At 36.6% G+C, this 60,948-nt stretch overlaps 1 protein-coding gene and 3 pseudogenes across 1 annotated transcript; 2 read left to right on the top strand and 2 right to left on the bottom strand.

Moving 5' to 3' along the window:
* Positions 1–12,110: 12,110 nt before the first annotated feature.
* Positions 12,111–18,870, bottom strand: LOC113184666 (prorelaxin H2-like). Its single transcript, XM_026391469.1, has 2 exons — positions 18,675–18,870; positions 12,111–12,457 (listed from the first exon to the last, which is right to left on the bottom strand). Exons 1-2 carry the CDS (start codon positions 18,868–18,870, stop codon positions 12,111–12,113), a joined length of 543 nt encoding a protein of 180 aa, XP_026247254.1.
* On the top strand, positions 13,970–15,751 carry LOC113184691 (polypeptide N-acetylgalactosaminyltransferase 1-like; annotated as a pseudogene).
* A 21,790-nt stretch (positions 18,871–40,660) lies between the features above and the next one.
* LOC113184665 (trafficking kinesin-binding protein 2 pseudogene) lies at positions 40,661–43,022 on the bottom strand (annotated as a pseudogene).
* A 3,888-nt stretch (positions 43,023–46,910) lies between these two features.
* On the top strand, positions 46,911–47,543 carry LOC113184692 (leucine-rich repeat-containing protein 28 pseudogene; annotated as a pseudogene).
* Positions 47,544–60,948: the final 13,405 nt, after the last annotated feature.

Here is a 60,948-nt window from a genome sequence, read left to right as displayed (position 1 = left end):
AAAGAAGGAATTGGGAAGGGATATAAATCCCCCAAAGATAAACTTAACATAACCCTTTTTATGTTAAACTTTTTAAATTTGGATTCATCAGGACTTAGTGCTGCAGAAAGGCACATGTGTCCAAAAAAATGTACATAAGCCAAAGGTACTTTGGAAGGATAGTCTAACTGGACAATGGAAAGGTTCTGACCCAGTGATTGTCTGGAGTCGGGGGTCTGTTTGTGTGTTTCCACAGGGAGTAGAGCAGCTGATTTGGATTCCTGAGAGACTAACTAAAACGATATCTACAGGCCAAAAAGAAGATGATTTGGCTCAAAATCCATAACACCTGATATTCAGAACCCCAGTACAGCTATTCTTACATCTGTGATAATAGTTTGCCTACACCTGGAGGCTAATGAGGACCATTAAGGCTTATTTCAAATGTAAAAAAAACTTGAGGCTTACTTGTGGGAATACCCTCAAACCCATATGCAAGTTACAAAAAGAATTTTTCTATTTTATTTTTTAAGCTCATACAGACCTAGGTTAATGTTTTTCTGATCAGTTTTATTTTTTTAATCAACTGTGCAGTTTTTAAACATTGCAATGGAGATTTCATCTGCGAAAAACTGCAAGGCCATCACTGTTGTGATATGTGTGCACACTTGTGTTATGTGTTGTATGTCTGTATGTGCGTATGTCCATATATTAGAAGCACTCATGAAAAAATGAATCCAAATATTTTTTTATTCATGTGACTTAAACAGTTTACTTTAAATTGGGTATTGTTTTTAAAAATGAACAAATAAGGAGGTTAACAGATCTGTTTATTTACTTTAACCTTTCCTTTTCATTCATTATATTTGATAATTCTGTTCAGGGTAATGTAAATAATTTCCAGTATTACTGAAAAACCAAATGAGACTTCAGAATTACAGCAGCCATCATCACAACTGTTGCTCTTTCTGCTGTTGCTACTACAGCTTCTGTGATGGCTGTCACACAAACTGTACAAACTGTTGCATTAATATTTACTTCAAGAAGAAATAGACATATTAATGGATTCCTCTGCTTTAAGCTGCTTGTGGAACTTACCTGGACTATGTATCATTTATATGCATTATGAACTGATACAACAAATTGTAATTAGTACCAGAGTATCTTTGCTGATGGTGTCATCGGTGGTACAATTTTTCCAAAAGGAGCCGTCAATTGGCTTGGTATCGTGGCGTTTTGAATCCTCCCCCTTCTTCTTGTAGGAGGTTATCCACAAGTATGGCTAAATAATGCTGGGCCGGTAGTCAATATAGTAGGTAAGATCCAATTGCAATGGCACCAACCTAAGAGAGGAGGCTGACGCCTTGAGGTCAGCTCATCTGATGATGGGTAAGAACCATATGTAGTATTGGACAACCTAAGACAGGCACGATCCCTAAGCCATATACTTGTTGTTTAAAAACAAAAAGGGGGAGATGATGAGGGCTACAACCAAGTTAAGATGGCGCCTGGCAGTATGCCAAGAGGAGTGGTTTGTGAAATAACGCCAGCAAGCCATTAAGATGATGAGGATTCCTTAATGACTGACTGCTGTGTCAATATGATGTCAATTAAGTTAAGCTGTGTGTAATTAGTTAGGTATATGTACCTCTACAGTCCAGCAGAGAGGCGGCTCCTGCTACCCTGGGTGCCCGCTACTTTGAGTTCTAAGTTCCTGGTGAGTTCACTGGCAATAAAGTAGTTCCTGCTTCAACCTTCAAGTTGCTTGTCACCTCTCAGTTATTTTGTCTAGCTGGACTTGGGCAGCCTAGCTGGACTACAGCAAATTCTCCCACCAATTCCAAAAAGCTCAAAACCTTCTGAACCACATGGTCAGGTTAGTCACTGCAATGACCCCACTTCTCGATACCAATATCTGATTAGTCACCGTTTTGCCTGCTGTGCCTAAAAGATTTAACCAGGACAATTATAGAGAAGAAAACATTTATTTAAGGGCTCATGGTCTCAGAGGTCTCAGTCCATAGAAGACCAGCTCCTTTCCTCAGGGCTTGAAGTGACACAGTGCATTATGGTGGGAGAGTGGCAGAGGGAAGCAGCTCACATCAGGAAGAAGAAAGAGACTCTACTCTTTAAATACAAATCTATACACCAAGACAATGTCCTAACTCCCACCTCCTCCAGCCACACCCTACCACTTCAGTTACCACTCAGTTAATCCCTATCAGGGGATTAATTCACTGGTTGGTTAAGACAACCCTATTATTTCTCCTCTTAAACTTCTTTCATTGTCTCATACATGAGATTCTAGAGGACAATTCACATACAAACCATAATACCTGGTGTTAGGAGGTGATCCAACTAAGCTTGGTACTCTATTAAAATATTCCCCAAGAGGCTAGTTACGTTCTGTATTTGCCTATGGATTAAGCACTGGGTGCTGCCAAACCCCAGGAGCTGACGGGCAATTTCTTCAAGCCTCAGTAAATATGTTGAAGTTTCTCCTGGGACACAACTCAAGGCTTCTTACTCTGTGTGGGTGAGAAATGACCGTATAGTCTAACCCAACCTTGAAGCCCAGTACACAACCCTGATCAACTACAGAGCTCAACCATTGTCCAGTTAAGGAAAACAATTGCAACCCTACCTTATGAGAGATGACCACAAAGACCAATCAGCAATTCTGCTTGTCAGAGTCCTGTCAGTGACATCTCCAGACTGTAGAGTAGAGGGAGCATTACCATTTGACATATGAACACAGAAGGACACTCAGCCCAACTAGAGAAGCTAACACAAGGTTTATCCTATGCAGCATCAATATCAGCTGATTCATCCAGAACATCAGGCCAGACTGAATAGTTAGTGTCTGTCACTCACAAAAAAATATCTGCAAAGGCTAGGAGAGATGGCCATTATCTCAGTGTAAAGGCACTAACAAAAAGATTATGAAAAATCAGGGACATATAGCATTACTAAGAAAACTAATAAAGCTCCAACAATGGACCTGGAAGAGACAGAGATCTATAAATGATGGACAACAGATTCAGAATAATCCTTTGAGAGAATTTATTGGAAACCAAAGGAATATGGATATAGTTAAATGAAATTGGAGAACAATTCATGAACAAAATGAGAAGGTTGACAGAGAAAAGAACAAACAATACAAAAAAAGTGTTGGTCACAAAAAAAGTATTAATCAAATAAAATTTCAATAGCTTCAACAGCAGACTTGATTAAACAGAGGAAAAAATCAGTGGGTTCATACGTTGGCCATTTGAAATTATCCTGTCAAAGAAACAAACACAAAAAAGAATGAAAAATAATGCAGAATGTCTGTAAGAATCATCAAGCACATGTAAGAACCTTTGCATAATGGGAATTTTAGAAGGATGGAGTAGGGAGAGTAACAACAATCATATTTAAGCAAATAATGGCTGAAAAATTCCCAAATCTGGTGAAAGACAACATACAGTTGAATTTAGCTAAGAGATCTCTAATCAAATTTAGCCTGCAGAGGAGTTTGCCAAAGACTCCATAATCAAATTACCAACAATCAAAGAAAAGAAAGAATGCTGAACGCTCTCATAGAAAAGGAAAAATCACACTCAAGGGAACTCCATGAGGGCATTCAGCAGATTTCTCAGCAGAAACCCTGCAAGTCAGGGGAGAAGAGGATGACATATTCAGTGTGCTAGTGGAAAAAGTAAATAAAAGATTAAAACCCAGACACCCAAGAGCTTTTTACTTGTCAAAACTGTTCTTTACAAATAAGAAATGCATAGACCAAAGATCTTGTGCATACTAGAAGAAAAAGTAGGCCCAAATTTCCACTGCATTGCCTGAGGAACTGACTGCCTCAATAAGACTGTGAAAGCCAAGAATCAATCAATGGAATGGTGTCAAACTAAAAAGCTTCTAACAAAGGAAACAATCAACAACATGGACAGGGAGCCTACAGAATGGGAGAAAATCTTCATCACCTTCACCTCAGAACATTAAAAACCAGGATATGCAAAAAACTCAAAAAATTTAACACCAATAAAGAAAGAACCCAAACTATAAGTGAGCAAAGGAACTGAACACAATTCACAGGAGAAGAAATACAATTGATCAACAAATAAATGAAAGACATGTTCAACATCTCTAGCAATTTGAGAAATGAAAATTAAAACTACACTGAGATTCCATCTCACTCCAGACAGAATGGCAATTATCAAGAATGCAAGTAGCAATAAGGATGAGGGAAAAAGGGTTCACTCATACATTTCTGGTGGAACTGCAAATTGGTGTTACCGCTCTGGAAAACAGTATGGAAATTCCTCAGGAGACTTAGAATGGTACCACCTTTTGACCCAGTTATCTCACTCCTCAGTTCATACCCAAAGGATTTTAAATTAGCATACTACAGTGATGCAGGCACATCAGTGTTTACAGCAGTTCAATTCACAATAGCTAAACTGTCAAACCAAACTTGGTACCCTTCAACAGATGAATGGCTAAAGAAAATGTGGTATATATATACAAAATGAAATATTACTTATCCATAAAGAAGAATGAAATTATGGCACTTGCTGGTAAATGGATGGAACTGGAGACTATCATGCTAAGTAAAATAATCCAGTCCCCAGAAGAGAAAGGGAAAATGTTCTGTCTGATATGTGGATGCTAACCCAGAACAAGAGAGGGTAAGAATAGAAGTTCATTGGATTAGAAAAAGAGTATAAGGAAAGGAAGAGGGAATGGGAATAGGAAGCACCAGAATGAATTGGCCATAACTTTCTGTTGCTGTGAATATATGACCAGTGTAACTCCAGAGAGGTGTGTGATGCAATTTTGTCAAAACATGAAGGTATGAATACAAAAGTGATAAAAACAAGAACAGCTAAAGTAAAATGTTACAGATGCAAAGTATACAAAAACATTTTTACATAAAAATCATAAAAATTTGGGTGTGGTTAGTGAAGATGTAGAATTTTGTGTGTAATTAAAGTGTTTTTCAGTTTAAAATGGCCATTTACATGGATAAAAGGTTTTATGTAAGACTCATGGTAACTGAAAATGTAAAAACAATGGTTAAAAAAAATTCAAGAAGGAGTCAAAGCATGTTCCTACAGAAAAATGCTGAATTACAGAACATAAAAGCAAGATGGGGAAAAAGGAAGTGAAGGACCTAAGAAATATTCAATAAATGAATTATATAATGACAGTATTATTTCCTCACCTACCAATAATGTAAATATGTTAAATTCTTCAAAGATTATAGAGTTTTGCTTGAGCAAATTTAAAAATAAAGAGGATCCAACCATATGCTTTTGACACACAGTTTCAAATAAGTCTTAATTATAGGGTGACTTAAATCATAAAAAATAACTTTGAATTCCAGTGGAATCTATGCACCAAAACCAGTTGACATTTTGAGAAATATACAAATATACAAATATACAAACATCATTTTTCCAAATTATCAAAAAGTCACAGAGGATATTAAAATTTTGAAAATTAATAAAAAAAAGTGAAAACAGAAACATAATATGTAAAAATTTATGTCATGCAGAAAAAGTATTTCAAGAATCTTTAATAGCAGCAATAAACACCTACATTATAAATGAAGGAATTTCTCAAATAAACAAGCCTACTTTATTTTTCAAGTAAATAGAAAGAAAACTAAGCTGAAAGTGAGCAGAAGACGGGAAAAAATAAAGATTATAACTGCAATAAAGGAAATAGAGACTAGAAAAGTATAGAAAAATTCAACAAAACCAGGAATTGAGTTTTTAAAAAGATTAATAAAATTGACAAGGTGTTAGCCAAACTAATGGTTGAGAGAAAAAGAGTTAAGTAAATAAAAGCAGGAATAGACAAAGAGACGTTTCCACAAAATGTGACAGAGATACAAAAATTCTTAAGAGAGTGTGATGAAGAATTATATATCAAGAGATTGAATAGTCTGTAAGAAATGGACAAATTCCTAGATATATACCATCTACCAAGATTGAACGATAAGGAAATAGAAAATATGAAACACAATAGTGAGTAAGGAGTTTGAATCAATAATAAAATATCTCCTGTCAAAGAAAAGCCCAGAAGAGATGGCCTCAATGCTACTAGAAAAATCATTTAAAGAACTAATTCCAGTCCTTCTCCAACTTACAAAGAAAAACAAAATGGAGAGAGTACTTTGAATCTCTTTGGATGAGGCAAGGATTATTCCGATACCAAAACCAGAGAAGGACACTACAAGAAAAGAAAGTTGTGGATCAATATTCCTGGTGAACATACAGGCAAAAATCTTCAACAAAATATTAGCAATGGAAATTTAACAATCCTTAAAAGAATTAATCATCATGATAAGTGGATTCTATCCCAGGGACACAAGGATGTTTGAATATACCTTCATAGTTAAGTATGATACACTGCATGAACAAAATAAGGGATAAAAATCATAAGATTATTCCAATACATGCAGGAAATCACTTAAGAGAACTCATCATGCTTTCAAGATACAAACTGTCATCTAATTAGGTATGGAGGTGCTGTGCCTCAATACAATGAAGGCTGCAGATAACAAACCCATAGCTGAAATTATTCTCAACGTCAAAAATATGAAAGCTTTTTCTGTAAGATCAGGAGCAAGATGGGGAGGTCCACTTCACCACTCTATTCAACACAGTATTGGAAGTCTTTGCTAGAACACTTAAGAAAAAGAAAGAAAGAAAAGCCACCCTAATAAGAATAAAAAGGTGAAATTGTTCCTATATGCAGATGACATGTTGTGCCAACTATAGAAAACCCTAAGAAATCCACCGAAGAACAAAAAGAACGGAAGGCAACTGGTTGAACTGATAAACCAATGCAGTAAAGTTGGAGATTAGAAATATAAAATACAAAAATCAGTAACATTTCTATATACTAATAATGAGCAATCTCAAAAGAAAATCTGAAAATAAATTCTTTAGTAGCAAGAAAAATGAAGTGCTTAGGTGTACATATAATGAAGAAGGAAATACCTGCTTAAACAAAACACTGATGAAATTGAAGAAAATGCAGATAAATGGAAAGACAAGCCATCTTCACAGATTGGAAGAATTAACATAGGACAAATGTCTCTTCTATGCAAATCAAAACTACACTGAGATTTATCTCACCCCAGTCAGAATGGGAGCCATCAAGAACACAAATGATAGTAAATGCTGGAGAGTTTATGGAGAAGAAGGAACAAGTTTACACTGTTGGTGGGACTTTAAATTTATATATCTGCTATGGAAACAGGATGGAGGTTTCTCAAAAGAGTAGGCCTGGAACCACCATGTGACTCATCTGTTCCCCTCCTCAGTATTTATTCTTAAGAACTAAAGGCACCATACTATATTGATACATGCATATTCATGTTTATAGCAGCAAATCATAATAGGCAAACTATGAAAAAATCCTAGGTATTCATCAACAGAATTAATGGACAAAAAATGAGATCTGTAAACACAAATGAGTTTTCCTTTATTCAGCCATAAGGAAAGAGAGAAATTATATCATTTACAGGAAAATTGCTGGAACTTGAGAATATTATGTTAAGTGAAATAAGCCAAACTCACAAACAAGGGACATATGCTTTCTCTTATATGAGGAAACAAAAGAGTAAAAAGGAAATGAAAAGTCAGGTGGGCAAATCTCTTGAAAATTGAAGGAAGTAGAAGGGATCAGAGGAGGCAAGAGGAAGGAAGAGGGGAAAGACTGGGAAATGATGTTGGTCAAATTATATTGTTATATCATTTTCATGTACAAGTATGTAACAAAGTATCCCTCCATTGTGTATAAAGTACCAATTTAAAAATATAAAAATGGGAAATATAAAGCCTTATATAAACACCACAAAAATGTGAAAAAATGGATCTACACATCTGAAAAAATCTTGATGAAAATTTTAATATCATTTTTTCAGAAAAAAAGTCATTGATTTTTAATTGAGCCACTGAAGACCCCAAATAGCCAAGACAATCCCAAGCAAGAACAAATTTGTAGGCATAACAATTTATGACATCAAACCATATTATAAAGCAACTATAATCAATACACTACTGTACAGGCTGAAAACAGACACATTGGCTCCTGGAAGAGAATTGAAAGCCCAGACAGAAGCATATTCATTTATGGTCAATTGATTTTCAACAAAGGTACTAGGAACACCAAATGGGAAGGGAACAGTCTCTTCAACAAATAGTGCTGGGGAAAGTGGCTGTCCACTGAGAAGGAATGAAAGTAGACCCTATTTCCTACCACATGCAGAAGCTAAATGAAAATGGATTGAAGAGCTTAGAATAAGAACTGAGGAAAAGTTCCACAAGAGGTTCAGTAACAATTCATTTCAATATGATCCTGAAACCTTAGGCAAGAAAAGAAAAATAGACAAATGAATGGTATCAAACAAAACAGCTCTACACAAGAAAGGGAACTATTAGTGAGGTGAAGAAGCAACTCACAGAATGGAAGAAGATATTTGCAGACCATCCATCCAATAAGGGGTCAACATCCAAAACACATAAGGAGTTTGAACAACTCCACAGCAAGAAAATAAACAACCTTGTTTTAAAATCATCATAGAATCTAAATAGACATTTCTCAAACAATGCTACATGGTCAATAGTCACAGAAAAAAAATGTTAGGCAAGCATCACTAGACAAAATGAAAAGGTAAATTAAAACCAGAATACCATGTCTTAGATCTTAGATTTGCTTTAATCAAAAAGACAAGAAGAAAAGTGTTGGAAAGGATGGGGAGAAAAGCAGTAATCCAAAGTATATCTGCACTTTTATGTTCATTGCAGCATTGTTCACAGGAGCCAAGATGCGGAAACAACCTATGTTTCCATCAATGGATGAAAAAAGAAAATGTGGCATATGTATACAAAAGGGAATACTACTTAGCCTCACAAAAGAAGGATATCCTGTCATTTGCTACAAAAGGAATGATCCTGGAGGACACCGTATTAAGTGAAATAAAGTGGGCCCTGAAAGACAAATTCCATACAATCTCACTGTACATAGCATCCGAATGAGTTGAGGTCCTAGAAGTACAGAGAAAAATGATACGTACCAAGGTTAGGAGAGGGGCTTGAGAATAAAAACAATGGGGAGTTGTTGATCAGAGCATAAAATATATGATAGGAGAAAAAACGTTTGACAACAGTTCCACAGTAGGTTGACCAGAGTCAATAATAACAATAATGTTTGGGGTATTTCCAAAATAATTAAGAGTCAACTTCAAGTGCTTCACTGCAAAAAAGGACAGGTAATCAAGATGATGGGCACAAGAATTAATTTGTTTTAGGAATTCTATATTGTGTGTGTGTGTATTTACATAACATGTCAAAACCTCTCCTTGTACCCCCTAAATGTCTACAATTGTGCTCTGTTAATTAAAAATAAAGAAGAAGAAAGTATAATGAGATAGAATTACACATTTATTAGGATATCTATCATTTCCAAAGGGAAAAAGCTAATGTTGTCAAGAATATGGAGAAACTGAAAGCTTTGTTCATTCCTGGTGGGAATGTAAGATTCCTCAACCAACTTGAGAATGTAAGAACTATGGCCACGTGATATAGTTATTCTACTTCAAAATCCTCATCCAAATGAATTGCAGGCAGGGAACTAAAACTCCATACAGTCCAACAAAAAGAGTGAAGCTAGCATAAACTAGTAATAAAAATCCATCAATGTTAGTTCACAAGTTGGTGCAAATGTACCACACTAATGCAAGAGTGTAATAACAGAAAAAACTGTTGGTTTTGGTGAGCTCAGGGTGAATTGTGGAATCTCGATTTTCACTATATTTTTCTATGAACTAGAATGTAATAATTTCTGATTAATTAATCATTTAAACATAAAAATCAATGTTTTCCACAAAAGTAAAACAAGGCACTTTGTAAAGGGGAAATAAATTTGTTCCTGCTTATAGTTGGTTAGTGCATATGCTGTGATTCCTACCCATGTCTACTGGATTCCAAAATCCCCCTCCCTGCTGAGTATCACTTGGTCCATTACCACTTGAGTTAATTTACTGACAAAGATAAATAATTGAACATCATTGTCTTTCAATGAGGTGTTATTGGTTCGAGAACAGAGAACATGTGTAACCCTATAGGTTAACTCCCAGTCTGCTTTCCTAGAACCTTCTCCCTTGTCTTCAGCTCTTGAGCTCACAAGCATTGAATATGATTTCTCAGTATCTCTTGCAGGCATCCCTGTCCCTGTGACACAGTTCTGGCTAATACAATATTAACACAACTTCGGAGTCTTTTTATTTCCTTCTGAACCATTACTAAGCATTCCTATTTCCTCTCCTTACCTGCCTGAAACAGACACTGAGAAAGGGAGATGAAACAGCTCTCTTGGCACCAAAGGTGTAGAGTATCAGGAAGGAGCCTTATATGTTAAGCATGGCTGACTTGTAAGCATGGATCTTCCTGCATCATTCAGAGGCTAACCAGGGTTGGATGCTTATTCCATAGGCATTGTTTAAACCACTGCTTTAGTGTGTTCTGTAATTCACTGAGAATACCATTCAAACTGATACATGTACAAGAACAGTAATTTTTATATAAGAATTGCATTGAGCAAATGTGATCAGTTTCTCGTGGTGTTTAGGTAGACTTTAGTAGCATAAGCACTGGATGTACTAAAGATACTAGCTGGTTGAGTATTGGTAGTAGATGGCTAACCACAGATTGTCTTTTGCTGCTATACAAGGAGTTGATGGGTAAAAACTCTCCATCTCACTGCAGCCTCCCCCAGCTTTTTACTCTCACCCTATTGCCATGGTCACATATTAGTTACCATTTGTCATCTTACTTTAACCTTTGTTATTCAAGCAATGGAAAATATGTTTTATACATAAGAGCCTAATCAAAGTGGGACAGAAAAGACAGACTGAAGGCACCACATTGAAAGAAAATTGGCATTGTCATCAGAACCAGTAAATACACACTGTTCCAGAAACCCTGCCTCCATGGATTGTGTGGAGGACCAGATGTAGGACATGGATCAGGGCAGTAGTGAATAGCAGACTCGTGCATCTGGGTGGGAGCCCTTTGTGCTCTGTGGTCTGTAAGATTCCTGGCATTAACCTCATTGAAAGCTCCATTTTAGACTATAATCTTCCTGACTTCATCCAAAGTGGTTCGTGGTCTCCAAGGTTTTTAGACATTTATGCAGCTATGCAAAGTGGCTTTGTGAGGATTTAATCAATTCTAGAGGTTTCATTGTCATTAGTTATGTATGGAATTCACAATGCAAATTTCTGTCTTAATCCATTTAATTTCTGTTTCCAGACATTTGATGTAATATATTACCTTCCCATTTAAATGCTGGCTAACATGTATGTATAGGTAATTTGAAGGAACTGGCAAAAAACGGAGATTTCAGCTATGTTATTTACTTTTCTAACAAGTTTTTATATTACTCTACAATTGTTTTGGTTAAAAGAATGGTTTGTAAGTAATAAAACATTAAACATAAACTGTCTTTCCTTACTGAGTTAGTTCTGTAATATATATGATACTGAGTTGCTTATTCTCTTCTATATATGTCTATCCATTTATCTCCTTTAAAAATTATTTTTGTCTCTCAAAACCTACACCTGAGAATATAAACTTAGTTTATATGTCCTTAATTAAATAAAGGTGAGAGTTCAATCTGACTGCTTCTAATGAATTATTCAATAAGACATAAAAATATTTCAAAATTAAAAGAGTCAAATCTTTGTGGTTTTAGACATATCTAAGAATTAATAATAAAAGCATTTGGTCCACTTTATGTAACTCCTGTTAGGCATTGCATTAAAATGAGTTATGTGTGGGTAAAGTGACAAAGATTGAAAAAAAATTCAACTAATGGCACTAAAAAGCAGTAATGTAATCAGATTGTGGGAAAAAAAGACAAAAAGACTTTCAGCACAAGAAGTTTTATTCACAGAAACTACAATAACAGAAAGAACATTTCCTTTCACATCAAATGAAAAAATCAAATAATACAGTCATTTCTCATATTCTAATAATCATGCAGCCAGAAAGAGATATCAGTAAAAATTTCATCAAGAATACATGTGAGCATCAGGTAAGATGTGCACAATTAGCTTCATCTTAGCAAAATTTAAGCATAAATCTTCTGGAACATTTACGTTGGCAACATTTCTCACTCAGTGAATCTTCATTGATCTGTCGCTTTTTTCGGGAATGAGTATTCAAGCTTAAGTATTCTAATTTTGAAAGGCTATTTTCTGCTTCCCCTTGTCTATTGTGAATAATATCCTTCAACTCTTCAGGACTAGGCTTTGAATCCTCTATTGCAGGTTCTTGTCGTTGTAGCTCTAGTGACAATGGTAGCCTCTCAGATGGTGTTGCCCTCAGCTGCTGTGGCAAATTAGGACTGATTTCCAACATCATATTGAAGGCATCTTTATCTTCATTGAGAGAGGATGGCATGATATCTATTAAGTTTAAAAAAAATAAGTGGGAAGGGAGAGAAAATACTGATGTCAAGAATCATCAGGAAAACTGTAAATGTAAGAAGAGACAAAAACGAAGGCATTTCCTCAAAATACTTGAACAGTGAACAAGAAGCAACAAGTATCCTGCTATCTAAACAACCCGGTTTCCTTATATTTGAGTAGCTTAAAGTACTATAATCTTGTCAAAGTTCTGCTTTACTCCACTTGATCCTCTGTCACCTCTTTCCTCATCATCCCCTCTTTGCTTTTATCATGATACTTTTCACCCTTTGACATTCATCTCTCATCTTTCTGATGTCATGCTGTTCATTGAACCACTAATTTAAACAAAAGAGGGATTTTTTTTTCCTTTGGTACCAGGGATTGCATCCAGAGGCACTTAACCACTAAACCACATCCCAACATCATATTGAAGGCACCTGCAGCTCACTGCAGCCTCCACCAGCTTTTTACTCTCACCCCATTGCCATGGTCACATATTAGTTTCTACTTGTCATCTTAATTTAACCTTTGTTGTTCAAGCAGTGGAAAATATATTTTATACATAAGAGCCTAATCAAAGTGGAAGAGAAAAGATGGATTGGAGGTACCACATTGAAAGAAAATTTGCATTGAGGCAGAGTCTCATTAAATTGCTTAGGGCCTTGCTATGATACTCAGGCTGGCTTTGAACTGGTGATCCTCCTGCCTCAGCCTCCCTAGCTGCTGGGAGTACAACTGTGTGCCACTGCTCCATGCTGGAGTTTGATTTTTTATCATAGTAATTTTTCCATTACTAAAAAATTTCGACTTATGATAGTAACCCTTAAAGAGGACCATAATAACCTTAACCTATCCAATCTCATGGTGGCAAGCTACTGCTTCAGAATAAAGTTTAAAATGAGGAATTTCCAAGAGCTCTGATATAATTAGCTGAGGATATGTCTCTCACAAATCTCTTTAGCAATCACTTTTCCCCAGACTATTTACTCCAAGTCAATAGACTTTGATATTGAAAAGAGAAACAGGTTAAAAGAACACAAACAAAGCAAATACAAAGCAATCTCATCTTCCCTAGTTTGAATTAGTAAATTCCAAGATTCTGTGGTATTCTTTATAACTATTATACAAGAATTATGAAATGAATGGCATTATATAAATCTCTGACAATGTAGAAAATAACTTTAAATCATACTTTAAATCCCATAAAGAAAACTAAATGTGCAGGACTGCAGACTGTGGCCCCAGAGTAGAGCATGCTCTGCGGCACATTGGAACTGCGCTGTGACTGCCAGAGACTGCCCAGAGGATCGCTTGCAGCTACCACTGCTGCTTACGAAAAACAGGAAGATGTGGGACACATGGATTTGGAATTCATGTGAAAAACCGCTTTGGGGGTGTGAATGTGATTCCTGATGAAACTGCATTGGAATAATTTTCATAGTGTGTGTGTGTGTGTGTGTGTATGTGTGTGTGTTTTCTTTTTAAATTTTGCATTTGACTTAAAGTGTCATGAGTATATTTGTATATTGTAGGGTGGACCTAGCCACCTCCTTAATTTGGGTACTGTTGGATACGTTCTTGCTACTTTACTTCAGTGAATGCAACAAATGTGATGAGAAAAAGGAGAGAGGACTTCCTGCTAGGAATGTTCTACAGCCAGCATAAAAAGCTCATGAAGGTCCTGGAGAAATGGGGAAACCAGTTGTCATTCCTAAAGAGGATCAAGAAAAGATGAAAAAGATGTTTAAAATCAATCAGTTCAATTTAATGGCAAGTGAGATGATTGCACTCAACAGATCTTTCCCAGATGTTAGGTTAGAAGGGTGTAAAACAAAGGTGTATCCAGATAATCTTCCTACACAAGTGTGGTGATTGTTTTCCATAATGAGGCTTGGAGCACACTTCTGTGAACTGTCCATAGTGTCCTTAATAGCTCACCAAGCACATGATAGAAGATACTGTTCTAGTGAATGATACCAATGAAAGAGACTTCTTGAAAAGACCTCTAGAGAATTATGTGAAGAAACTAAAAGTGTGGGCTGGGGATATAGCCAGTTGGTAGAGTGCTTGCCTCATATGCACAAGGCCCTGGTTCAGTCCCTAGCACCACAAAAAATACAAAATAAATAAATAAAAGTGCCAGATCATGTAATTTGAATGGAACAGCATTCTGGATTGATCAGAGCTAGATTGAAAGGAGCTACAGTGTCCAAAGGCCAGGTAATCACCTTAGATGTTCATCACCAGTGCACAGTGGGGTGGTTGGAGACTCTCTTAGCAAGGATTAAACATGACAGGAGAACAGTGATATGTCCTATAATTGACGTGATCACTGATGATACTTTTGAATACATGGCAAGCTCTGATATGACCTATGGTGGATTCAACTGGAAGCTCAATTTTTGCTGGTATCCTGTTTCCCAGAGAGAAATGGACAGAAGGAAAGATGATTAGACTCTTCCTGGCAGATCACCTACAATGGCAGGAGGCCTTTTTCCAAAAGACAGAGATTACTGTCAGGAAATTGGAACATATGATGCTAGAATGCATATTTGGAGAGGAGGAAAAACTAGAAATTTCCTTTAAGATTTGGCAATGTGGAGGAACTTTGGAAATTGTCACTTGCTCACATGTTGAACATGTGTTTTGGAAAGCTACCCGACCCATACACATTTCCAGGAGGCACAGAGCAAATTATCAATAAAAATAACAAACAACTTGCAGAAGTATGGATGAATGAACTCAAAAATCTTTTCTATCTAATTTCTCCAGGTGTGACAAAGGTAGATTATGGGGATATATCTTCAAGACTTGGTCTAAGACACAAACTACAATATAAACCTTCTTCTTGGTACGTGGAGAATATTTACCCTGATTCTCAGATTCCACATTACTAATTTTCGTTGGGAGAGATATGAAATGTGGAAACAAATCAGTGTTTAGATAACATGGCTAGAAAAGAAAATGAAAAAGTTGGAATTTTTAATTTTCATGGTATGAGAGGCAATCAGGTTTTATCTTATACTGCCAATAAAGAAATTAGAACAGATGACTTTTGCTTGGATGTTTCCAAACTTAATGGCCCAGTTACCATGCTCAAATGCCACCACCTAAAAAGCAACCAGCTCCAGGAATACGATCCAGTGAAATTAACCCTGCCGCATGTGAATAGTAATCTGTGCCTGGATAAAGCAACAGAAGAGGACAGCCAGGTGCCCAGCATTAGACTTCAATGGAAGCTCGTCCCAGCAGTGCCTTCTTCAAAATGTCACCCTTCCCGAAATATTCTGAGACCAAATTTTTTAGAAAAGAAAAAAATAAGGATTGAATGGACTACCTCAGCATGTGTTTCTGCCACATTCTTAAGTAGCAAAAAAGAAAAAGTGTTTTCCTTCTCTACAGGATGTAAGGTTTATCAGCCATTAAAACTCAGACTCCTCTAGCTTTTCACTTCCTGTCCAAGGATGTGAAACTGCATAGTAGTGAGACTCGCACACTGATGTTTACAAGATTGAAACAGTCTCTCATCAAGAATCATGGAAAAGAATATTCAGACAACGAAATAGTCAACACAATGTGCTTTCTAGAGAGCTGCATCTTTTATGGTTTGCTTGCACATCAGTAATTTCTGCTGGGTACTGTCAATGAAGAGATTATCAAGATTTTTTTTTCCTGATTAGAACTGGTAGCCAGTATATTAATTATTGACATAAAAGCAAATTTAAAAGAACTAGAACCAGATTCAGAATCATTAAAATAACATTGAAAAATTATATTAAACAGGGTTTAAACAAAATTAAAACAGAACTATGAAAAGTACAATTTGGGGCTGGGGATATAGCTCAGTGGGTAGAGTGCTTGCCTAGCATGCACAAGGCCCTCAGTTCAATATCCAACAGAGAGAGAGAGAGAGAGAGAGAGAGAGAGAGAGAGAGAGAGAGAGAATGGTATCTAAATTCTATATAGATTTAATACCTCAGGAAAATAATACCTCAGAGAAAAATAACTGATTCCAATGACATACATTTTGTTTTCATCTGTGATAGTCATGGATGCTTTTATTTTCCTTGGTGCTGAAAACAAGCTGGGAGAAAAAGCTCTTTGACCATAGTTTTAATTTCTTTATATAATATTTTTGTTTGATTTGTGGGCTGTTGAAATTGTGATTTTTAATTGCCTTCTAAAAAATGGAGATTTGACATGATGCTTGGTCTCAACTGAACAAATTAGACATCTCAGTTGTTCTTGGGCCAACAGGCTGACAATCCTAGTCTTCTGTCTCTCCTTCCTCCCTGTTCTCTCTCATATTCTCTAGCTCTCTCTCTCTCTCTCTCTCTCTCTCTCTCTCTCTCTCTCTCTCTCTCACTCCTTACTCAGATGTGCTTCATTGTCAAGTGCATACTTAGATTAGATTATTGAATTGTAATGTTGATCTGCTGCTGTTTTTAAATACAATTTGACTGAAAATGTTCAATTGGCAGTTTTTAATAAGTTAGTCAAAGAAGTGAAGCTCTTGTTCCATATTAATAGTCCTGCATTCTTTCTTAAGTTCCATTTATGTTAAATTGGTTTTTTTCTCTGATTTTTAATATCAACAAATCACCTATTAATTAAAAGTTACATTTTTAATTTCCTAGAAAGAAAATCCCATTGCAACATTGTTTCTGATATATATTTTTTTCCTTCCTGTTTTGAAGATTATATTTAATGGCATTCTTTTCTTTAATTTTCAAAGACTCACTGCAGGTAGTGTTATTTCTAGTGCATAAGAATGTTTCTGAAAGTCACATCACTAACGATACTTGCCAAACTGAGCGTCCATGAAGTTTCTTATATCCTATTCAAGTTCATCAACATCAAGCACTGTAGATGTTTTAGGGTGAGGCTATGATACAGAATGCATACATTGTCCCCAGGAAATATGAAATGATGCAGGTGCTGGATGGAACTTTTTTCCTATTCCATGAGCTGTGTAATTCTATCTTCAGTAGGCCTACTGCTTAATAAAATCAAATGTCTAATCAATAAATCATTGTCATGCTCAAAAAAGAAAGAAAAGTAAATGTACTTATTTTGCACATTGATTCTGCATGAGGAGCACTTATGTATACCATATGCAAATGGTATCACAAATCTACTTGTGGTTTGTGATAAGTTACACACACCATATAAAATGTAAAACACTTAATTGTTGGTAATTGAGCTTGCTTTCTCTGGATTTAATAGAACCCTCTATGGGTTTTCACTGCTTTTTTAACTTGGCTTCCATTTAATCTTCCTAAATGCTTTAGAAATAATAAACATATTTTTTAAAAACCAATCCATATTTGAACTGCTCCTAGTTCTGAGTCTTGCTTTAAAAAAATTGTATTAGTTGCAATTTCTAAAACTAGAAAAAAACAATAAAATCTTCAGCTTTCCTGGTCTAAGAAGCAAGCTTCCCTTTTCCCTGGTGTCCTTTATGTTTTTTTTGTACTCATCGAGTCATTTTTGTTTCTCTTCCATCACCTCTGTCACACTTGAACTACGAGACCCAATTCAAAAGGTGGGGAGGCCAGGCTCCCACCACAAGGTACATTCAAAGGGAGTGGAGGTAATCTTCGTGGCATAGGCCACTGCCAGTTTTTGACAAGGAGGATAGTCACTAATTCTAAGACACGTTCGTTCTGTCTCACTTTTCAGGACCCCAGCAGAGGTCTCACCATGCTGCAATGTATCCTTTGGTACAGAAACTAGAAGATAACCAGCTCACCAGCTCACTTTTTGCCCCCTTTCCTTTGAATAGGAGATGCTTCACCAAGGAGCTAGGTTACCATCATGCCTGCCATCTGACCTACTCAGCTTTTCCTCTGGGGTCCAGGACTGTACCTATCTCCTGCTGGAAATTGTGCAGCATCACCTCTTCTGTGGCTTCCCCCATGTCCCCACGGTGTTGACATGGTACCAGGTGAAAAGAATACTAAGTATCTCTTAGATGAGGCTTTTTGCTATTCTTGAATTTCTCCTCCCTCTGGCAAGATTCCCTTCCAGGTTCTTTCAATAAAAGCAAGTTACAAAGGAAAGGTTCAAGCTGGGCAACAAACACCACTAGCAGGATGACATCTCAGACTTCCTGAGTATCCTTTGGATAGGTTGGCAGGCCCATAGCAACCAATGGGAAGTGATGGATCACTGGTGGCGGATGGGGGAAGCCTAGGCAGACCAAAGCTCTCACCTGCAGATCTCCGATGATGAGGATATCTCACTGGCCTGTTCCAGGTCGCATGGCCACAAATGTTGATGACTTCTCGGACTAATTGGCGACCACACATCTGAACAACCTCTTCCCACCATCCTGGTTGGGGTGCTGTGGAAACTTGGCTCAGCAGCAGCCAGATTCCTAGGAGGTGGATCAAGAACAGGTGAGACATCTGGGCCTTTTTTCTTGGCAGTGGCAGCCTTTCTCTAGAGAATGCAGCAGATCTCACCCACAGACCTGAGCCTGTGTGGCTTCCCTGGCTTCAGCCTGCTTTTCCTACCTGGCTCAACCAGGCTTTTATATTCTCTGGGCTCTTGCTCAGCTCTTGAGCCAATGGTCCCAGCTCCACCCTTTCCCCACCCACCTCCATGGAATTTACTCAGCTCTTGTTCACCCTCCCCATCTTTCCTCCATTACCCCATCCTTTTGCCCTGGGCCTTTTTACATTGAACTTTTCTTCTCTTTTCTTACCTTCAAACCATTTGGTGTACTAAAGTCATTCTCCATTTGCAGCCTTTCCTTTATATAGAGCAAGAAATGACTGTTACATTGAATTCCATCACCAAAAATAAAGTAGTATCTTCTTAGAACCCAAAGTTTTCCAGCAAGCATATTTGCCACACTATCTTCTAGCCTAAACAAGATAAGTTAGATAAAATAGTATAGAGTCTGGTATATCAACCCATAAAAGATATGATGCATTAATGGATAAATTGTTCACAGGAGAAAAAAAACTGGATCTTACTGTGAATCCTAGTTAAAACACACACACACAATAGGTTTGTACAGTCAAGTCTTAACTTTATAACAGACATTCTTCATGGTACTTGCCTTCTCCTCTGGGAGACATCTTGATTGTAAACAATATTGTAATGTGAATATTGTAATGTGAGATTATATTCTGTATTTTTACAGATTGGAGAAGGGAGAGAAAGAGGTGGGAGGTGGGGGTGGAGAATGAACAAACAAAAAAGAAATGAAGAAGAAATGGAATCCCACAATCTAAAAAAAATATTTTGGTAACATGTTTTAACACACACACACACAAAAATGTGCTTTTTTCTTACTGTAATCTATATTTGCTGCATTTGGTAAGAGTTGACTTTTTAGAACTTTATTTTAACTTTAAAAATATTCAACAGAGTTTCTGGTCATATGCTCATTAAACAACTCTGATAGATGTCCAGGGAACTTTTATGTGCAAATAGGTTTGTTTGTTTTTTCCAACAATTCATATGCTTGCATGCATAACCTACTCAGCTGTATTAGCTCAGTTACAATTTCAACAGGGCCCAATTAGCATTGGTCAAATGTGCACTGTACAATTATTAAGATCATACCTGATGAAAGCTGTGGAATGGTTAGAGGCATTGCTGTTTTAAAAGGGGGTTTCATGAAGACAAGCATTAAAGAGAATCTTCTCAAAATTGAAGTTCAAAGATATTTTAGGGGAACAGGGGTTAAGAGTTCTTGCAAGAATAATCCATTTTCAAATCTGTCTTCCAAAGGAATCACTCATTGCATAATATAATTTTGACTAATGTTTTAATTTTTAATGTGCATTTTTTAGAAGAGGTGCTTAACAGTCCATCTTGATTTGATATTTATATGGGTAAGAGAAGTGTCAAGTTTCAAGCTTCTACATGTGCTGTTTCCCCAGTACCATTTATTGAAGAGACTGGCTTTTTTTCAATGTGTGTTTTTGGCACTGTTATCAAGAATCAGATCTCCATAGGTGTAAGTGTTTATTTCCGGGATATCTATTCTATTCAGTTGGTCTATGTGTCTGTTTTCATGCAAGCACTGTGCTGTTTTGGTTACTGTGGTTTTGTAGTATGTCATAAAATCAGATACTGCAATGCCTCCAGCTTTGTTCTTTTTGTTCAAGATTGCTTTAGTTATTTGTGCTTCCATGTGAATTTTAGGATTGTGTTTTCTAGTTCTGTGAAGAATGCCATTGGTCTTCTGATGGAGATTGCATCAAATCTTAAATCATTTAGTGTAGTATGGACATTTTAACAATATTAATTCCTCTAGTCCATGAGCATGGGAGGACTTTCTACTTTTTTTTTTTGTATCTTCACTTTCTTTTGTCAGTATTTTGTAATTTTCATTGTAGAAGACTTTTGCTTCCTTAGATATAGTGATTCCTAGATTCTTTTAGTTTTGTTTTTGTATTTTAGTTGCTGACATAAATGGGGTAAATGTTTTCATGATTTCTCATCAGCAAATTTGTTACTGGTATATAAAAATACTACTGATTTTTGCATATTGATTTTTTATCCTTTACTGAAATTGTTTCACTTCTTTTAGTCTTTCAGTGGAGTCTTCAGGTTTTTCCTATACCTAGAATCATATCATCTACAAACATATAGTTTAACCTCCTGCCCTCCTAATCAAATTCCTTTAATTCTTTCTGTAGTCAAATTGCTCTGGCTAAATCTTCCAGTACTCTGTTGAGTAGTGAGAGTGGATATCCTTATATTTTTCTAGATCTTAAAGGAAAGGCTTGCAGATCTTCCCATTCACTCTATAGCTGTCTATGATTTTGTCACACACAGCCTTCCTTGTGTTGTCATACATTCTTTCTATACTTAATTTGTTCAGGGATGTTAGCATGAAGAGATGTTGAATTTTATCTAATGCATTTTCTGCCTCTGTTGAGATAAAATCTCAGTAACAGGCTGGCCTTGAATTTGTAATCCTCCTGCTCCAGCCTCCCAAGAAACTGGGATTATAGGCATGTGCCATCATACCTGGTTAAACAAATTTTAAGAATGAGTGTCCAGGGGCTGGGAATGTGGCTCAGGAGGTAGCACGCTCGCCTGGCATGCGTGCGGCCCGGGTTCGATCCTCAGCACCACATACCAACAAAGATGTTGTGTCCGCCGAGAACTAAAAAATAAATATTAAAAACTCTCTCTCTCTCTCTCTCTCTCTCTCTCTAAAAAAAAAAAAAAAAAGAATGAGTGTCCGTTCTTCTCAAACTATTCCAAAGAATTAAAACAAAGGGAAATCTTCCAAACTCATTCTACCAGACCAGCATCCTTCTGATATCAATAGGAGACAACACACACACACAAGAAAAGAACTATAGGCCAATATCTATGTTTATCAGAAATATTGGCTTATAGTTTTTGTATGTTCTGTCCTTGTCTCAACAAAATACTAACAAATCAAATCTAAAGGCCTATCAAAAATGTAACTCATCATTTCTAAAAGAGATTTATTGCAAGGATATAAAGATGTTTCAAATACATAAATTAGTATTAACTGAATCAACAGAATAAAGGAAAAAACTCATATGATCAGCTTTCACAAACCTTCCTTATCATATTTCAAATAGCCAATATCTCTAAACCATTGACTTGTATATATTCCACAGGAATTTCTTAACATTTTTTGAAAACTTCACCAAGCTACCTAGATTTCCAGTTCTTCCTAGGACAAGCTTTCATCCTGAATTATGTTCTCTTAACAGTAAAAAAAACACGCCTAGGCCAACTCAAGGTCAGGATCTATTCTGCCTGCACAGAATATCAATTTGCCCACAGAATTTTGCTGACTACAGATGAGAAGTACTCTAAAGAAAAAAAATAATAACATAAAATAAATTAACCAAGGTTAGCACTCCATCATTCAACCCCATGACACTATTAAACTAGCAGTTATGGACTAGAACTATCGTGCAAGCCTCAGAATTAGTGATGCCACTGAGTCCCTATCAGTGGAATATAGGTTTCCAGTTGCTTTTATTCTAGGCATAATGATTTGTGGTGAGCCAAATCAACTGTCATTAAAGTAGCTGCCAGAAGAACAAGTTAACAAAACAAATTAACAGGTCTGTAAGGACATCCCACAGCTAACCTTGGTATTTGGAGCTGAAATAGGAGGTTTAAATTCAACAAGTCGGTAACTGAAACTTGCCAATAAATCTTGATCTATCTACCACTGGTAGCACTTGAGTCAGCTCACTCCCTTTATGAAAACTGTTCTTCCTTGACTCCATTATTACTTTCTAGACCTGTCTCACTCCCCCAGCTCCTAACCACTCTAGGATTCCTGGTATACCTGGAGCCCAAGTATGCTCCAGTCTTCATAAACCACAGGGACTGACCCAAATTTTCCAGAAGAAAAAACAGTGGAGGTGCTAAATAGTCAGCCTTGAGGGAAATACTAAAAATGCTTTCTTCAAATTAGACAATTGGTGATATACATGATATTTCTGAAATCTTTTGTGGGCATCCACATGACCAAACTCTAGGGAGAACTACTTATCCTATTATAGAATAGACACATCCCAAGGCCAAAAGATACCACACTGCTAAATAAGACACTTTAATATTATTTTCTCAGGAAGAGTTTCTTCCGTACCTGGAATGGTGGAAGAGAAAAAATATCTAGGCTCTAGCTAGTATCAGTAGGTTAACACATTTGAACATGCATGTATTGAAACTGTTGAAGTCTATAAATTAAATTGCTAAGTTTATACAGTTCATACTTAGATTACATTGGTTGTAGATTATTTTTGCAATATGAGTCTGCACATTCCCCATCCTTTCTAACCTGTATCCTCCTTTTAAAAACTAAAACATTAATATGATTTTTCTAAATAGCACATCTGGTATTTGTGCATTCAAATATTTATAGAGAACACTCTATAAAACCAAACCAAACTATTCAAAACTATGCTAAGACTTATTTAACCAAAGTCACATTTCTTAAAAAGATGCCCAATTAACACAGTCTTGCTGTAATAATATTATGGGAAAAGCCAGGTAGTATAAGAAAGGAGTACAGAAAATGAAGTTTATGCCAAGAGTTTTCTTTTGTTATTGCACATTTATTCTACACATTTATTATGTTACACTTTTATTCAACACTGTAATAAATATCCCTTAAAACAAACAAACAAAAAACCCATTGCATTAATACAAAAGTCAACATGCTATCTAGACCAATTTGCTTATCCACTCTCTTGGCAGGTTAGCCTCTCCAGGGTAGGGTATTATCACAGAGTCTCTGGCATCACTTCAGGACAATTAGGTGATAACAAAGAAGATGAAGTTAAAAATGAAGCCTCTTTAATGATGCTACTTGAAACCTCCAGGAGAGTTTGCAATATAAGTGTCCAAGTCTTCTCCTTATTTACCCACTGTACTACCACACTAGCTTACTCCCTCCACTCCCATATTTAAAAAAATAAACTCTCATTTTCTTCAAAAGAAAAAGTGGGCTATTTGGTCCAGAAAAGCCAAAAGGCAAGCTTTAAAAACGCCAAGAAAGTATCACCTTATTGGACAGTGGACTATTTCAGGGCTGGTCATCCTTCTCTGGGGCAATATGGATTTTGGAGGTTTCCTGTTTAGCCTGGTGGAAGACCACGCATAGTATCTCTCCAAAGCATGGGCCAGAGAGTACCTCAGTCTCCCAAAGTGCTACTGTAATCATCCCCACTACATGCTTTTCAGTGCTAAATAAGCCAAAAAATAAAGTGTCATTCACTGCAGTTGACACTTTGTAACCCTGCCATATGCATTTGAGGGTTGCAAGGTGCTACTCAAGCAGCACCATTTCCCCTGCTAATCTTCGAGGTCCTGTCTCAGGATCCCATCTATCAACTATGGGGGTTGAGGGCCACTGAGCATATGTTGTCTCCGTATACATAGGTGGAGCTGTTGGTTGAATACTTACGCCCTCTGGTGATAGAAAGGGGTTAGTAGCAACCTCCCATTGTAGTTTCTCCCCTGATAGCCCTTCTTCCTCTAAACTTTTTTCCCTTGTCTGACTAACTAAGATGTCTTCTCCTAGATTAAGCAAACAGGATTGTACCAACGTCCATAGTGGTAATGTGCCAAATGGCAGAGTTCCTGGGCTTTCCTTTTGTATCTTTTTAAAATCTTCACCATGGTGGTTCCATTGTGATATATTTAACAACCCCTCTTTAATGAACCAAAATCTTCGTCTCAAGCTCTTCGTCCCTACCCTGTCCTTGTTTCCTCCCCTTATATCAGAGGAGTCATTTGGTATTTGTTTTTTAAAGATTGACTAGCTTCACTTAGCATAATCTGCTCTAATGCCATCCATTTCCCTCCAAATTCTATGATTTTATCATTTTTAAATGCAGAGTAATACTCCATTGTGTATAAATGCCACATTTTTTTAATCCATTCATCTATTGAAGGGCATCTAGGCTGATTCCACAATCTTGCTATCGTGAATTGTGCTGCTATGAACATCGATGTAGCAGTGTCCCTGTAGCATGCTCTTATTAGGTCTTTAGGGAATAGACCGAGAAGGGGAATAGCTGGGTCAAATGGTGGTTCCATTCCCAGCTTTCCAAGAAATCTCCATACTGCTTTCCAAATTGGCTGCACCAGTTTGCTCAGAGACAATAAGAAAGATGGCTTGAGGGCATTCCAAGAGCTGGCAAGACCATACCCATCTCAAGCTCAAGGGAGTAAAGGTGAAAATTCTCTTGAGAAGAGACCAGTGGGGCATCCTTCTTGCACAAGGGGGTCTAGAAAGTATTTTCAATATACTCTACTACCCAGGCACTCAGAGGGTGCTACAGCCAGGATCTGCGGAGGATTGAAAACTGCTCAACATGGTTGCAGACATTGGCATTAACCACGTGGTGCTGGTTCTGTAGGAATGCAGGATGCTGGAGTTACAGGATCATGTAGGATTCCACCGAGATTTCCAAGGAAGGTCTGCAATCCCAGACAAAGTGCAGTAAGGTCAGAGTCCCTGTGGGCACCCCCTGAGAAGGCAAAGTGTAGATATGTGAGGAGGAAACTAAAGCTGAGACCCCTGAGATTTAGAAATGCTAGTAATGTGGGATCTTGTTCCAGGGAAGCTGCAGGAATCAAGCAGAGAAAAGCCAACAAGAAGGTCACTTGGGCTGCAATCAACAAGGCTATAGGGGCAGAACTACATATGCCCTTTTGATAGAACATCAAGATGCCATGCGCCCTAGGTGTCAGATACGGAACTACAGGACTTGTTTGCCCAGCTGCATTTTGGTCTTGTTTTGGTCCTACCCCTTCTTTCCATGCCCCTATTTTTGTAAATGGAAATGTTTACTCAGTACCTTTATATGCTAAAATCACTAAATATGCTAAATCACTTTTAACTTTACAGGAGCTCCCAATGTGAGATTGGTGTGAGCCTCAGAGAAGACTTTGTATTTGGATTTTGAACAATTTCACAACTGTTGACTATGGAGATGCTGGAAGGAACTAAATGTATTTTGCATCATCAGATAAGTGTTAGATTTCATGGGGCAGAGGCTGAATTTTATGGTTTGGATATGAGGTATTCCCCAGAAGCTTATGTATGGGACAGTGCAAGAAGTTTCAAAGGAGAAATGATTGGGTTGTAAGAGACTTATCCATTCAGTGATTTGATCCCCTGATAGGGATTAACTGAGTGGTAACTGAAGGGTAGGGTGTGGGTGGAGGAGGAGGGAATTAGGGCATGGCTCTGGTGTATATATAGTTCAACATGTTAATGATATCACTCACCTACCCTTAACCATCCCCCTGACTTTTTTTTTTTTTGTTTCTCTACTGATCCTGTTTTTGTGTGTTTATTGGTCATATTCTTTGTAGTAATTCAGGTTCAAATCACTTACTATTTTGGGGGTGGCTTATTCATTTTTATGTTGTGAATAAGTAGTTTTCAATGTGTTCTCAATGTTAGTAGTTGCTCTTGTATATAATTTTCAGATGACTTCTACCATTTTTGGATTTGAATTTTCCCCTCTCTTGACAGTGTGTCTTTTGATGCCCCAACAGTTTTTATTTTGATATAGTAAACTTTTTCTGTATTTTCTGTCTCCTAGAATTCTTGGTGCCTTATCAAAGAAGTCATTACCAAATTCATTCTGAAAGCTTTTCTCTGTGTTTCTTTCTAAATTTTCTCTAAAGATTTATAGTTTTAGTGGTTACACTTAGAAACAGATAAAGTTTAAGTTTTTCTGCTCTGGGCTTGCTCTAGCAGCAGTTTTTTTTTTTTTGACTTTTTAATTCTTTTTTTAATTATTAGTTGTTCAAAAAATTGCAAAGCTCTTGGCATATCATATTTCATACATTTGATTCAAGCAGATTATGAACTCCCATTTTTACCCTGTATCCATATTGCAGATTCACATCGGTTCCACATCCACTTTTTTACATATTACCATACTAGTGTATGTTGTATTCTGCTGCCCTTCCTATCCTCTACTATCCCCCCTCCCCTCTCCTCCCATCTTCTCTATCTACCCCATCTACTATAATTCATTTTTCTCTCTTGATTTTTTCCCCTTTCCCCTCACTTCCTCTTATATGTAATTTTGTATAACAATGAGGGTCTCCTTCCTTTACCATGCAATTTCCCTTCTCTTTCTCTTTCCCTCCCCATTCTCAACCCTGTTTAATGGTGATCTTCTTCTCATGCTCTTCCTCCCTATTCTGTTCTTAGTTGCTCTCCTTATATCAAAGATGACATTTGGCATTTTTTTTAGGGATTGGCTAGCTTCACTTAGCATAATCTGCTTGAGTGCCATCCATTTCCCTGCAAATTCCATGATTTTGTCATTTTTTAGTGCAGAGTAATACTCCATTGTGTATAAATGCCACATTTTTTTATCCATTCATCTATTGAAGGGCATCTAGGTTGGTTCCACAGTCTAGCTATTGTGAATTGTGCTGCTATGAACATTGATGTAGCAGTATCCCTATAGTACTCTCTTTTAAGGTCTTCAGGGAATAGTCCAAGAAGGGCAATAGCTGAGTCAAATGGTGGTTCCATTCCCAGCTTTCCCAGGAATCTCCATACTGCTTTCCAAATTGGCTGCACCAATTTGCAGTCCCACCAGCAATGTACAAGTGTACCCTTTTCCCCACATCCTCCCCAGGACTTGTTGTTGTTTGACTTCATAATGGCTGCCAATCTTACTGGAGTGAGATGGTATCTTAGGGTGGTTTTGATTTGCATTTCTCTGATTGCTAGAGATGGTGAGCATTTTTTCATGTACTTATCTTATTGTTTAATTTTTTGATTTTTTGTACACTCTGGATATTAGGGCTCTATCTGAAGTGTGAGGAGTAAAAAATTTGTTCACAGAATGTAGGCTCCCTATTTACCTTTCTTATTGTTTCTCTTGCTGAGAAAAAACTTTTTAGTTTAAGTAAGTCCCATTTGTTGATTCTTGTTATTAACTCTTGTGCTATGGGTGTCCTATTAAGGAATTTGGAGCCCGACCCGATAATATGTAGATTGGAGTCAACTTTTTCTCTATCAGACGCAGAGTCTCTGATTTGATATCAAGCTCCTTGATCCATTTTGAGTTAACTTTTGTGCATGGCAAGAGAAGGGGATTCAGTTTCATCTTGTTGCATATGGATTTCCAGTTTTTCCAGCACCTTTTGTTGAAGATGCTATCCTTCCTCCATTACATGCTTTTAGCCCCTTTATCAAATATAAGATAGTTGTAACTTTGTGGGTTAGTCTCTGTGTCCTCTATTCTGTACCATTGGTCCACCTGCCTGTTTCGGTACCAGTACCATGCTGTTTTTGTTACTATTGCTCTGTAGTATAGTTTGAAATCTGGCATCGCTATGTCGCCTGATTCACACTTCCTGATTAGAGTTGTTTTTGCTATTCTGGGTCTTTTATTTTTCCATATGAATTTCAAGATTGCTTTATCTATTTCTACAAGAAATGCCATTGGGATTTTGATTGGCATTGCATTAAACCTATAGAGAACTTTTGGTAATATCTCCATTTTGATGATGTTAGCTCTGCCTATCCATGAACAGGGTATATTTTTCTATCTTCTAAGATCTTCTTCTATTTCTCTCTTTTTTTAATTTATTTTTTATTATTGGTCTTTCAAAATATTACATAGTTCTTAATACATCATATTACACGGTTTGGTTCAAGTGGGTTATGAACTCCCAATTTTACCCCGTATACAGATTGCTGAATCACATCAGTTACCCTTCCATTGATTGACATATTGCCTTTCTAGTGTCTGATGTATTCTGCTGTCTGTCCTATTTTCTATTATCCCCCCTCCCCTCCCCTCCCTTTTTCTCTCTCTACCCCTTCTACTGTAAATCATTTCTTCCATTTGTATTATCTTGTCTTACCCCTCCTTTCCTCTTATATGTCATTTTGTATAACCCTGGGGATCGCCTTCCATTTCCATTCGATTCCCCTTCTCACTCCCTTTCCCTCCCACCTCTCATCCCTGTTTAATGTAAATCTTCTTCTCAAGCTCTTCATCCCTACCCTGTCCTTGTTGACTCCCCTTATATCAAAGGAGTCATTTGGTATTTGTTTTTTAAAGATTGACTAGCTTCACTTAGCATAATCTGCTCTAATGCCATCCATTTCCCTCCAAATTCTATGATTTTGTCATTTTTTAATGCAGAGTAATACTCCATAGTGTATAAATGCCACATTTTTTTTATCCATTCATCTATTGAAGGGCATCTAGGCTGATTCCACAGTCTTGCTATTGTGAATTGAGCTGCTATGAACATCGATGTAGCAGTGTCCCTGTAGCATGCTCTTATTAGGTCTTTAGGGAATAGACCGAGAAGGGGAATCGCTGGGTCAAATGGTGGTTCCATTCCCAGCTTTCCAAGAAATCTCCATACTGCTTTCCAAATTGGATCTTCTAGGTATAGATTCATGTCTTCCGCAAATTTTGTTCCAGTATTCTGAGATTCACTTTATCCTCTTCTCTCTCCAACTTGAGGGAGCTGTCTTTTCTTGGCTTAAATTCTCTGATGAATCTAAAGGGATGTTGATTGTTCAGGTATTCAGTCCTTATTTTGTTGTGAAAATTGGAAAGGCAACTTGGAAGCTCCTTATATGTCTTCACAGAAGGGTGAGCCCATATCTAGCACAATTAGCTACTGTTGCACTGAAGAAGCATAGGACCATTTTCAACATGTGTCCTTTCTCTGTGAAATGGAAAAGGGCCACTTGAGTAGAGGGTGTGAATATTTAAGACTGTCTATGGAAAGTGTCTGATTCAAATCAGTGCTCAAGGAATGTGCATTCTTTCCCCGTTCTTTCTCTCTATGTTATGGTCTGCTTAGAGGTGCTCCAGCATCCATTGGACTATCATGCATCAAGAATCAAAACATAGGATATATGACTAAATAGAATCTGTGTCTATTGAATTGAAACCTCTCTTACTTTTATCTTCTAATAGAATTCAAGCATATATGAGATATATTCAGAAATTTTTACCTGAACAAATAATTCTTGTTCCTTTGTTCAATTGTCTCTCATATACAACTACTTTAATCTTAAAATAATTTGCTTATCCAATGCAAACAAGAATCCTATATAAAAATTTAAAACATTATGTTAAATTCAAAAAGACAATTTTCCATTTCCAGCAGTAATATTATTTGAGTCTTCTCTTTCCTATTTTTGGTCAAGTTTAGAGATTGCCTATTTTGTTTGTCTTTTTCAAAAATAACTGTTTGTTTCATTAATCTGTTGTTTTAAGCCTCCATTTCACTTATTTCTTCTTTGATTTTCATGTTTTATTTTCTTCTACTAATTTTGGATATAGTTCATCCTTACTTTTCTAGTTGCTTGAAATGCAACTAGTAACAAGTGGTTTATTTGAGAGTGTTCTACTTTTGATGTGGGCAGTGATTGCTACAAAATTCTTTCTTTGTACTTCTTTGGCTGTATCCCATAGGTGGTTTTGTGTCTTAATTTTCTTTTCTTTTTCTTTTTTGTTGAGAAACTTTAAAATTTCCTTCTTGGTTTCTTCCTATACTTGTTGGTTATTTGCAAATAAGTTAATTATCATGTGCTTGCATACATTCCCAAAATGTTCATGTTATTGATTTATGGTTTTGTTGCATTGTGATCAGAAAAGTTGCTATACAATTTTTAGTTTTCTTAAGGTTGTTAAGACTTGTTTTGTGGCCCATCATGTGATCAACTCTGGAGAATGTTCCATGTATTGATGGAATGCTGCTGTTCTATGGAATGTTCAGTAGATGTCTGTTTAGGTCTATTTTCTCCAGGGTGCAATTGAAACTGTTATTTCTTTGTTGATTTCCTGTCTGGATGATCTGTCCATTGCTGAAAGTGCATTCTTAAATTCTCCAGCTATGATTCATTGGTTTTGCTCCCTCCCATGAGGCCAGAAATATTTGCTTTTATATCTAGGTGTACTTGACTATTCGAGGCATATTTGTGATTGTCATATCCTCTTGCTGAATTGAACCCTTTGTCATTACGTATGACCTTCCCTTTCTATTTTTATTGCCTTTGTTTTACAGCTTATTTTTCTTATATAAGTATAATCACTTCTGCTTTCTTTTGGTTTCCATTTGCATGGATTATTATTTCATGTCTTCACATTCAGTGTCCTAGAAATGAAGCACTATTCCTGTAAGCACCGCAGAGTCAAATCTTGTTATTTTATCCATTCAGTCAAGGTATATCTTTAATTGGAGAATTTAACCTATTTACATCTATTTAATTCAGGGTAATAGATTTTAGGTAAAGTCTTACTATACCTATTATGTAACTTGTTTTCTAGTTTTGTTGTAATTTCTTGATTTCTTTCTTTCATCCTCCCCTTGCAACATTCCTTGCTGGTTGAAGAGATTAATACTGATTATTACTTTGGAATTCTCTATTAAAGATTTTTGGTTTTTTGCTTATCATAAGATTTACAAATACATTTTTTGATTGTAATTAGCTGTTTTGAGATAATGGCAACATGAGAGTATATATAGAAATGAAAAAAAACAAAGGATAAAAGAAAATATAGGGGGAAAATCCTCCCATTTGCATTCCATTCTTTGCCCTTTTTGAATTTTTAACATTATATCTTACATCTCTCTACAATGTCTATGGATTACAATATTAAAGTAATTATCATTTTTATTTCTACTGCTTGGTCTTCATACTAAAGATATGAACAATTTATGCACGAAACTTAAGATATTAGAGCATTCTAACTCTCTGTGATCACTGTTAGCAGTAAGTTTTATACCTTTTATATTTTGTTACTCTTAACATAATTTTCTTTCCATTTGAATAACTTCCTTTAGACTTTCTTGTAGAAGAGGCCTGAAGGAAGCATATTCTGTCAGCTTTTGTTTGTTTGGGAATGTCTATCACATCTTCATTTATAAAAGATAGTTTTCCTGGATACAATTTCTTTGTTTTGATAGATTTTATGGACATGGAAATGAAAGATTAGAGGAAGACTGCATTCCTATTTTTTCTCTGGCTTAGGATTCAAGCATTGCAAATACTATTTCATAGTAAAGTGGGTGAAAGAGGGATTTTATTAAATTCGATTTTGGATGGAGTGTCTTAGAGACTCAAAAATTCAGGTGATTTAACAGAGAAAATGTATATTGAATCCAAGCTGGTGGTGGTAGTGGCATGGCAGCAGAATCAGCAATACTTCTAGTCTGAGACACAGGAGAGAGAGAGAGACACACACACACACACACACACACACACACAGAGAGAGAGAGAGAGAGAGAGAGAGAGAGAGAACGAGAACATAGAAAAAACCATCATGATCAGATTTGGTAGAAAACTCTGAAATCAAAAAGAAAAATGAATTTTTCTGATCCAGAAACTGCACTGCAATCGGGTGTTTGAAAAGTACTCTGTATTTCTCAACTGGCACGCTGATTGCTGATGTAGGAGCCATCTTGAGGTTGTCACTTTACAGCAGCTGCTGTGGAGGTTAGAGATTGTATTGCCCTGGTAAGCACCTACTACGTGGCCCAGGGTGTACTCATTAGTTTGTGAGTGAAAGAGGTATAGAAAAAATTGTACCCAAGGGAAGCCAAGTCATAAATATAAAAGAGAGCTTCACATGGCTTTTGCTTTGACTCTGGCATCTCTCCAGTGTTCAGGGGAAGAGCGTGGTGAATCTGAACAGGCAGGTGTGAATACTCTCAGGGATTAAGCCTTGCAAGGTTGTATTTGTAGGCAACACAATGTGTAGAGAGCTGGTTCCCTTGCCCCACAAGTTGGAATCTCAGGTGGTTCCAGAGATTAAGACTCCCAGAGATCAGTATCTTCCTGGCCCTAGGGTTTATTGATCTAATCTCTTCAGAGCAGATACCACCCAACAAACCCCTAGGGCCTTATTAGACATAAGCCACAGCCACTGGAACTCCCCTCATAGAACTCTGTAGCATACCCACCGTGGGAGTGAATTGATCTGGTCTGTGCACACAAAACTGCTTTGGCAGTACTCTGCACTGGAATCTATCTTAGCCTGGTAAGAAGGGAAGCTGAGAGCTGTTTCAAACAGCTTCAGTCTTAGGCCTCCAACTGGCAGCTCAGTGAATAACATGAAAGGAGGATGATATTATCAACCTCTAGTCCTTGTTCTGTCTTTCTGTTTCTTTCAGTTCAGGGCCCATTAGAAATGGAAAGAAGGACAGTTGTTCATAGACAATAAATATCCAATTTTGCTGACTATTTTGACCACCTCAGTAGAGATGACGCCGTCATTTTTTTCATTAAGAATCCTTTCTGGTTTTTTGTTTTGTTTTGTTTTTGTCTGTGTTTTGGTGTTCTTGCTGTGTTGATTTGTTCATAGACATACATACATATGTATCTTTGTTTTATTTTCTAATTTTTAGCCTTTTAAAAATATATTTTTTACTTTATCTTTTAGGGTTTTTATTTTTAAAATTTCTTTATTTTTGTGTGTACGTTTTATTCTGTTTTTTTTTTCTGTTTGCTCATTCAGTCTACTTTTACTTGCTTTTTTTCCTTATTTGTTTTCACTTTTTTTTTGTAGATCATCTACTACATCTCTTCTGCATTCTCTCTGCTCACATTTTATATTGTAAACTCTATTCTGACTTTCTATTACATTGTCACTTCTCTTAATTGTGTTTATAACATCTTTTATAACTCATTGGTTTATGTAACTCCTACCCTCATCACTCATCTCATTGCAATTATTACTGCTGTGGATAACATTGAGAAGACTGTGCTTTGCTTTAAAACCAGATCTACTACCTGGTTATTTATTGTTTTTGGTGTTGCCACATGCTGATCTCAATATTCCTGTTTTTGTGGTGATTAATGTTGTAGCTATCATAGCTGCAAAGGGTGCTCATTTCATTGCTGTATGTTGTTTGCTTTGGTTGTTGCTCTTGTTGCTATTGTTTATTTCCCCTTATCCTGTGCAGTTCTGAGAACTTACAGGGAGACTATAAGTTTGTAGTGTAGAGACTGTTCTGATGAACAAAACTCAGCCAAAAGACAGCAAACCTTGCTCCATATACAAATTACCAACAGTAAATCTTCAGCTATACTTTCATACAAATAATAGAAGAGACAAAACCCCCAAATAATTACCAGGCCCCCAGTAATAATAGCTAATGTTGAGCCCTTGTTTCTCATTCATGTATATCCAGTGCTACAACAAAAAACAGAATAAACATAAAGGCTATGGATACAACTATGAGTGGGTCTCAAATCTAGATTATTGTAAGATACTTTTTAGTGCAACGAAAACTGTGCCCCAATTGACCCACATAATGAAATAACAGATAAAGAATAAAAATAATAATTATCAAAATGATCAATGAATTCTAAGAGAACACAGAAAAACAAGTCAATAAACTAAGGAAGTCAGGATATGAATTAGAATTTCTATAATCAGGTAGAGATTTAGAAAAAGAATCAAACAGAAATCTTGGAAATGAAAGACACTATAAATCAAATAAAATGTTCAGTTACAAGTCCTTTTTACATGGTAGTCCATGTTGAAAACATAAGCTCAGAGCTGGAAGATAAATTTTTCAGGCTTGAACATGCAGGTAGTACTAAATAAAACAATAAATATATATAACCATGATATGATCATACAAAAACACTGGAATATTATTGAGACCAAATTTAAGAATCATTGGAAATGAGGAGGGTTGTGAGATGGAGGCGAATGGAGTAGGTTTGCATAACATACAAGGATAGAATTTTAAAAGCCTCAAGAGAAAATGTCAGGTCATATTTAGAACCAAGCCTGCCAGTATAACTTCTGATTTCTGAGCACAAATGCTACAAGCCAGGAAGGTTTAGAATGATTGTTCCAATTCCTGAAAGAAAATAATCAGTTTGCTGAATTCGGCAAAGCTATCCTTCAAAGTTGAATTGGAAAGAAAAACTTCCAAGGTAAGCAGAAACTAAAAGAATTTATTAATACTAAGCAGGTACTACAGAACTTAAAAAATACACTACAGAGAAGAAATAAAAATCTTGCCTCAGAACTCACAACTGGATAAATCTCTTTGAAGAATAGCTAAGTAAATGAGAAACAGAAAAGTTAAACATCAGAAATAAATTTTAAAAAGCAGGACTTAATAAACCTCTTCCATTGAATTACAACATTGAATGTAAATGATCTCAACTCCCCAACTAAAAGACACATGTTGGCAAAATGGATTGAAAAACAAGACTCAGTTATGTGTTGTTTGTAAGAGACTCATTTTATAGGCAAAGAGAGACACAGGCTGAAAATGAAAGGATGGAAACTGATATCCCATGCAAAAGGAGCCTAAAAGCCAGAAGGAGTAGACACTCTCTTAGCTGACACTGCAGACTTTAAAGTAAAAATAATCAGAAGGATAAACAAGGTTAGTTAATACTGGCAAAGGGAAAAATCCAGAAGGAAGATATAACCATAAATATTTGTTACACTAACAGGGATGCAAACAATCACATAAGAGACACTATTCAAATGAAAGACACGGATAGATGCCAATACAGTAAAACTTGGTGATTTCAACACACTTCTCCCACCATTAGTTAGGTCATCAAGGAATTAAGACCCTTTGAACCTGAAAAATACTATAAATCAAATGGGCACAGCAGACATCTATAGAATATTTCATCCAACAATATCTAAACACATTTTCTTCTCAGAAGCTCTGAGACCCATCTGTGAAATAGATTATACTTAAGCCACAAAACAACTCTTAGCAGTTACAAGAAAGAATTGAAATAATAACTTGCAGATTATTAGATCATAATGGAATTAAATTAGAAGTCAATATGGCAAAACCCTACAGTACATATATAAACACATGGAGATTGGATAAAACACTTTTGAATAATGAATGGGTGATAGAAAAAATCAGGGGAGAAATTTAACAATTCTTAGACTTGAATGAGAAGAATGATACAGCATACCAGAACTTCTGGGACACCATGAACATTGGAGCATTAAGAGGATACTTGATAGCTATGAGCACATAAGTAAATCTGAATGACCCCAATAAACAAGCTAATGCTGCATCTCAAGTTCCTTGGAAAAGAAGAGCAACCCAATTCCAAAACCAGTAGAAGAAAGGAAGTATTTAAAGTCAGAGCCAAAATCAATAAAATTGACAATCAAAATGCAAAGGATCAATGAAGAAAAAACTACAAGCAGAAATCTTCACCATGAAGGAAACAGCCAAACTGAAAATTTAATGGAATGCAGCACCAAAAGACTACACCACTTGAAAGACAGAAATTCAGGTAATGAAGATAAAATGTATAATCTTAAAAATAGAGTTAACGAAACAGAGAATGTGATAAGAAACAATGAACAGAAATTCCAAGAGTAATGGAATAACATGAAAAGACAAAATTTAAGATCTATTAGGTTGATAAAAGTGTGAAGACATAAACCAAAGGAATGCATGATCTTTTCAATGAAACAATGTGAGAAAATCCCCCAAACTTAAAGAATAAAATGGAAAATCAAATAAGACAGGCTTACAGGACCCCAAATGTACAAAATTAAAAGAGATTCACACCAAGTCACATTATTATGTAACCGCCTACCATACAGAATAAGGATTGAATTGTAAAGGCTATGAGAGAAAAAAAAATGTGATAATTGTATGGGAAAAATGGTGTGGCTCTCAGCTGATTTCTAACAACCCAGATCCTCAAAGCTAAGGGGTCCTGAAATAATATATACCATGATCTTAAAGAAAATAAATATTAACCAAGAATTCTATATGCAGAAAAATTAAGCTTCACAATTGAAGATGCAATAAAACCTTTCCATGATAAACAAATATTAAAGCATTACAACTAGAAAACCTGCACAATAGAACATTCTCAACAAAATATTCCATGAAAAAATGTAAAAACCAGCAAAGGGAGAAACTAAACTAAAGGAATAGTCCAGCAAAGGAGGAAGTAATTCAAATTAAAAAGTGGAAATAAATCAAAATGACTTGGAATATAAATAACATCTCAATAATAACCCTGAATGTTAGTGTCCTAAACTGATCAATCAAAAGACATAGACTGGAAGATCAATCAAAAGACAAGACTCAGCAATATGCTATCTTCAAGAGACTCACCTCACAAGCAAAGATATCCAAAGATTGAGTGTGAAATATTGGGGAAACCGTATCACTTACATAGATCTCTTAAACAAGCAGAAGTTTCTATCCTCATATCAGACAAAGTGGACTTCAAGCCAAAGTGCATCACTAGGGCCAAAGAAGGACATTTCATATTGCTTAAGGGAATTATACATCAGTATGGCATAATATTAATAAATTTGTATGCTCAAAACAAAGGAGCATCCATGTACATCAAACAAACACTTCTCAATTTGAAGAATTAAATAGACCATAACATGATAACACTGGTGACTTTAATACACCTCTCTCAGTAGTAGATATATCCTCCAAACAAAAACTAAACAAAGAAACTATAGAACTAAATAATACAATCAATAATTGAAATGAACAGACATATATAGAATATTTTATCCATCAATGAGTAAATACATTTTCCTCTCAGCAGCACACAGGTTCTTCTCTAAAAAGGACAAAGGAGCTCTTAGCAAAAAAAAAAAAAAAAAAAAAAAATAGAATGAAGATAACACCCTGCATTCTATCAGATCATAATGAAATAAAATTAGAAATCAATGATAGAATAAAAAATAGAATCAACTCTAAAACCTAGAGACTAAATAATATGCTATTGAATGACACAGCAGAAAAAAAACAGGGATGAAATTTTGAAAAATTCTTACAAGTAAATGAGAATAGTAATGCAAACTATCAACATTTCTGGGACATTATGAAGGCAGTACTAAGAGAAAGTTCATTGCATTGAGCTCATAGAAAATAAATGAATAAATAGAAAGTAAAAAAAAAAATGACCTAACATTACATCTCATAGCTCTAGAATAGGAAGAACAAATCAATACCAAAGGCAATAGAAGAGAGGAAATAATTAAGATAAGAGCTGAATCCAATAAAACTGACACAAGAAAAACAAATCAAAAAATTGACAAAAAATTGATTCTATGAAAAAATAAATAAAATTGATAAATTATTACGGTGCCTAATCAGGCACCCTAATGAAGAAAAAGAAAAACTCAAATTACCAAAATATGTGATGAAAAAGGAAATATCACAATAGATACTACTGAAATACAGATGATAATTAGAAACAATTTTAAAAATATATGCTGCAGTAAAACAGAAAATTTTGAAGACATTGACAAATTTCAAGAGACACATGACTTAGCCAAATTGAATCAGGAGGACATACACAATTTAAATAGATCAATTTCAAGCAATGAAATAGACATACCATCAAAAGTCTACAATTAAGAAAAGCCCAGGACCAGATGGATTTCCAGCTGAGTTCTACAAAATCTTCAAAGAAGAATTAACATCAATACTCCTCAAACTATTCCATGAAATAGAAAAGTAGGGAACCCTTCCGAACTCATTCTATGAAGCTAGTAATTTCCCACCACTGTAGAAGGACCTCCAATCATGTTTCCCTATGACTGTCCAGGGTCCCTTGGACATACCCTAGGGTCCCTTGTGCTTTGTCATCCTCATCAGGAGCTCTGGAAGTCATTTTTAAGTATAGACCCATCCTGTAGTTTCTCCTCATTCTGTTTCTTGTGTCCTTTGCTGTGAAGAAGCATTTTAGTTAGATATAATTCCATCTGCCAATTTTTGTTTTTGTTTCCTGAACTTTTGGTGTCCTATTCAGAAAAATCACTGCCTGTCCCAATGTTTTCAGTTTTTTTCCTTTATGTTTTCTTCTAATAGTTCCTGGCCTTATATTTAGGTCTTCAATCCATTTTGTGTTGATTTTTGGAGATGGATTTATTTCAGTTTATAGTAATTTAATGAGCCTGAGAATTTTTGTAAAAGTGTGTCATCTTTTATTATAAATACACATAGCATACTTTGGAAAAAGATATTTGTGACTAACTTTCCTTACAAGAAAGTTTTTACTTACATAAGTATGCAACATAACTTAATTTCCATTGATGCAGGTTTTGATTAATCCCTTCCAGACTCCAAGGAAATTTGAAAGATATGCAATCAATATTTGTCTTCCTTGGCCACAGTATTATCCAGAAAATATATTCTTAGAAACTAGTTTTCTTGATTTCAATTTACCCATAATTTCATTCTTACGTTTCTCCCATCCCTAACTACATTTTGTTGCTCATTTTGATTTGTTTTTTGAATATTGCCTACAAATACAAATTTTAAAATGAGCTTTCAGTAATCATAAATACAAAAGAATGTGAATGATGTTTTCAGTTTACAGTTACTCAAATGCCTGAAAACAGAAAATAAGAAGGGAATCTTAGCTTATGATACAAGGAATAGATTAAATTCTTTGTTTTGCCAATGCTGTGAGCACATGATTAGGTGGAGACATAATTTAACCAGGCATTAGCAGGCAAACCCTTAAGCATCTTACTCCTGTTTGAATAACACACTGAACTCATTTTACCAATCCTTCTGCAACGGGTTTGTCAGAGCAACATTCAAAGTTGCTCCTTTTCTCTTCCCATACTTCTAAGTCATATTCTTACTGCTTATGCTTCCCAGAAGCAATGATGCCAGCAAGTTCATTTTTATGATGCTTCTTAATATTACTGAATTTATTTTTTATTCTCTTTTTATTTTCACTGAAAGAAAACTCAATTGAAGGAGTGTGTTAAACCTTTCTTACTTTTCTGTCTCCAAACACTCATGGCCTATTGATTTCTATTTTAAGTTACCAGAGTTCATCTATTAGGACTTTATCCCAATTTTGTTTCCATTCTTCCATTTTCCCCTTTCTAGGAGCAGAGGAGGAAGATGGCAGAATAGAGGAAGTCCTGTTTCTGGCTGCTCTGTGGCGTGAAGTCGGGAGAACAGATGGGCAGCTTCTCCACAGGATTTCACCTAAATAGAGTACAGCATCTCAGAGAATGTGGGAAGATCCTTACATAGTGGATTTTTGTGGAAATCACCAATGCTGTGACCACCGACCAGCACAGAAATCAGAGCCTCTGGGCAAGAGTAGTTCTCTGGACTCCAGACCAAAGCCCACAGTTCTAGCTCATGCACAGCTCACAAGCGGCTTAGCGGGACTACCTATCTGCACCTCTGCAGAACTCCAGACTATGCTCTGCTCCCACGCAGGTCACTTGGTTGCTGCCTATCCACAGCACAAGGCCATTGCCCAGCTCCCCCATATCACCAGACACCCCTCTCACCCCCAGCACTGGAGGCAGACCAACTCCATCTTGGAAACACCTTCCTCGCCATTTTTGGTGGGCGTGGCTATCAGATCAGATCACCATTTGAGCAGGTACCTGATTTCCAGTCTCCCCCCAGCGGCAGTAAGTCATCACAGTGACCACCCAACACAAAAACAGCCCTCAGTTGGACAGGAGTGCAGTGCAAACAGGGTGCCGCCCACCTGGTGTGAGCCCGGGGGTGAGAGGTCCTGATAAGTAAGAGAGGGGAGGGGACTAAGGTCTGAAGCATAACAGAGAGACCAGGATCTGGGAAATCTCTGGGCAAGAGAAGGAGACGATACTGGGGGTTCAAGTCAGACAAGTGGTTGCAAAGATAGACCCGTGAGGCTCTATTTCCCTGTTAGGACTGGTGGCCAGCACTCCCCTATTCCAGATGCTCCACACTAGGTCCAGTCTTCACACCCTGGTTACCTACACCATCTTGAGGGCAGAGACACCTACTGGATAAGACAACCCCACCTACTGGATGAAAAGAGAAAGAAATGGATCTCTAAGAGAATTTTTTTTCCTTCTTCTTTATCTTCTACCCTTCTATCCTCCAGCCCTCACGTCCCCAACATACGTAAAACAAAGAACTTTGCATGAAATAGGACTTTGAGGACTGAGTTATCTGAATAATATAATAGAGAGGAATTGTATTTCTTTTCTTCTCTTTTTTCTTTCTTTCCCTTTTTTCTCTTTCTTCTTCCTTCACCCTCCAAATTTTATGATTTTTACATCCTGTATTTTTCTAAATATATATATGTGTTTGTTTTATGTACTCTACTGTCTTCCCACATCATTGTCTACCTCAAATTACCTCCTATGTATTCTCCTGCTACTAACTCTTTTCACTAGATTTCTCCTTCACATTTCCTAAGATATATTAACTCTATATCCTCACATCTTTTCCCCTCAGCATATCATCCTATGCCTGACCCCCAGTTCATTGTCCACCACCAGAAACTGTAAACCGTTTTATGAAACTACTGATTATATTTTAAATAATAATTGAATTCAACATTTCTGGACATCGAGACTGAACTCTAAATGTTTTAATAAGAACAATTTGTTCAAAGGTGGTGTATTGATATAGGGATCTGTTAACATTGTCCTTCCCCACAAAGGAGAGATCTTGGAACCCTACAAGAGCACCACAAATCTATAGGGTAAAAAAAATAACACACCATTTTCCCTTTCTATATTCACAACTCTTTGGAAACATTTTTTTTTTCTCTCAGGTCAGACTAGGTAATTTACATCAGCACACGTTATGTTTTAGATATGAAGTATCTCCCAAATTCATGTGTTAAACAATGCAAGAAGTTTAGAAGTGAAATGATTGAGTTATGAGGTCCTTAGCCTAATCAGTGCATTAATCCACTTAAATGGATTAACTGGGTGGTAACAGTAGATAGGTACGTTATGGCTGGAACAGGTAGGTCTCTAGTGGCATGACTTTGGGGTAAATATTTTTTACCTAGTAGTTCAGCTGGAAATAGGACAGAGCAGCCTAATGTGTCACTGGCAATCTTGACACTATAAAATACCCATTTATTTATTTGTTGTTAAAATAGAGAAGATTTCTCATTCAAACTTAACTTTTTACACGTGGTAAAAAGTTTAATGTCAGCTGCCAAGAATTCCCCAGCAAAAGCTCCATAATACTGGGAGAAGTAGAGATGAACAGCAGGTCAAGACCTGCTAAAATGTTTCTTTATTTATTCTTTTGATTCATGTAATATTTCTGGACATTCTATATTCCTGTCTTTTAATTTGTGTAGCTCTATTATCAATTGTCCCCGTGCAACTTTGGAAGCTTGTAGGCAAATTCTTAGTTCTTCCTCCTCAATCACATCTTCTTTAAGTTTGTGCTTAAGTTCTACAATCTGAGATAAGAGGAGGGAGATCTCTTTTTATTATTGAATCAGTTCATCACTCTTTCATCGCAATTCTTTTGTCATTTGGACATCTGGGCATTTGTTTCATGAAGTTCTATAACACAATCATTGGAAAACTGTCATTTCTTCTACTTGAAAGTAAAAGTTTGTCTTTATAAGTCTTGGATCAAAGGATCATTTTCTCTTCTTCCAGTTCCTCAACCTGTTCTTGCAGCATGTTCAGCTGCAGAAAACCTTGAGATAAACTAAAGGATTCATTGAACCTAAGAGGGTTAGAACAGCTGGGATTAGTCTCACTCTCTTTGAAAGCAATGGAGACATAAATAAAGTACCTCATCTTTTTTGGAGAGCTCATGATTCAGCTGACTAACTTGATCAAAACCTGTCTCCATTGCTCTTCCAAGTCTTCATACTGCACAGATAAAACATGGTTCCACATTAAGAGAGCTTGTCCAATTCAAGCAGCTAGCGCGTGATCACAATCTCTCTCTGCAAAGAGATGTGTACCATGTCGCTGTCATTGTGTGTTTTGGTCATCTGTTCCACCCTGTCTGTGTGTAGAATCATGTAAAGGAAAGTATGTTCAGTGAAGACTGGAGACAGATATCAGATGTGTGCTGCTGCTGGTGTGGTGATTGTGCCCAGACTTAATTTTCATGCAGAAAGGGAGTCTACTCTCAGCTTATACTGTGGTGTTATTCTTCTAGCAGATTCACCAGTTCAACTTCAGGGAGAGGCTCCTTGGAGCAAGCATCAGTGGTGCTCTCCAAGTGTCTGTGATTGTCACTCATAAGACTTTCTTCACTTGTTGGTAATGTAAAAAAAGGCATTCTGGGATGGACTCATACAAGAATTTTTCTTGCTTTGATTGAGGACAACTTTTGTATGAATGAGAGTAAAGGAAATCTGTCAAGTCATTTAATGAAAAAGTAGTCATATAAATAATTTTCTTTTGGACATATTTTCTTTAATGAATCAAATGACATCTGCATCAGTGAGTGATCTTATGTGATCATCATCCTTTGGACAATCATGACCTGTGTGGTCATTTTCTGAGAATGCCCAAACAAACTGGTGCAGCCAATTTGGAAAGCAGTATGGAGATTTCTTGGAAAGCTGGGAATGGAACCACCATTTGACCCAGCTATTCCCCTTCTCGGTCTATTCCCTAAAGACCTAATAAGAGCATGCTACAGGGACACTGCTATATCGATGTTCATAGCAGCTCAATTCACGATAGCAAGACTGTGGAATCAGCCTAGATGCCCTTCAATAGATGAATGGATAAAAAAAATGTGGCATTTATACACTATGGAGTATTACTCTGCATTAAAAAATGACAAAATCATAGAATTTGGAGGGAAATGGATGGCATTAGAGCAGATTATGCTAAGTGAAGCTAGTCAATCTTTAAAAAACAAATACCAAATGACTCCTTTGATATAAGGGGAGTCAACAAGGACAGGGTAGGGATGAAGAGCTTGAGAAGAAGATTTACATTAAACAGGGATGAGAGGTGGGAGGGAAAGGGAGTGAGAAGGGGAATCGCATGGAAATGGAAGGCGATCCCCAGGGTTATACAAAATGACATATAAGAGGAAAGGAGGCGTAAGACAAGATAATACAAATGGAAGAAATGATTCACAGTAGAAGGGGTAGAGAGAGAAAAGGGGAGGGGAGGGGAGGGGGGATAATAGAAAATAGGACAGACAGCAGAATACATCAGACACTAGAAAGGCAATATGTCAATCAATGGAAGGGTAACTGATGTGATTCAGCAATCTGTATACGGGGTAAAATTGGGAGTTCATAACCCACTTGAACCAAACCGTGTAATATGATGTATTAAGAACTATGTAATATTTTGAAAGACCAATAATAAAAAATAAAAAAAAATAAAAAAAATAAAAAAAATAAAAAAATAAAGAGGAATTATAACAAAAAAAAAACAAAAAACAAAAAACAAAAAACAAAATACCATAGACTGGTTGGCTTAAACAGCAGTAATTTATTTTTTCAGTTCTGAAGACTGGAGCCCAAGATTTAGAATGCTGCCAGGTTTGGTTTCTCCTGAATTCTCTCTTCTTGATTTTCTTCTTTGACAGATTCTCACATATGGCCTTTCTTTTGTATAATTGCATTTCTAGTGACCTTTTTGTGTCCAAATTTCCTCCTTTCCTCTCTTGTACCAGATATTAATCCCAGGGGTGCTTTACCAGTGAGCTACCTCCCAAGATTTTAAATTTTTAAATTTTTATACAGGGTCTTGCTAGGTTGCTTAAAACTTTACTAAGAGGCTGAGGCTGGTCTCAAACTTATAATCCTCCTGCCTCATTCTCCCAAGCTGCTGGAATTACAAATATGTGCCACTGTACCCATCTTTTATCAAAATAGAATATAGGCATGAATACTATGTATAGACAAAAGAACATTTAATAATTTTGTTGAAATAAAATTTATTCCTAGTCTGTTTTAAAAATTTGTTCTAATTAGCTAGAAGAACATTTAATATTATTTTGAGCATTTGCAAGTGATTTCAGATCAAAGAATAGCTTTCCTGAAAAATTAGAGTTTTTAGTAGGCTTGACTTTCTCTCCTATCACTTAGTTTATATTAAGGGACAACAGGGACACAGTTAACACTGATCATCCTGACTTTGACTCAAGGAAAGAAGTGTAACTTATCTAGGGCTTCTTTTTCTTCTATATTTTAAAATGCTATCTTCTGTCAAAAAAAATTCTGGCACCTCACTGACCTACAAGTTTTCAGAATTCATCACTGTGTTTCCTCTGGAATGTACATTAATGCATTACTTCTGAGGAAAATGGGTAAAAATTTATACTGTGGGATATGGGAACATGGCCCCCTCTTACAATTTGCCACAGGAACACAGAAATTAGGTCTTCTTACAACATGCTCATGACCACTTTGTCACCTTACATATGTCTATGCTTCAAGGTGAACCTGAGGACAAACAAAAAAGAGTGTTTCAGCTGCTAAAAGCATGATCACTTTCAAAACCTTGAAAAATCCAGAAGTGAACAGAGTAAATTCTTCATAAAATAATGAAGTCAGGTTTACCCACTGACTTTCAAAGCACAGGATTGTTGGGTCAAATCATGATTTTTCACAATTTTTTCAAATGCTCAAGATTTTTATATAATGGATTTTACTTTTAAATAATAAAATTTAAGGTAAGTTTTGTTGAAATATTTAAAAATAAAGTTTATAACATTCAACAAAATTATGGAATACTGTTTTGTTTGGAAATGAGGTGTCCCCCAAAATCTCATGTATGAGATAATGCAAGAAGATTTAGAGGAGAAACATTTGGGTTTTGAGTCTTAACCCAATCAGTGAATTAATCCTCTGAGTGGTAACTGAAGGCAAGTAGGGTTGGCTGGAGGAAGTATGTCTCTGGGGTGCCTTTGGGGTATACATTTTGTATTTGGTGAGTGAAGTCTCTCTGTGCTTTCTGAACATTATGTGAGCTGCTACCCTATACCATACTCTTTCACCATGATTTTCAGTGTCACCTCAAGCCTGGAGAAATGGAGTCAGTGGTTAATGGACTGAGACCTCTGAAACTCTGAGTCCTCAGATAATCTTTTCATCTACAGTTGCTCTGGTTGGGCCTTTTAGTTGCAGCAGTGAAAAAGCTCACTAAAACAGGTACTCTAAATAACTTTTAGATTTTCTATATATTCCTATATATGTGTGTTTTATCATTGTCTAAATGTAAAATTAATAATTACATTTCCTGGAGGCAAAAGTCCTTCTCCTTACAGTTTTTTTTTTTTTTGGCACCCAAGCCTTTTGTATCACATTCAACTGTCACAGGTGCTTCTATTGCTTGGATTGATCAATGGTGCCCTGTGCCCATATAATAACTAAGAACCAATATATACTGAACTTGCTATGGAGAGACCATTTGAAGTACGGTGTACATACTTTTGTAATTCTCCCAGTAAGCCCATGAGGCATCATTTCATAGATGACTCTGCATATAATACTCCCATTCCAGTGGTATTTATTGAAGGCTACTGTGTGACAGGCACTGTTGTATGTAATGGAGCTACATCAGTAAAGTATAGAGAACCCGTACCTAGGCTTGCGGTCCAGCTCCACCCGTGCTTGGGAGGGCTGGCTGTGCTGGGGCCGGGAAATTGACCAATTTTGACAACATGTAGTGCTGCATTGTGCCAGATGGGATATGATCAATCACGGCATCCGAACTTTGTAAGACGATCACTGTGGCAAGGCTTGAAAAGCACAAGAATTTGTTCTTAAATTAGAGGAATCTGCACCATTTTCCATTGGAGTTACTAAAAGATGAAGGACTGCAGTACTTGGAGAGACTCTATATGAAAAGGAACTCCCTTACCACCTTGCCATAAAACCTTGCTCAGAAGCTTCCAAACCTTGTGAAACTGTACCTTCACTCAAATAACATAGTAGAGGTTCCAGAAGCTATTGGGTCCCTTGTAAAACTCCAGTATCTGGATCTTAGTGATAATGTCTTAGAAATTGTTTGCCCAGATATTGGTCATCTGAGAGCTTTACTTCATCTTTGATTAGCTAATAATCAACTGCAATTCCTACCTCCAGAGGTTGGTGATTTGAAGGAGCTGCAGATACTAGACATTTCTACCAATCGTCTGCTAACTTTATCCGAGCGGCTTCATCTGTGCCTTTCTCTGCAGTACCTCACTGTGGACCGAAATCGTCTATGGTATGTGCCGCGCCATCTCTGCCAGCTGCCCAGCCTCAACAAACACTCTCCATGGCTGGAAATCATTTGCATTTTTGCTACTTGATTTAGGTCAATCTCGAGAACTGCAATACCTATATGTGGATAACAACATTCACCTGAAGGGCTTGCCATCTTACCTGTACAATAAAATCATCGGGTGCAGTGGCTGCGGAGCCCCCATCCAAGTGTCTGAGGTAAAGCTGCTCTCCTTTTCATCAGGGCAGCTGACTGTCTTCCTCCCAGCTGAGGTGAAGGCCATAGGGACAGAGAATGATCATGTCCTGCCTCTGCAAGAGCTGGCCATGAGAAGTCTGTATCATGCCCACCACAGATTTCTAAAAGATCTGAACTTTTTGTCTCCAATCTCATTACCCAGAAGTCTCCTGGAGCGGCTGCACTGCCACCTGGGGCACTGTCATCGGTGTAATGAGCCCATGTTTACCATCGTCTACCCCAAGCTTTTTCCCTTGAGAGAGACTCCGATGGCAGGGCTGCACCAGGGGGAGGACAACTGTTAGTTTTGTGGCTTACTGCTGCTCCACCCAGTGTCTGCAGACTTTTGACCTGCTGAGTTGATAAACACTCAAGAGCCTCAGGAGCATTGCCAGCTTGACACCAAGGCTGCCTCTGAGTTGCACACTGTGTTTGGCAGGGCTTGGATCTTCCATCCTGTCCTGTCTCATGCAGGGGCATGCAGAACTCTCTGGAAATGTCATATGGAGCTGCACAGCTAAAATGCCTTCGCCCTTCCCCCAAGTTGGAATATATCCTCCCCCAAATTAAGGACATCCTGTCTTCTGTAATTTTTCTTTTTATGTGAGTGTGTCTGATACGTATACTATTTAGTTTGATGAACCTCCACACATCTAATTTAAAGTGAGTTCCCTCTACTGTAATTTAATTCTCTCCCTTTTTTTTTTTTCCAGGAAAGGTAGCAGAATACAACAGTTACTAATATGTCATTATGTAAAAATGTGGATGTGTAACCGATGTGATTCTGCAATCTGTATTTGGGGTAAAAATGGGAGTTCATAACCCACTTGAATCTAATGTATGAAATATGATATGTCAAGAGCTTTGTAATGTTTTGAACAACCAATAAAAAATAAATAAATAAATAAATAAAATGAGTTCCCTGAAGAACTATAATTTGATAATACAGGCAAATTAACTTAAAAAAAAAACCCACAGCCTGGTTAGATGAGTAAGTTCTGAAGAGGGGTGGGAGAACAGGGGAGGGCAGCAAACTAACATGAGAATAAGCAATGTTATTTATTTATTTATTTATTTATTTATTTATTTATTTATTTTGTGTGTGTGTGTGTGGTGATGAATGCTTCAAAGAAAATGGAACCAAAAGCTAAGAGAATGATAAGAAGAATAGGGTAGGGCTTCTTTAGATGTAGAACTGCAAACACTGCAGTGGTGACATTTTAGCTTTGACCTGAATGATAACTAAGTCAGTCTGTGAAACACAGAGCAGAGTGTAGGGACAGGGAAGTCATCTTTAGGCAAAGGGTGGAGCCATAGGAAAGGCTCTCAGACTCCATGTGTCCAAAGAATGAAAGAAAGTCAGGGAGAGTAGCAAGTGATGAAATTTGAGTGTGGGATCAACAAGCATGAATGTGATGGAGACCCTGTCTTTAAGGAGCTGATGACATATCAACTTGTGATATTGATACAATTACAGACATAGAGAACATCAGGCCAAGTCTCAAAGGATGCATGGAAGTTCTCCACAAAGAAAAGAAGTGTAGAAGGAATGGTATCTCAAATGGGAAAAGGAGTTTAACCTCGGAAGATCAAGGACTGTAAATTTTCTCTCATATATGGAAGCTGGGGAGAAAAAGTAAAAGAATGGTGGAGTGGATCTCATGAAAATGAAAGGGAGAGCAGTAGATCAAAGGGAACAAGCTGGGGAAATGGTGAAGAGGGGGGAAAGTGCTAGGGAGTGATATTGGCCAAATTATACTGTTGAGTGCATGTACAAATTAGTAACAACAAATTCACACATTATGGACAACTATAATGCACCAATAAAAAATGTGAGAAAAAAAAGAGAAAGTAGTTTGAACAAAGGCAGGACCAAGTGTGTCAAACTCAAGAAGTTGCCTTTGATCATTCTGTTGTCTGGGCCAAGTCATTCTTCACCTAGAGGGACTTTTTGTGTGAGAGGGGGTATTAGGGTTTGAACCTAGGAAACTTTACTCCTGGACTATATCCCCAGTCCTCATTTTCTTTACTTTTGAGGCTGAATCTTCCTGAGTTGCCCAAGCTTGCCTCAGATTGGGATCCTCTTGCCTCTGTCTCCCACATAGCTGGGACTACAAGCAAGTTATACCATGTTTGGCACCTGTAGGAGTTTTAAAGAAATTAGCCTAGTGGCACAATTCAAGTCCTGAAGGACTTAGGATGTAACACCTAGGACTCTCAGATTCTCTTGAGTGTGATGTGAGTGAAATAATCCATTTGGAGATTTCATCAGGATTAGCAGGTTAGAAGAAAATGATCTTAGAGCTCAAGCAATGAAGTAAGATGGCAAGGTGGAGTGGTCCACTTGAGACCCATAGAAGTAAAGCTATGACTTTGAGGGTGCTTTTAGGAATGTAAAAAGAAAGACTAACAGGACAAGGAAATGAGTTTGAAGTCATTTAATCTTCATGGGTTGACAGCCCTCTGGAGAACATGGGAACAAACAAGTAATCAGGAGGTACACTGGTGGATAATGGATGCCTAAAATGGGTTGTAGATCATGTCAAAATCTGGAATTGTATTTTTTTTCTCTCTTAAATTCAATCATGCTATCCAAACTTTCCCGACTTACTCTAGCCAGGTGATGATCAGTACAGTTTTGTGGCACCTACAACTGTTGACCTGACTAAAGACCTTATATGGGATTTGCTGTGCAACATAACCAGACCCTGGATCCCCTTGGGACCACTAGATCATTCACTTGTATTGTCTCCTTATCTTGGCATCAAAACTGAGGTCAGGCCACCTGCATCACTGATGCCTCTAATGCCTCTGATGCCACTGCTGCCATCCAGAGTTCTTCTTTCTGGGTGCTGCTGCACTTGCAGCTGTGAACACCTGCTGCTGCCACAGAAGACACCGCTGCCCAGGATGCAAGTAATGTTGACACCGCTGCTGACCCCAGTTATGATACAACATATAAAAATCTCTTGGACACTATGAAGGCATTACTAAGAGGAAAGTTTGTTGCATTGAACTTATTCATTAAATAGGTAAAAAGTCAACAAATAAATGACCTAACTACATCTCAAAGCCCTATAAAAAGAAGAACAAATCAACACCAAAAGCAGTAGAGGACAGGAAATAATTAAAATCAGAGCTGAAATCATAAAATCAAAACAAAATAAACAATTGAAAAAAATTAAAAAAAACAAAAATTTGGTTCTTTGAAAAAATAAGTAAAATAAATAAACCCTGGCCATGCTAATGAAGATAAAAAGAAAAAACTCAAATTACTAAAATACAAGATGAGAAGGAAATATTACAACAGACATGTCTGAAATACAGAAGATAATTAGAAAATACTTTTGAAAATTTATATTCTAATAAAATATAAAATATTGAAGACATAGACAAATTTCTAGAGACATATGACTTAACCCAAATTGAATGAGGAGTCAGACATGATTTAAACAGATCAATTTCAAGTCATGAAATAGAAAATGCTATCAAAAGCTGACCGAAAAAGGAAAGCCCAGGACCAGATGGATTCTCATCCAAGTTCTACAAGACATGCAAAGAAGAATAACACCAATATTCCTCAAAGTATTCCATGAAATAAAAAATGAGGAATTCTTCTTAAACTCATTCCACAATGCTAATATCACACTAATACCAAAACCAAACAAAGATATATCAAGAAAAGAAAATGTCAGACCAATATCCCTAATGAACATAGATACAAAAATTCTCAATGAAATTCTGGCAAATCACTAATAAAAACATATTTAAAAAGATAGTGCACCATGATAGAGTGGGGTTCATCCTAGGGATGCATGGTTGGTTCAACATATGGAAATCAATAAACTTAATTCATCATATTAATAGACTTAAAAATGAGAATCATATGATCATCTCAATAGATGCAGAAAAAATATTTGACAAAATATAGCACCCCTTCATATTCAAAACACTAGAAAAACTAGGGATAGTAGGAACATAACTCAATATTGTAGAAGATATATACACCAAACCCAAGGCTAGCATCATTCTAAATGGAGAAAAATTGAAAACATTTTATCCAAGAACTGGAACAACATAAGGATGCCCTCTTATACCTCTTCTAATCAACTTCCTCCTTAATACTCTAGCCAGAGCAATTAGGCAAAAGAAAGAAATTAAAGGGATACAAATAGGTAAAGAAGAACTCAAACTACCACTAATTGCTAATGACATGATTCTATATCTAGAAGATCCAAAAAAGTTCCACCAGAAAATTTCTAAAACAAATAAGTGAATTCAGCAAAGTAGCAGGATATGAAATCAACACCCATAAATCAAACACATTCCTATATATCAGCAATGAATTCACTGAAAGAGAAATTAGGAAAATTACCCCATTCACAATAGCCTCAAAAAAAAAAAAAAAACCTGAGAATCAACCTAACAGAAGAGGCGAAAGACCTCTACAATAAAAACTACAGAACACTAAACAAAGAAATTGAAGAAAAACTTAGAAGATGGAATAATCTCCCAGGTTCCTGGATAGGCAGAATTAATTTGGTCAAAATGGCCATACTATTATACAGATTTAATGCAATTCCTACTAAAATCCCAGTGACATTCTACATATAAACAAAAAAGTAATAAAAAATTATTTGGAAAAATAAGAGGCCCAGAATAGCTAAAGCAATCTTTAGCAAGAAAAGTGAAGCAGGCGGCATCACAATACCAGACCTAAACAGAGATATAGTAACAACAACAGCATGATATGGACACCAAAGTAGACTTGTAGACCAATGATACAGAATAGAGGACACAGAGACAAACCCACATACATACAGTTATGTCATACTAGACAAATGTGCCAAAAACATTCACTGGAAAAAAGATAGCCTATTCAAAAATAATGCTGGCAAAACTGGAAATCCATATGCAGAGAATGAAAGTAAACCTCTATCTCATACCCTGCACAAAAATCAACTCAAGGTGGATCAAATACTTAGGCACTAGAATAGAGACTCTGTGCCTAACAGAAGAAAAACTAGACCCGAATCTTCACCATGTCGACCTAGGATTTGGCCTCCTTAACAAGACTCCTACAGTGCAAGAAGTAAAATCAAGAATCAATAAATGGGATGGATATAAATTAAAAAGTTTTCTCAGCAAAGGAAACAATCAATAATGTGAGGATAGAGCCTACAGATTGGGAGAAAATCTTTACCACATATATCTCTGATAAAGCATTAATCACTAGAATATATAAAGAACTCAAAAAAGTTAACACCAAAAAAAAAAGCCAAATAAAACAATCAATAAATTGGCTAAGGAACTGAACAGATATCTCAGAAGAAGAAATAGTATTAACCAACAAGTATATGAAAAAGTGTTCAACATCTCTAGCAATTAGAGAAATGCAAATCAAAAATACTCCATGATTTCATCTCACTCTTGTCAAAATGGGAATCATCAAGAATACAGGCAATAATAAATGTTGGTGGGGATGTGGGGGAAAAGTACACTCAAACATTGCTGGTGGCCCTGCAAATTGGTGTAAACACAATGGAAAGCAGTATGGAGATTCCTCAGAAAACATGGAATGGAATCACCATTTGACCCAGTCATCCCACTCCTGGGTTTTTACTGAAAGGACTTAAAATCAGCATACTACAATGACAGAGCCATATCAGTGTTTGTAGCTGATCAATTCATAAGAGCAAAGCTCTGGAACCAACCTAGATGCCTATCAACAGATGAATGGATAAAAAGAAAATGTGGCATATATATTCAATGGAATATTACTCAGCTTTAAAGAATGAAATTATGGCACTTGACAGTGAATGAATGGAGTTGGAGAATTTCATGATAAGCAAAATAAGCCAATCCCAAAAAACCAAAGGCTGAATGTTTTCTGTAATATGCAGATGCTAATTCACAATAAGGTGTGGGGGGGGTACCAGAGAAGAATAGCCTTACCTCACATTAGGTAGAGGGAAGTGAAAGGAGGGAAAGGGAGGGGATGTGAGGATAGAAAAGATAGTAAATAAAACAGATATTATTACTTTATGTATATATGTGACTGCATGAACAATATGATTCTACAATATGTACATTCAAAAAATGAGAAATTATATCCCATCTATGTATGAAATATAAAAACACATAAATGCATTCTACTGTTATGTATAAATAATTAAAACAAATTAAAAAATTAAAAAAAAATAAGTTCAGACCTGGGAGCTGTGGTGCATGCCTATAATCCCACCGGCTTGGGAGGATAAGGCAGGAGGATTGCAAGTTCAAAGTCAGTCTCAGCAAAAAGTGAGGTGCTAAGCAACTCAGTGAGACCCTATCTCTAACTAAAGTACAAAATAGGGCTGGAAAATTTGGTTCAGTGGCCGAGTGTCCCTGAGTTCAATCCCCATACCAAAAAAACAAAAAACAAAAATAAAATAAAAAATAAGTTCATTCATAATTTTATGAATTATTTTTTGCCTCAAGAGAGGCATCACTGATAAGCACACTCACAGATGCACTTATACTTTTGTTTGCTCTCAATTTATATATGGATACAAAAATCAAAGTAGAATCATTAATCTAATGATGCAAGTATACTAAAACACAGTTCAATTGTCCATTGCTGATTATACAAAGCATTTTCTCTCTTATTATTATACTAACCTTATATTAAAAGGAAAAACATTTCAGCTATTACACTCAAGCTACTTCTTGGTCATTTATATTAATTAAATACTTTTATGCATTTACTAGTATCTATTCTTCATAAATCCTAAATACCTACTCAACCTCCCGTCTATCTAAATACTGAAACTTACATGGGCTTCACTCAACTAGCTTATAATCATCACAAATTTTTGTGTTGTTCTGAGAATAAGGAAATAAACATAAGAAAGTATGTTAGGAGAAGAATAAGAAACTAAAGTCTCATTATGAACAAATATTTAGAAATTAAACTAAAAATAAGCTCTCTTTATGTCCTTGTGAGTAATTTGTAGAAAAATCTTACTCCGATCACCTGTGGCTGTCCCTTTCCCAAGACAGTATTGGTCCAGACAAAGCAATACTGAGACTCCCCTACACGTACGAGTCATCTCAGCCATGGCTGAAGGACATGAATATGGGTCCAGATGTGTTCTGCAACAGGAAGATCTTTCTCAGCAATCATTTTATAACAGTAAAAATGCAGTTTATGGTGTTATAGTACCTAAGTGTTTTGAATATTTAAAATCTTCATTCAAGTGAGAGAACTCTGCCCCATGTTAAAAGAAAACTAATACAACATAGTTTAAAATTCCAAGAAGTCAAGTCTATGTGGAGTTCTCTCATCTCAGTTTGTATTTGGGGGAAATTTTAAAGTTTCCTTTAGATGTGTTGCTCGTAGCACTTTATAAAAACCGTGGTGGTGCCCATAAGGTACTCAAAATAGCTTTAGTTTACCATTACTGAAATTATAGTAAAGAATGTTGAAGATCAAAGGAAAAAACTTAGATATATTCTAGTCCGAGCTTTCATTTTACATTTGAGAAAATGAAGGTCCTCCAGGATTCACTCAAATTTCTATATCAGGAAACAGAATTTGTCCTAAAGCTTTGATATTTGATATGCTGGACAGGATTTTTTTTAAAGCAACATGTTTCCTGACTCTGAGTGAATAGTAGCAAAGCCAAAATAAAAAGTGATGTAAAAAACAGTCACATATGGTCTTGGGATATAGTTCAGTGGTAAAGCATTTGTCTAGCATGCATTCACAAGGCCCAGGCTTTGATTCTAGCACCAAAACCAAAACAAAAAAAAAAAAGAAAAAAAAAAAGAAAAAAAAAGTCACTTATGTCCAGCCTTGTTGCCATGCTATTTCTGGAAATTGGAAATCTGGAAATGGGCTAGAATGTTCTGATTAGAGACAGAAACCAGAACAGAGAAACTTAATTCAGGCACAGGAAAAGTGAAGAGGTAAAGAAGTGAGAAAGGAAAGAGCAATGAGAGTTACCATGTATTATTTGGGATGTCTCTTGGGGTTATTATGTCATGAATAATGTAATTATATAATTATTTGATCACAAAGCATTGATTGAAAGATCCCATAAGTACAATTTTCTTCCTCTTAAAAACATTTCATGAGGACTTCACAGGCTCCTACATTCCTTAAACATCTGAGCTGACTCTAATCTGATCCAAAAGTGCACTCTGGTCTGATAAGGATATGCCACATGCTCCTTTGCTAGAGCAATTACAGCTATGCTATTCTTTTAGTCTGTTTTTCAGGGCTCCAAGTTTTTTGTAATAAATCCACCTTTGCTTCCTCACCAATTACTCATGTTTTGTCTAACTGAAGTTTATGTTCTCTCTTCTTCATTCTCCTGTTCTTATTCTTCAGAGGCCAGTTATTCAAGGGTTAACTCTCAAATACAGTACAAAAGGGAAAGAGGGAGAGGAAGAGGAAAGGGAGAGAGACAGAGATGGGGGGAGAGAGAGAGAGGGGGAGAGAGAGAGAGAGAGAGAGAGAGAGAGAGAGAGAGAGAGAGAGAGAGAGAGAGAGAGAGAGAGAGAGAGAGAGAGAGAGAGAAGAGAGAAGAAGAAGGAGGAGGAGGAGGAGGAGGAGGAGGAGGAGGAGGAGGAGGAGGAAGGAGGAGGGAGGAGGAAGAGGAGGAGGAGGAGGAGAGAGATATTCTACTTTGAAGATCCCTGAGCAGTAAAAGATAAAAAGTAATGGTGAGGGTAAGTCTGCTGCATGAAGCATGACAAAAACCTTTTATTTTAGCATCTACTATGGCTGACAGACTCTATTCATGATTTTATTAACTGCACCAGCCTCTTTCATGTCTGCGTCATATTGTAAAAAAACTTGTGATAGGCTCTATTTAAGTTTCTAGAGGGCTAAATCTCATAAAGACTCTAATAAACATCTGTAGCTCTTGTCCCCTACTTGTGGAGATGTAGCATGTACTAAAAAGGTACAAGATCTTTGTTTCCTGTCTGTTTTATGTATGTGTGCACAACTGTGTCTCGTATGCCATGTGTATACATATGTGCTCGTGATTATATCATGTACATGGTTATCAAAATTGGCATATAGATAAATATGCATTCATACATTAAGTTAAAGAAAAAGAAACAGATCCAAAAACCTACTTCATGTGATTTAAACATTTGAGAAAACTTCAAATTAAATTGATAAAACAGATAAGGTAATTTTTTTAAAATTACTAACCCACATGTTTTTCTAGGTGATCAGGTAATCAATAGAGTGTTGGTTTCTATAAAATGCTTACAGTGTAATATTCATTTGTTTTAGTCAGATTTTTCTCTAACATGTCTAAAGGATTTAACTAGAACTGTAAAGAGGAAAAGTTTATTTTCAGGCTCACAGTTTCGGAGATCTTAGTCCACAGAAGTCTGGCTCCATTTCTGGGGCTCAAGATGAGGTTGAACATCATGGCAGAGTGTGTGGCAGAGGGAAGCAGCTCACATCATGGTGATGAGAGAGAGAGAGAGAGAGAGAGAGAGAGAGAGAGAGAGAGAGAGAGAGAGAGAGAGAGAGAGGAGAGAGAGAGAGAGAGAGAGAGAGAGAGAGAGAGAGAGGGGGAGGGAGGAGAGAGAGAGAGAGAGGGAGGGAGGGAGGGAGGGAGGAGAGAGAGAGAGAGAGGGGAGAGAGAGAGAGAGAGAGAGAGAGAGAGAGAGAGAGACAGACTCCACTTTCCAGATACAAATATATACACTAAAGCCATGCCCCAATTCCCACCTCCTCTAGTCACACCCTACCACTTCAGTTACTACTCAGTTAATCCCTATCAGGGGATCAAATCACTGACTGGGTTAAGACATTTTTTTTAAGAGAGAGAGAGAGAGAGAGAATTTTTTAATATTTATTTTTTAGTTTTTGGCAGACATAACATCTTTGTTTGTATGTGGTGCTGAGGATTGAACCCGGGCCACACACATGCCAGGCAAGTGCACTACCGCTTGAGCCACATCCCCAGCCCTGGGTTAAGACTTTTACAGCTGAATCATTTCTACTCTGAAACTTCTTGCATTGTATCAGACATGAGCTTTGTGGGGGACACCTCATATCCAAACCATAGCATCACTATTTCTAGAATTTTTCTTTAGCAGGAAAACGATGGCTTGTATTTACTACAATTGTGTGATATTTTGGTTTTCATAAATAACTTAGAGTTAACAATTAAAAACAAGTAAACTAGGTTGAATACGGGGCTAGTCTTCATAAATGTGTTTGTTAAAGGAGATATTTCATTACTTACTCAACTAAAACACTAAAAACATCAAGCGCTAAATATGAATTCAAGTACTCTTGATTTCTTGAATTCCATAAGAGAATATATATTTGAGTATTAAATGTGTTTTTATAAATTGATAAATGAAAAATGGGGAGTTTAAGACTACTTTGTTTCTGGGTCTTCACTAAATCAATGTAAGTTAAGATTCTAACAGGAGCAATTCTATATGAAAAGAGTACAAAAAGCTTCAGTTGTGTTTAATTGAACTATGGGGAAAAACCCCAAAATATTTCATCTTATTAAAATGGAGTTATTTTTCTAAATTTAGAAATTTTATAAGGTTTTCTTAAAAATGTAAATTTAAAGAAGAATCAGCAACTAAAACAAGTGATATAAAGGGTTATAAGTATGAACATATATTTTAATATAAAAAATTAGAAAAAATGTTTCTGGATATGAAAGTATTTTGTATGGCCAAGTAAACAGGTTTTAGAATGTCTAAGTGAGTTGAACAAGGTTTTTGGAGGAGTTATGAGTGATTAAGTTGGCTATAATTAGCATCATCCGTTGAAGTTAATTAAGGGGTTTTCCTAAGGTCAAATATTTTTTTTTCTCATTCCCTTGGCTGTACATGGTGCAGAGTCACACCAGTAGTGTAATCATACATATATAGAGAGTAATAATGTCTGTCTCATTCCACTGTCCTTCCCATACTCACAGCCCCACCACTTCTCTCACTCCCCTCTGCACAATCCAAAGTTTCATTCTTCCCTACCCCTCTCACTATGGATCATCACCTGCTCATCAGAGAAAACATTCAAACTTTGGTTTTGGGGATTGACTTATTTCACATAGCATGATGTGTTCTAGTTCCATCCACTTACCTACAAATGCCATAATTTCATTTTTCTTTAAAACTGATCAATATTCCATTGTGTATATGTACCATATTTTCATGATTCGTTCATCTGTTGGAGGACATCTAGGTTAGCTCCATAGTTTAGCTATTGTGAATTGATCTCCTATAAACATTGATGTGACTGTGCCACTGTAGCATGCTGATTTTAAATTATTTGGCATAAACCAGGAAGTGGGATAGCTGGGGCAAGTGGTGGTTCCTTTCCAAGTTTTCTGAGGAATTTCCATACTGTTTTCCAAAGTGTTGCACCAATTTGAAGTCCCACCAGTAATATATGAGTGTACCTTTTTTCCCACATCCCCACTTATTATTGCTTGTGTTCTTGATAATTGCCATTCTGACTGGAGTAAGGTGAAATCTTAGTCTTGATTTGCATTTTCTCTAATTGCTAGAGGTAATGAACATTTTTCTGTATGTTTGTTAACTAATTGTGTTTTTTCTTCTGAGAAGTGTCTGTTCAGTTCCTTAGCCCACTTACTGATTGTATTATTTGTTTTTATTTGGTGTTGGGGTTTTTGAGTTTTTTTATATATTCTGGGTATTACTGCTCTATCTGAGGTCCATGCAGACAGATTTTTGTAGGAGCACTCTTCATGTTATTGATTGTTTCCTTTGCTGAGAAGAAGATTTTTAGTTTGAATCCATCCCATTTATTGATTCTTAATTTTACTTCTTGTGCTTTAGGAGTCTTGTTAAGGAAGTCAGGTCCTAAACTGAAATGATGAAGATTTGGACCTACTTTTTCTTACATAGACATAGGATCTCTGTTCTAGTCCCTAAGTCTTTAATCCACTTTGAGTCAATTTTTATGCAGGGTGAGATAAAGGTTGAATTTCATTTTTCTACATACAGATTTCCAGTTCTGACAGCACCATTTGTGGAATTGGTATCTTTTCTCCAATGTATGTATTTATGATTACTGAAAGATCATTTAAAATTTGTATTTGTAGGCAATATTCAAAAAAAAATCAAAATGAACAATAAAATGTGGTTAGGGATGAGAGAAACTTAAGGATGAAATCATGGATAAATTTGAACCAAGGAAACTAGTTTCTAAAAATACATTTTCTGGATAATACTGTGGCCAAGGAAGAAAAATGTTGATTGCATGTCTTTCAAATTTCCTTGAAGGCTGGAAGGGATTAATCAAAACCTGCAATCATTGGAAATTAGGTTATGTTGCATAGTTATATAAGTAAAAATTTTCTTGTAAGGAAAGTTGGTCACAAATACCTTTTTCCAAAGTATGTTGTATTTATAATGAAAGATGACACACTTTTACAAAAATTCTCAGGCTCATTAAATTACTATAAACTGAAGTAAACCCACCCCCCCAAAATCAACTCAAAATGGATTAAAGACCTAAATGTAAGGCCAGGAACTATTAGAAGAAAACATAAAGGAAAAACTTCAAGACATTGAGACAGGCAGTGGTTTTTCTGGATGGAACCCCAAAAGTACAGGAAACAAAAACAAAAATTGGCAAATGGGATTATATCTAACAAAAAAGCTTCTTCACAACAAAGGACACAAGAAACAGAATGAAGAGAAACTACAGAATGGTCTATAGATAAAAATGACTTCCAGAGTTCCTGATGAGGATGAGGAAGCACAAGGGACCCTATGGTATGTCCAAGGGACCCTGGACAGTCATAGGGAAACACTGATTGGAGGTCCTTCTACAGTGGTGGGAAATTACATGCTATTACTACCTACCAATTTCCTACTTTCCTTTTATTCCTCTGACAATTCCAGGTGGCATCACTCATACCTGGTGACAGTGGTCTTGGAATGGACCAGGGGTCTACCCAAGTGGGCCTTGGTCCTAGCCCAGTGTTATGTTGGTCTTTGTGGGCTATGGACTCAGAGTTTGACAGAGCTTGGTGACTTTGATGTAGGAGCCTGGAGCTAGTTCATCATAGTGACTTAGCTCAAGAAGAGCAAAATTTTTCAGTATCTGACCACATGCTGAAAACTGTGGTAGAAAGGCACCTGGGACTACCCTGGTCCCAGAGAGAGGATTATGGGGACAGACTACTCTTTCTAGGTGCTCCCTTGTTTCCTTCTGAATAATACACCAACAGTATTTATGGAACAAGTCCATGCTTGGATTGTCTTATTTGGGATTGGCTTATTATTGGCTTATTATTGACAACACATTAACAGCAGATTCCAGGCAAAGTTGTACATGGGTACCACCCAGTGCTGAAAGAGTGGAAGTGATGATAGCATCATAGAAAACAAGCAGACTGCTTAGAATATATGGAATGATAGGGAAAACAACTTGATTAGGAAAATGGAAATAAATACCTGACTCTTTAAAGCCCAGATGATTTCTTACATCAAAAATAATCCAGAGCTTTTAGAAGCCATAACCTTACCTACTACTCAAAATAAGCTACCAAAAATTTATCAAGCATTAATCACTATGGGAAAACTCTCAGAGAATTCACAGTAGCTATTTTTAAAAAATTCAATGAGCTTGAAGAACATACAGAAAAACATTTCAATATTATTTTTATTCTGAATTTAAAAATTTGTTCTAAATAATTATACATGACAATAAAATGCATTTTGACACATCATACATAAAGGAGTATAATTTCTCATTCTTCTGGTGTATGTGATGTAGAATTACACTTATTGTGTAAT

This window comes from Urocitellus parryii, chromosome 4 (assembly GCF_045843805.1).
Source record: "Urocitellus parryii isolate mUroPar1 chromosome 4, mUroPar1.hap1, whole genome shotgun sequence".
Classification (NCBI taxonomy): Eukaryota; Metazoa; Chordata; class Mammalia; order Rodentia; family Sciuridae; genus Urocitellus; species Urocitellus parryii.
The sequence above is the reverse complement of the archived record's forward strand: the minus strand, read 5'-3'. Positions and strand labels throughout refer to the sequence as shown.

Bases quoted from the DNA above. Each gene is read 5' to 3' on its own strand.
- LOC113184666 (XM_026391469.1), bottom strand. From the start codon at position 18,870: ATGTCTCACCTGTTCTTGATCCACCTCCTAGGAATCTGGCTGCTGCTG. The intron at 12,458-18,674 runs GTGAGAGCTTTG...TAAACTTAATAG, and splicing joins TCATCATCGGAGATCTGCAG to ATATCATGCCATCCTCTCTC.